Below are 60,948 nucleotides of genomic sequence, written 5' to 3'. Positions count from 1 at the left end.
CATATTATTGCTAAACTATATTCACTTAGCTAGAAGTTCATCAAGTTATCTATCTAGCTAGCTTAAAACAAGGTTCACTCACTAACTTTGTTTACATTTTGTCTACATGGTATTATAGCTATAATTATATGCATTATCATCAATGTACATGCCAAAATCTTAATTTATAAAAACACAGCACAGCATATATATAGGAGAGGTTGCCTTTCCAAACTATACGGTAAACCTTGGCAGGAGGAAACTTTTGCAAATTTTCTGCAATAGAATTTTGACAAGAAAAGTTTGGTAACAAACTAGCTAGCTATACAAATTTTTCACTTTTAAAGGCCCGGTGCATTTTTAGCTATATACAGTTTGACCAAGGGAGTTTGACTGATATCCCAAAGCCAACCGTAAACTGGCTTTGAGGCTTTTAACACAAATCATTGTTTCACTGTTCTTCTTATCTACAGATACAATGACAATAATATAAGAAAAGTAGTGCTCTACCTGAATACTGGTAGAAAAGTATTCTTGACAAAGTTGTAGGGATTGCAATCTAAAAGTTAAGGAACTGAGAATTAATTTTATTTTTTATTGTAATTTCCTTGCCACACCCGGACCATTTTAGGGCATTTTCCATATTTTAAGTGTATTGTTCATGTCTTTTACATCAATAATGATGGTTCTTCCTCCTGTCAGATCCAATAGCTATCTACAATTAAGCCAAAGGGTCTATGCAATAACTAATTAATTGCTCCATGTGTGCATGCTTGTATATTTATTTTTATTTATTGCATCATGTTGTTGTTTATTGCATCATGTTGTTGTTTATTGCATCATATTGTTGTTTATTGCAACATGTTGTTGTTTATTGCATCATGTTGTTGTTTATTGCATCATGTTGTTGTTTATTGCATCATGTTGTTGTTTATTGCATCATGTTGTTGTTTATTGCATCATGTTGTTGTTATTGCATCATGTTGTTGTTTATTGCATCATGTTGTTGTTTATTGCATCATGTTGTTGTTTATTGCATCATGTTGTTGTTTATTGCATCATGTTGCTTTTAAATAGTAATAGCAGCAGCCAGCAAGCATGCTAGCAGTAGCAGAAGGGTGGTATAACCAAAGGAAAAATCATAACACGCTAGTGATACGTGTGCAGGAAACTTCCGGGGGATCTTAAATCGCTCAAAGGTAACGTGGTTGAGTGCGGCGTGGCGGCGGTCCAGGGCAGGCTGAAGCATTCTGAAATTCGTAGCACGTGACTTAATTCCGGGTACCTAACTCGTTAGAGTTAATATATGAGTGGCAGTCTCACTGCGGCAGGCGATGGTAGCAGGGCTCGGAGGGAGGCTTAGAGTAGTTCTAGTCATAACTATTTTTTCTGCTAGTACTGGAGGGGCCGCCCATGAAAAAGAAACACTTCGTCTTGGAGTGTTAGTTTCTCAAGATGGAGAATTTGACAATTCAGGATTTCTTCCTGCCCTTGATTTGGCGTTAATAACGATTGAAAATGATGCTTCGCTTCAGTATAAATTTGATGTTAGAATCGACGACTCAATGGTGAGCGGTCCAACAGTAAAGCCTTCGTGAGACCAGACTAGCTTTTCTTATTGTAGTGTGCAGCGGCATCTAGCCTTCGGAGTTTCATAGACCAAATCTTCAACCACACCCAGATCATGCTGATTGGTTCAGATTGCTCTGTGGCTACCGAACCCGTTGCAGAGATTGCTCCCAACTGGAACCTTGTGCAGGTCAGTCTGTGCTAACTGTAAGCGATAAGCTTGTCAGTGTTCCCGTTGCATCTTACATACAAGGACCTAGCCGGGAAGCTAGCTAGCTAAAATAGTTTTGAATTCTGTTGGGGAGTGCAAGGTTTTAAATATCATTTTTTTGCAAACTGAAGATTCCAGATCACTGACCATGAGCTATAATTTGTGACCTATTCCTATTGTTAGGGTATGTGGAAATATGCACAAGACACACCAGACAGTATCACCCCCAACACTTCATTATTCCAAATTCATCTACTGTAACATATCAACAGAGCTTCTACTCAAAAACAATTAATGAATGGAACAACGTACCCACTGCATTAATAATCGAACATGATGATTTGAACTTATTTACTGATAACTTACTAACGTTACTATATACTCTCCTAAATCAATGTAGCTAGCTAATACTTGTAAATCTTTGTAAATTCTTTTTTTTTTCCTGCGCACATCAGCAGAGCTGCCTGCCCAGTAATAATAAATAAATAAATAAGTTGTTAATTGTTCTACTAACTGACTAACTGAAATCTTTAGACAAACTTACTTGATAACAGCTGATGCTACAGGCTTGACTTTTTCACTGTTAGACGCTGCCTCAGCCTTTTGGCTTTTACGTACCGTCTATATGCATCATTTCTTTCTCCTCCTTTGCGTCCCATTTTTCTCTGCTATCACGTAATGGTAGGCTTCATGTTGCCTACTACTGTAGAAAATTGTTTGTAACCTTTGCACCATGCTCCAACAATCTAAATGATCAGATTGGTTGTTCACACGTCGTTCTCCATAATTGTAATGCTGGGCAGAACATAGTACATGAAATAGCTACAATGCTTAGTAATATAATATAAATGAGCATGAATTTTGTTATATAATTATAGCCTCATACATCTGGTGCCATTCTTTTCATTGTTGTGGTTATGTGTTACAAAATGTGTGACAAGTGTGAAGAAACATACAAGCTAGTAAGTTAAAAGTACTTATGGCAGGACAAAATGAGTGAGTAATATAGTGTAATGGTACAGCACAACAATTGATAAAGCTTGCATTCATCTCTCAGGGAAGGATTTACAGAGGTAACATGAGCCCTCTTCAAAACTTGTTAAAAAGATCGATATACTCTAATAGAGCAGTCAAGTATATATTTCTAGTGGAACATCCTTGTAAATATCCATATCAGGGAACTTCATTAGTGAAGTTTTCAGACATTCTAACATTAAATGCAAAACTGAGCATGACCTTATACTGCTGTAACTTTGCAGTGCAGTGTTTAAAGATATAGAACTTTTATCACTTGTGTTAGCAAAATGAATTCATGTTATGCATATTTGTATAGTTATAATGTTTTGATTGTAAGTCATGACATTTGTATCAGTGGATTTATGGTTCCTATACTAGTGACATAACTATCACTTACAGATTACTATATGTGTTATGCTGTCTGTTTCCACTAGGTAGCTTTATCTAGTACTAGCTTCATCCCAGGGACACTTATATGCATTATAAGTAATGTGCTTTTTGCATAAAATATAGCAATTTGCTGAGTTTTGATTCATTAAAATATTGAAAGTCTCTCAGCGGCTGAGGGGATGTGCCCCCAGACCCCTGCTTATGATAATCTGCTGTTGGAACCCCCCCCCCCCCCCCCCCCCTCTTCAAAAAATCCTGGCTACGCCCCTGATATGCACCACGGTTTGACTTTATAGGTACAGATAACCTCATAGGAATGCAAAGTGAAGAATGGAAGATATTATGTTTGGGTGTTTTGGGCTAAACAGCCATACAAGATCAAAGGCATATGAATTCAATAATATCAGATGAATGGTTTCTATATAACTTACATTACATATAACAGTAATAATATCTGGAAGTGTCAATATGGAGGTTTCCTTGCACGAAGAAGATAACCACAGGGGCATAGCCAGGATTTTTTGAAGGGGTTTGGATTTTATGGAAAGCCTGGGTGCTTCCCCTAGACCATGTTTGGATGAAAATATGCATACACAAAATGTGCCCTTAAGCAGTAACATTAAAAGGTGCCGTTTGTGCATCTAACTAGCTAATACCTACACACTGCTGTTTATGCAGCTTATAGAAACTATAAACTTATTGTACTGCTAACTAATCTTCACTTCCAGACAACATACTGACAGCTGACTTCAATTTCCTAGCACACAGGCATCCTCCACACTCAAGTCCCTTAGTTGACAATACAGGCATACATTATCCCCCACTGGTCCTCCTGTTGATGGTCACTTCACTTGTATTCCAATATATTCGAAACATCACATGGCAGCAACATGCAACAAATAAACACACCATTCATCATGTAAATATACATCAACTATTCACAGTTTGTGCTAACCTGACACATGTATTGCACAACCACTGGAGTTTATCGCAGCTGCTGCCTTGTAATTTGTCTCAAAGCAATTCTTTGCCATTTCAACCATGCATCACATGCACAATTGATCACATGATTCTAAAGATATGATTTGCAATGGTTCAGCATTAATACGATGTGACCCTCAAGAGTAGTGCAGAGGAGTGCCAGTGGGCAAGTAGCTACTGGAGAGCTCCAAGGCTGTAAAATTTGGTGTGATTTCTAATTTAAAAAATTCTGCCTCTGAATGGGGGGCTACATCCGAACCCCCCTGGCTACACCCTTGGACCATATAATTGAAGATAAAAAGGAAAGGCAATGCACTTGAGGCAGACACTCATTGGAACCAGAATAGGCACATACCCACACATGAATTTGTTATTGTGGCATGAAACGGTGGCTGTGTGCTAACTTCTAGCCTAGCAACTGTGGTCAGGCTGGCAGGCAGGCAAACCAAAAATCTGGTTTAGGAATTTTTTTGTGCAATAGTCAGACTTCTGTGCATGGTTAAAATTGAAGGGGTTAGCAGCAAAAGGGACCAATGCCATTTGAAAATTTGGGTGACCACGTACATGGTGGACATTAACAGAATTTCAGGACATAATTGAATTACTGTAATATTTGATTTGAGACGGCTATGAATTTTTAAATTCTGTTGTTTACTTAGTGACAACATTATTCATATGGCTAAAACAAACCATTCCAATATTTAAAAATTGAAAATCTGAAATGGCACATGTCCCCTTTTTCCACTGACTTAATGCTGGCTTTGATGTTACATGCACTAAGACTATTTTGTAAATGTGGTTTTTAATATTTCTAGGGTGATTTCATCTTGGCATTCATTTTAGGGGAGAACCCTACTAAACAATACTACCAACTGTTTGATATAGTGAAGTTCTCTACTGACTGACCAGTGGTGTATCAGTAAAAGTTAGGAAACTTCAAAGAGAATTCAGTACTGCAAAACATCAAGATATTCTAATAGAGCAGTCACCTACCATCAACTCTAATAGAGTGGTCAGGTTTGCCTCATCTTCTAAAATTTTTTGGCTATACCCTTGCTGACTGACTAACTAATTGACCAATGCCTTCAGATAAGCACATGAAATTTTCTCAATAATGGTGGTAATAATGCTATATCTCTTTCACTGTTAGACATCACTTCAGCCCAATAGGTCCCTTTTGGCATATCATGGACTTACCTTTCTCTTCTTTTGTGTCAGTAGATTAGTCTAGGCTAGGTACCTGATGTGTAGGGCTGTGTGACAAGCTGAACATTGCAAAAAACTGGGCAAAATACTTTTATTAGTAATTAGTGTAGGGATGTGTGATCTAGAATAATTGCTTTCGCCATGCAGTACAGTCTAAATGAAATTTCACAATTTGCAAATTGAGTGTGACTCCTTGTATAAGAGATCCACTGTCCTTTGTGTGCCTGTAAACGCTCTTGAAAAATAATGTCTTTGGATGTCTCTGAGAAGTATACATTTTTATTGTACAGTATGCCTGTGATTAAATGTTAATGGGTACTCTACAATCCCTCATTTCACTCTTGTGATGACCAATATTGGTTTTTGTAAAATAAAATGTAAGCACTTCAGGTGAGAACTGATTCATGAGACTTTTATGAGAGATAGCAAGTTTCCCTACTCTCAACCTGACTGCATGTAAGTGTGAACTTGCATTTGGGTGGGTACTATATAATTATATGCAAACAATTCTGTAGTTAGATTAGTGCTAGCCATACTGGCCAAATGAATATCAACAGTAAGTTCCAGGGAATCCCAACACTGATGATATAATTATGTTGGATTCATAATCAGATTTTTATGTCTGCAAATGAAACTACTACCTATAAAGAGGTGCATACCAGCTCTTACTGTAGGATAAATTGTTTAATGAGTACTGTAGTGCTTAATGGCTTTTGTAGTTGTTGGACGCATTGATTTTGTATGCTGTATGATTTTGCTCTTGTCTTTAATCATGATACTACCTTTCTGGCAACAAAGATGGCGGTAGCATTTAGAAAAGTCTCTGCGTTTAACTCAAGTCAGGATAAATGTCCATTGTACGTTGAAAGACTGGGACATGTTTTTGTGGCAAATGGGATTACTGAAGAACCAAGCAATCTTTCTTTCAGTCATCAGTGCCAGCAACTACAAACTATTGTCTAATCTCGTGGCTCCAGAAGTTCGAATTCATGAGGTAGAGCATGGCACCTTTACTCCTCTTGTCTTCTCTGCAATGGGTGGGATGGCTGATCAAGCTAAATTGTGTTTTGCAAACATCTAGCTTCCCTCATTTCAGAGAAGAGGAATGATCACTATGCTGCTGTAATGAGATTGATTAGATGTTGTTTGTCATTTTCTCTTCTATGCTAAGCAATTAGATGTCTACATGGGTCCCATTCTTCTGCTGGCAGATTAATTCGTGAGAATCCAGTTGCTGCTGTCGATTTGATCCAGGCAAGGGACTGGATTGTCTCCATTACATAATTGTTAATAATTGTAATTCTTGTATTTAATTAGAATATTAAATAAATAAATAAATAAAAATTTAAAAAAAAAGATGAGCCCAGCAACAAAGAGTACCCTGACCTGGTAGCAAAGCTTTCAGAACACTTTACTTGTTGGAGCATAATGCCCAGACTTTCCACCATGATAACAAACGTTTTAAGGTTTTGTGGCATCTGTAACATGATGTACAGGTGTAGTTGGCACTGTGCCGTCTGGACGATTCGTCAGTTCTTTAACATTCTTAGCTGTCAATTCCATTCCTCGTGCAATTTCTAATGTTGTTTTGAATGTTAATTCTTTTTCAGACAACAAACAATGCTGACATACTCCATCATTGATTCTACAAACAATGCGGTCTCTCAACATGGTCTAGAGTGTCCCTGCAAAATTGCAACACTTCTCAATAGAACGTAGTTCAGACACATAGGAGGTAACCGAATCTCCTGGTTTTCTAAACCTTGTATGAAACTTGAAACCTTTGATAATTTTTGAGGAAGCAGGTGTAAACACAAAGAAACTGTGTGTAGTGAATGTGGAAAGATTGGATACCTGTAGAAAGTCTTCCGCAGTAAGAGAACTTACCTGCCTAAAGCTACAGATCACACAGGCTCTAAGAGCTCTACAGAACAGTTGGGTCCTAAGAGCAAAGGAGTTTATACTGTTGTCAAGGAAGGAACTAATGAGTATGAATTATTGAATGTCTGGAAAAGTAATGCCCTGGAATGTCAGTGTCAACATAGAAGGTGTTACTGTCTCAATACAATTAGACACAGGAGCATCTTTGTCTCTCATGTCAGAGACCACGTTCAGAGAACTCTGGCCTCAAAGGAAACTCACTTCTTCTGAAGTCAGACTGTCTTCTTGCTCTGGTGAGTCCATACCTGTTGTGGGATCTGTTCAGGTCAAAGTTAGGTACAAATCTCAAGAATTTATTGTGCCATTGATTATTGTAAAGGGGTCACACCTAACGTTATTAGGACGTAATTGGCTTCAAGTGTTGAAATTAGACTGACAAGAAATATTCCTTTTCAATGATGAATCACTTTCTCCTGTGTTGCAGAAACACTCCAAAGTTTTTGAAGAAGACTTAGGAATTCTCACAGGCTTTCAAGCAAAAATTGTGGTAGACCGTTCAGCTCAACCAAAATTTTGCAAGGCACATACAGTTCCTAATTATTTACATGACAAAGTTGAGAAAGAGTTGAATCAGTTAGTTGATGAGGGAACATTAGAAACTGTTGAAGTGTCTGATTGGGCCTCTCCTATCGTTTCAGTTCTAAAACCAGACAAAGTCAATGTCCGCATCTGTGGTGATATTAAACAAACTGTCAATCCTGTTTCTACCCTAGACAAATATCCAATCCCTACAATAGAGGATCTATTTGCCACTCTTGCAGATGGAAAAATTTTCAGTAAAATTGACCTCAACCAAACATACCAGCAACTTCCACTAGCTGACAAATCTAAGCAGTATGTTGTAATTAATACACACAAATGCCTCTTTCGTTATACCCGTTTCCCCTTTAGTTTCGCCAGCACCAGACATCTTTCAGCATGCCAGGGAGAATGTGTTGTAGGTATACCAAATGTTGTTGTATATTTAGATGATACACTTCTTCCAAGTGCCAATAAATCAGATCATTTGAAATTACTTGACCAAGTTTTAGATCATCTAGAAGAAGCTGGACGAAGAGCTAGAAAAGAAAAGTGCAAACTCTGTTACTTATCTAGGCCACAAAATTGACAGTGAAGGCTTACACCCACTTCCAGACAAAGTTGAAGCGGTTCAGAATGCCCGACCGCCAACATATGTAGTGAATGCCAGCCCAATCAATGAAACCCTCCTACAACTCCCACTTAATCCATGGAACTGGCCATCACGACCATGGGCAAGATTACACAGTGAAGAGTTTCAACAGTTTTTGAAGTCCAATGGTGTTAAGCAAGTCAACTCTACATCTTATCACCCTTCCTTGCAGCAATAGATTGGCTGAAAGAGCTGTACAAATTGTGAATAAAGGACTAAAAAAGACTACAGATGGCTCAATCAAATCAAGAGTTGCTAAAGTGTTGTTTGCTTATTGTAATACACCTCACTGCACAACCAGAAACTATCCAGCTAAACTTCTTCTCAGAAGACAACTCCATACAAGGCTTGACTTACTTAAGCCAGACACTGCTGCACAAATTGAAAGTAAGCAGCTGAACCAGAAGATCTCTCAAGACAATTCAGTGCACCATGACAATTTGCAAAGGGTCAGTCAGTTTTAGTTCGTGTCTATGGTCAACACTACAAGTCACTACAAGTGGACACATGGCACAATCCTTAGATCTACTGGTCCAGTGTCTTACATAGTAATTTAAAAGTTATCTAATGGTCTCACTTGGCAACATCATCAAGTTCAACTTAAAAGTTGTTTAGAAACAAAAACTGTACCGTCAAATGAGTTACCTGATACTGTTCCTCAAGATATGCTTTCTGCGCCTTCCAGCTCTCTTTCCTCAGAACTTACTGACTCCATATCTTCACAAAGTTCAAACTCTGAAACACCAGCTTTAATTAACTCACTGTTATCCAGAAAGAACATGTCAGCCTCCATGAAAGGTATCCGTATACTGGCAGTTAATTTTGTTTTGTTGTACTCTTACTTTTAAAATTAAGTGTTGTATCTTTAGTGAGAGGACGTGTAGCAAATACGCACACGCATGCTCATGTGATATAATTATGATTTTTGCTTAAAGGCTTTTGTAGTTGTTGTACACGTTGATTGTTGTATGCTGTATGATTTTGCTCTTGTTTCTATTATCAATCTTTAATCATGATGCTACAAGGACTTGATACCTCTACACAAATTTGTAGCAGTCAAATGCATAGTGGAGCGGCATAGCACAAAAAAATGGGCGTTTCATGCACTTTGTGATGCAATTATGAAACTTTCCAGATAAATAGTACTCCTTGTGATCACTATTTTTTGATATAGAGCCATCGCAGATTTGACCTCTGGTGACCTTTACAACCATTAGAATTCATTATTTTTGTCTTTATCTCCCTGAGGAATTATTTTACACTGTTTAAGGCCAAATATGCAGTGGCACTATATCAAAAAGTAAATGTCACAAGGATTACTATTTATGTGGAAAGTTTCATAATTGTATCACAAACTGCACAAAATGCACACTATGCTGCTCTACTAGCAAGTCTATATAGTGTATAGTATTTTGTATAATTCACACGTGTCAACCAGTGCAATTCTTAGTGGGATGCATGCAGCCTTGGTAGTATATAAATGCAACAGTGTCATAGTACAATGCAGTAGTAATCGAATAGCTGTGAAACATTGTATAGGTAGGTAGCTGCATTTATGCATCTTTTACAGCAGGAGTTCACTCATACATCAAGCTAGCTTAGTCCCAATGAACGTGAGCACAGTTAATGAATGCCCACCAATCTGTGTGTACTGTTTATAGTTTGGTATCTCAAAACTGACTATTTTATATGACAGTAAACTTGAAATCAGTGTCAATATTCTAGTAGTAATTATGTTTCTTTACTCCTTAGCCACAGAATATAAACCTGCGGATTCAGCAGCTGGCAAGGGGAGAAGCATAAAGTTGTAGGTGACTGGGGAGAGCACATTCTCTCCTCAGTGTTAATTTTGAAGCAGCAAATAATCACCTCTTAGCATAGTATCTTACTGTTGAAATTTGCCATTTTGGCCTTTGCAGATGGTTGTGATGTCTTTTAAAGCTGTTTAAAAGGCTACAATGTCTTAAAACCAGCAACACAATAAGTAATTGGTTTTAGAGGCGCTTAGTACGTACAAAGGTACTGGGTGACAATTTGACTGCTGCTTTGGTAGTTTGACTTTGGGTTTGCATGTGATAATATGCATATTTTTGATAAGTTATATAAAAATTTTAGGCCTGATAAGGCTTAATACTTTAATCAGAAGAATCATGGCTCCTCCACAAGGGATGGGGGGGGGGGGGGGGGGGGGGGTATTTGCTCCAAATGCCCCATCCTGGATCCACCATTGATTACTGACTAAATATGGTATTATGTGAATACATGAATGTATTCCTGCACTGTGTACTATTATTATATGTCATGTTATACCAAAAGTTCATGATACTCTCTCTCTCTCTCTCTTACAAATATATTATGAACTCTCACATTTTCTGATATCATACAGTATGGTAGTACTGTATATTAGGGATCATGGTGATTTGGATTTTCCTAGCCAAATAATTCACCCAAAACCAACTTCACAACTCCATCCTGGCACCTTGGCAGTATTGGTTATGATCCTAAAGGCTTCCAATAAATTGTTACAAAATTTAAAAATAAATCAATTATTCAATGGAATTTTCTACTGACTAACTACCTACCTGCCTGCCTGCCCGCCCCACCCGCCTGCCTGCCCACCCACCCCACCCGCCCGCCTGCCCACCCACCCGCACGTAACTTGATAATGGCTAAGGCTAGGGGCTTGATTTTTTTACTGTTCGACGTCACTTCATCCCGAGATGTGCCTTTTGGCATACCACAGTACGTACAATGCATGCATCATGGACTTACCTTTGTCCTCCTTTGTGTCCCATTTCTTTTTTGCTGGCAGTCCAAAGTGTTGATTCGTGGTAGCGTGATGCATGGCTTCTCTACAGTACGTTTGTAAACAGGTATTTTCTGTGGTGACTGGATTGATTGCAGAGACAATTCTAACACTGTTCTTCATTTGTAATGCTGTGTAACGGGCTGAACATAACTGAAAGCGAAGCTTAATGGCCGCTGCACTTTCGAGGCATGATTCATCGTATGTTCGTGGTGACTGGATTGTTGCAGAGGCTTTTTCTACTGTTTTTCTCTGTAGCACTGTGTAACGGGCTGAACATAGCCGAAAATGAAGCGTAATGGCCACTGCACTTTTGAAGCAGTATTTGATAGCTGGGGCACGCGTTCAGACGAAAGCATTAATTCTGGCGCCATCCTTTCTTGTGATATGGTATGCGTGGATTCACCAGTCATAATAATGTTACAAAAAAGTAAACAGACAAGTTTAAGGAAAGCCAAGACTGAATTAGGAATTAAATGTTCTCTAGTATATCTGCAGGTGTAGGCGATCTCCTTGTTTCCCTTCTATGATCCCTAAATCAAACTTAAAATTCCTTAAACTTGTAATTATACACCTGAGGGCTGAGGTAAATTTTGGTGGCCTGGGCATTGTTATACCTTTATAATTGGTTGAGTTTTCATCCTTCCTATATGTTACAACACCCTCACAAACATTCATCTTGTCACAGGTTTTTAATTACAGTGCATATATTTGTAGTAGCTAGTTCTCTAAGTAGAAATTACAATTACAGACCTTGAATTTGTTCATCCTCTCAAAGAAACTGCTCTCTAAAATTGCTCTTAGCCTTCAGAGGGCTGTTAGTTTGGTGCAAGAAAAGGATGCTTCTAGTTGGCTTACTGGAGTACTTGTACAAGAACAAATAGCCATCAGTTAAGGTTCTCTGCTGACAAACTTCCATATACAGGCGTACATGTTACACAATCTTATTGCAAGACAATAATGCATGCATTATATTTTTATCAATGTGCCAAAGGTTTCTTTAGTCAATTTGAAACATTTCTGTGAAGAAGTAAGGTTGTAGCTGTAGCCAGTTTTCTGCTATACTTGACTGAATGCATTATTAGTTAGGCAGGTAGGTGATACAAAATTCTGTCGAAAAGATTTAAAGTTAGAAACTGGATGAAAATGTTTCAAATTGGTCTGAGACTTAATTTTACCCAACCGATTGATGTTGTCGCATTATTGTGAGGGGGAAATCAAGGAAGAATTTTGGGTGTTATTTTATCGTAGACCAAGCCTAAACCTTGCTCATCCTTACTATACAGTAACCTGCTCATCCTTACTATACAGTACTACTGTACTGTATGATAGGACTACAAAACTATGGATCTATCATTTAAGTCATAAATTAGTTAGTCAGTGGAAATTGTTAAATAAAATTTTTTTATCAAAAGCACTATGACTGGCTTGATTTTTTCACTATTAGATGTCACTTCAGCCCAATGCATGCCTTTTGGCATACAGCAGTAGGTATAAGCACATACGTATCATGGACTTACAATTGGTTGTTCCCATTTCTTTTTGTTTGCAGTACAAGATGCCAATTTGCAGGCAATGCGTCGATGATCTCATGTGTTTGCTATCACATAGCAGTGAAACAAGAATCATCTCTAACTTTTGCACCATGTCTCAATTGATTAAAGGATAAATTATGTTACAAAAAGTTAACAAACAAGTGTAAGGAAAAGTTAGGAGTTGTGTAACCTAATAGGGATCATTCCAATATATAAAAGTATTTTTAAAAGGAGGATCGTTACCAGGAGTGCAAATACAATTCTATGCTGGCCCATATAATAATTAGTGATAAACCAGCTACAGTATGACCAAAGTATTTATTCTTCATTAATAACTCCCCTTGTTTCATTGTAGTGGTTGTAAAATCCCTGATGTTTTCTTACAATTGTACACAGCCAAGATATGAAAAGGGTGCTGAGTTTTATTTATAGGGGTGAAAAAGTTGTGTCAGATGTGGCAGCCAAAAAAATAGATGCAATTTTGTTAATAATAACGACTAAATCCAGTTTCACCTTTAAAAGCTTATTAATCATTAACAATTCACAACCATGCATGCTATTTACCTGTCCAACTGTTATCTTTGTTGAATGCATACCATGACTGTAAGCATATATGGATTAATATCATTTTGTTTTCTGTAGATCTCAGCAGCATCCTCATCACCTCGTCTTTCTAATTCCAACATATTTCCACTATTCCTAAGAACAGTGTCAAGTGATGCAGAAATAGCTGTAGGAATAACAGCAGCCATGAAGGAATTTGGATGGTCCAGAGTTGCTTTAATAACACAATCAGAGAATATCTTTACATTTGTAAGTTACGAAAATTTTATTGGTTGCAATTGTTCAGAACATATACTGTAGTAGAAAGCTGATAATTCCAGGGGCTAAAAAAGGGGTAGTTTGGCCAAAAAGTTAGTTGTAAAAGACTTTTGGCTAGTTGTAAAAGTCAGATTAAATAGCAAGCTGCACCACAGAAAGGATAAAGTCAAAAATTGCATACATGTACTGTGCATGTTAACAGGAATTTGACTAAAAATACCTCAAGATCCAGTCTTGAGATTGCCATTTTCAAAAACTTTTCCACTTGTGGTCCACTAAAATTGCAACTTATAGTTATGGTCATCTTCACAATCCACTATTGATATAAAATAATTGCCTTAAAATCTTATAAAACAATAGTTTGATCTAAAGAATTGGCTTGTACATCACTGTAAATTTGTTTGCTATTTCCTAGTTCCAGGTCTCAAATTGCTCCTAGATTCAATCTTGCCATGATTATGTTTCAACTAGGAAAATATGCCCCTGAAATCCCTTCAATCATTCCCTTCACTGACATTTTGCTACACAACACTATCGTGACAATATTGAACACAAAATACAAAATATGTAATTCAAACACAAAGAAAATTTTGTTTATATGTACTACTAACACCCCACCCCAGTCTCAAATTTGGGCTAGTTGTAAAAAAATAGTTTTTTTAGCCACTGGATAATTTATGATTCAAAGTACATCATATATATATATACAGTGTAATGTATGTATTATAGCCATTCACTTTTGTATTGCAATCATCTGTGTACATTTTCATTGGTGTTTATGCAATTCAGAACATATATGTGACCCAGTCTGACAAAACTGGGCTTATCGCCTATTTAAAAGTATCGAGAAATGCCGGTTTTAAGTATTTAGTGTGTTGTAGCTCGCCAATGGTTGAAGATATGTGTACCAAATTTTCACACGTTTTACACCAATTCCTTACCTTCCAGAGCATCCACTGTGCAAGTAGCCAACAACTAAGTTTCCCGCCATTTTAGATAGTTTTTAGACCGAGGTTGACTGTATCAGGCGAGCTGCAAATTGGGTGGGAGGCCTGGAAGGTGGGCAAGATGGTGTTCAAAAATTGAAAAGGAAGGCCAAGGGATGAATTAGGCCAAGTTTTGAGCCATTGAGATCTCAAAACTGGCTAAAATGAAAGGAAATTCACAACAGAGGTAGTTATTCAATACCACAGAGCTGTGCAGCCACATACAGTCATTCCCAGGCTGACCACAGCTCCATTAAGGCCCCACACCACACGTACGGATCGCCACTGGGCTCGGGAAAAGCAGCCAGCAAAACCAGACCACTCAAGTCTAGCTGATTTTAAATGTGGAATTAGACAGTTTATTCATGTAGCTGTGTGTCCTGGGTGAAAAATCGAATCTGCTGACATGGGCGATAAGACCGGTTTTCTCAGACTGGGTCACATATGTACCTGCATTCACATAAGATTGATTATTTTTGATCAGTAACCTAGGATTTTACACTGTATATGAAACTTACATCTGTAGCATCAACCCATTGGCACACTTACCTATATGTGTAGCCTGCTAGGATATTTTTGCTTGGCCCTTTGTAGATGTCATTCTTGTATGACTTGCTGAACTCATCATACAGTGTGATGGTACTGTATAGTAACTGTATAGTAGGGACAGCGAAGGTGTGGGCGTGGCCTGTGATACAATATAACTAAAAAATCTTCCTTGATTTTTCCTCTCAACAACATGACAGTATTGGTTGGGTAAAATCAAGTCCAAAAGTGTCTTCAGATTGACCCGAAACGTTTCTGTCAAATTGCTACAGAATTTTTAAAAAGTTTATTCAATGGAATTTTCTACTACCTGCCTGCCTGCCTGACGCCTTCAGTCAAGCGTAGCGGAATACTGGCTACAGCTACAGCCCTAATTCTTTCACAAAAACGTTTCTAATTCAATGAAGAAAAAACCTTTGGTATGTTGATAAACATACAATGCTTGCACTATTGTCTTACTTTTTATCCTTATTTACCATGGCCATAAGTCAAGGTTTTCCGCTGGTAGTGTTAATAGACTACAGTAGGGCTTCCATCTATGGGTGTACATTGCATCAAACTATTCAAATACACGTACGTTACACCAAACTATTTGAACACATGTGGCTCAGTGGTTTTCAAAGTTGATATCGATTAGTGAAAGCACCTCACGGCAAACTAACCACATGTAGGCCAATAAATATAGTTTAGTAACAGTGTTAAAGCTGAGTCACAGAAAAATCAGTCTGGGTAAAATTGATTGATTGATTAATTGATTTATTATTATCACCTCACGGCAAACTAACCACATGTAGGCCAATAAATATAGTTTAGTAACAGTGTTAAAACTGAGTCACAGAAAAATCAGTCTGGGTAAAATTGATTGATTGATTAATTGATTTATTATTATCACCTCACGGCAAACTAACCACATGTAGGCCAATAAATATAGTTTAGTAACAGTGTTAAAACTGAGTCACAGAAAAATCAGTCTGGGTAAAATTGATTGATTGATTAATTGATTTATTATTATTATTATCCTCTTGGTAATTGGCATAAGCCATAAGCCGGACTGATTTTGGATACCAAAACCTGCTCTACAAATTATCTGGATCTGACCTGGATTGAATCATGTGCTAAATTAATTAGTATAATGATGTGGATGTGTATTAACACGTTATAGCATAGCCCCACTACTTTCATGAGCCACTCCCACTTACGTAAATTACTGTCTGTAGACATATGGTAGCCACACCCATTTATCAGTCTCAAGGTATGCACGAATCCACGTCCATTATTGTCTGCAGACTTATGTAGAGCCATGCTCACTAATCAGTTGTTATTGTATGAGTCATAATCTAGTATATAGTGCTGTAATTAACTCTTTTAAAATATTGTGACTGGTTTTGTGCGAATATGTGACTGGTTTTGTGAAAAGCAGGCTATTTAGCTAGTGGTCATAAACTTGCAAAAAAAACTTCACAAACAAATATAAGAAAAAGTTAAGAATATTAAATTAGAGTAGGGACAGTGTATAGTGCTGCAATAAAAAGTACTGGATTGGAGTAGTACGTAATGTCCAAATACTGTAAAACAGAATATCCCTACTGTGCATTGAGTGTAGCACAGTAGGGATATTCACTTCTTATTGTTTTACAGTATTTGGACATTACGTACTACTCCAATCCAGCTTGTTTCAGTACTTTTTATAGCAGCACTATACACTGTCCCTACTCTAATTTAAAATTCCTAATTTTTTTCTTATACTTGTGACTATTTCTGATCTCTACATGCAACTATTGATCATAATACTTAGAAAGCATGATTTATTACTATGATATATTTATACATAAAGCTATACTCTACATTAAAATTTCAGTACTGAAACATGTAATACCTACAGTTTCTGGGGGTCTCCCAGACTTATTACAAGTTTAACCGAAGGTTAAAAATTTTTAACTAAAAGGTCGACTCTCACATACTTGCAAAGCAGTTTCTGGCCTCTCGAGCACAAACTTCTCACGTGCACAGTCATGTGAACATAAGGGTGGGCGGGCATTTTAAATTAGACCAAGTGCCTGCCATCCTGTTACTAAGCGACGTTATACAATGAGCCATACCAAGTGGGAGTGCTGGATTTACTTCCCACCCTGCCCTCCCGTGAAATCTTGAATTTTTTCCTCTCCATTGATCTACTATGGTCAATGTGACAGGTTCCAGGGTATACATTACATTTTACTTCATTTCCTCCACATGAGAGTTAAGGGAGTTATGATGTCGGCCGAATCTCTTCGGGATCACATGATCACCTCACAGGACTCTAGAATTGGTCTGCAAGTCGAAAATCTCAACCTCTCTACCCTGGTGCACCCATCATTCCACACACTAAGGTATATCGGTATCAGTTGGTCCCAAGAACCGCATCTAGGTAAATGGCTATAACCTACTACACTGGTCACCCCCTTGTCAAACCCTGCATCTGCCCCTGAACTCCTTATTATTTGTTTGTATTGCTACATGTATGCTCCATTATATATCTACCCCTAAAACACCTTCACTGTACCAAAAGGTGTTTCCAAAAGAGACTACAAGTACCTGCATATAACCTAATGTAAAAGCAGATCAGTTTTGAAAAATTTTGGGAAAAAGTTGCAGTTTAGATTGGCATTGTTATTTTACATTTTAAGCTAATTTTAGTTGTTTTCAAGCCTTACAGCTTCTGGGGGTTGCACCCCTGAAATTCTACTCATATTACAGCCATATAATAGCAGTTATGCTGTGCCTTACTTGGCCCCTCTTGTAGGTCAGGTCTAGAATTTCCACTGGTCAGTGTTAGTTGTATAAAGATTGATTCTTTGCCACTCCAGATATCAGTTGTTTAGTTGTTTTTCCTTTCATGAAATCTCTACAACTGATTTGTTTTTACATTGGATTACAGGTACTTGTAGTTTCTTGGACACACTTTTTACAACAAAGGTGTTAGGGTAGATATCACTCATTTCTGTCAGCGATAAGCTCACTGGGGAACAACAAATTGGTAAAAAGCAATATTTTGATATTTTTTTAACATTGCTATGACTGGTGAACCTGCGCATACTGCATCAAAAGAAAGAGTTATGCCAGACTTGATGTTTTCATACATATTTCATTTTGTTTTGAAATTTTATACCTATACATATTCAAGTTGGACTGATTTGTGATTTCTGGTGCCAGTTATTCATCACAAGTGTATATACTGTTATACGGCCATTACAAAATCATATTGCATGATTACTATAGTGTGCTCCCTTTATAATCCAAGACATGTGATACATATCAGTCAGAATGCTAAATATAGAGTTGTAGTAGTAATACTTCCCAAACATACGTATGTCTTAGCAGAAATATGCAAGTCTTAACAGAAAAGTGCAAGACTCTAGGAAAGTTTTTGATATATGCACAAGTACACAATAAAAATTGGAATTTTTAACTAGAGTAGGGACCATAGCACATTGATAAAAAGTACTGAAACAAGCTGGAGTAGTGCATGATATTAAATCACAGTAAAACAATAAGAAGTGTTATATCCCTACTGTGCTTAAGATACCATAATGGAAATGCACGGTAGGGATATAACACTTCTTATTGTTTTACTGTGATTTAACGTCATGCACTACTCCAGCTTGTTTCAGTACTTTTTATCGATGTGGTTGATGGTCACCCCAATCATTGATTGTGGTGATAGTGTTAAGTGCACAGGGCCCTGCCACCTGGCTTACTAAATAGAACAGGGCCACCAAACTACACACGCTAGCAAACTGTGCAGGCGCCCTCCATTCAATTATCAATCTAATAGTCATGAGTGTGCATTAGTCAGAATCTAAATGCATACGTACTTTCATAATGTATTCGTTTTTTTTCTTTTTAAAAGTACATCATTTTGCTTTTAAGCTCTCAGTTTGAGGTAATCTCTACCTGTCCCTGAGTATTTCTTTTAACCAAAAGTTTATTAGCACCAAAAAAGTTACTTGTGTTGTCACATATAGCTAAGCCATGTTTGCAACCAAAGTGATAGTCTAAACACATAGGGTTGAGTAGCTTCAGCATGTGTCTGTATTGAGTATTGATAGCCACATTTGTATGGTCTGTATATATGCCATATATGTGTGATACGGTGTACATATTGAAATTGTGTGTGATTAAGTGTATGCCTTCTGTTTAATTTAGCTTGGCATTGTTTCTTTCACAGTGTGGATAACCTGCAGTTTATATCTTCCTTGTCGTCATTCTTTCTCCTGTTCTTGGGTGGAAAGGTTCCACATCAGAACCTTTCTGTGGTCGTTTATGCCTAATTTTCCTCCCAGAGGCTAAAGTTTTAGTTCCATCATTAACCTCATTTAAACTCCATTTAACTTTTTTGTAAAATAAAATTATTATGACTGGTGAACCCATGCATACTGCATCAAAAGAAAGAAATGGCACTGTGCACCCCAGCTATCAATTATCATCTGAAAAGTGAAGTATCCATTATGCTTCATTGTCAGCTATGTTCAACCTGGTACACACATGTGAATCAAGAACTGTCCGAAAAGCACCTCTGCAATCGAAGTAGCCACTATGAAATATACAGACGATTTCCGTTATGAAGGGAAGCCATTATGTGCTACTACTAAATCAACACACCTTTCACTGTCAGCAAAGATGAATGGGACACAAAGGAGGACACTGGTAAGTCCTTGGAGAATGCATTGTACTTGCAGCGGTATGCCAAAAAGTATGTGTCCGACTGAAGCAGCGTTGAACAATGAAAAAACAAAGCCCAACCTTAGCTGTTATCAAGTTACGCTTATCTGAAAGCATCAGTCAATCAGTCAGTCAGTCAGTCAGTCACTAGAAAATTCCGTTAAATAAATTTTTTTCCATAGCAACTTGTTGAAAGCATTTCGAGTTGATCCAAAGACTTGTTTAGACTTAGTTTTACCTAACCAATGCCTCATCGTCATCAGGAAAAATTGAGGCTGGTTTTTAAGTGATGTTTTTTTCATGTGCCATGCCCAAACCTTTGTGGTCCCTACTATACAGTACTATTGTACTATATGATGCCAGCATGCATGGTTGAATACTGTCTTTATATACACATGCATATAACGTTTGTTCTAGTTTTCTACGGAATTTAAAATTCACCTTAATGAGGTAAACTTGCAGCTATTAGAAGAAGTTACGTTCAACACAGATGAGAGTGTTGAGTTGGTTGTGAAAGAATTGAGGGTAAGTAAGTTGAATCAGCTGTTAACTAATACATTCATTAATAACATTCAAAATCCATTAGCCAATGCCTTATCAATATTTTCTTACTATGTTGTGTACATATATGCTGTCACATGTTCATAAATAAGTTTATACATTTCTGTAATTTATAGGATTCTTCAGCCCGGATTATTTTTTTAAACATGTATCAGGAATATGCAATAAGGGTGATGTGTGAGGTGAGTAAGGTACATGGAGCGGTGTGCCATACTTATCTGTATAGAAGCCCGGGTGTTTATTTCTGTAAGTGATTTTAGACCTGTTGTTTAACATCTATTAGGTCCAGTACATCTCAATGTACACTGATGTACATTTAGTTGTATCCCTGTGGAGAGGTATATACATGGCAAATGTATCCTCTGGAATTCCTTTGCTCTGAGATGTGAAAGTGTTACATTAATACTTAACAAGCAGACTGGCTCATATTTTCCATTATTTTTCCATTGTTTCTGTCCTCCAATTATGAAATGACTCATGCCCAATTTGTTTCATTTTATGTTCCATCATTTGGGTCATATAGTTTAATGTTTAATTGCATTGTATTTGCAAACTATATATTTGTTTGTATAGGCACTCAAACATAATATGGCTCACCCCACACATGCATGGATGTTTTTCAACTGGTATACAGATGACTGGTGGTTTGACAATAACTGTACAAAAAATGATACAGAGAGACAGGCTATAGAAGACATCTTGTTAACTTCACTCATATTTGATCACTATCCCAGAATTGATGAGAACGATAAGGATAAAATAAACGTGGGAAATATAGTAAGCTGTAATACATTTGCTCATGGTGAATATTTGTATCAAAATATGTTGTGTATTTTATACTATAAGAAATATTGTTATTATGTAATTCTTTTCAGACTTGGAATGATTTTGTATCATATCATGAACCAGCTTTTGCAGAGTAGGACGTAATGGTTCTTCTCAACTAGAGGACAGTGCATACATGTTTGATGCAGTATGGGCAGTAGCACTAGCTCTGAATAATACTAATGCAGATTTACTCAACTTTACGTATGATGGTGACAGCTCAGCTACTATTTCTCTAATCATATATCAGAATTTAGTAAACATAAATTTTTTTGGATTAAGTGTAAGTGCAATCTAGCTTAATGGATTGCAATGCTATCCGTACACAATTTCATAGGGTAATGTCTCATTTCGTGACAATGGTGACAGACCTGGAAAAGTTCGTGTGCTACAATATAGACCGAGTTAGTTCTGCAATAAATATAAGCTAATTATTTATTTACACTGTCTGAACTGTAGGTAATGGTAACTTGACTAAAGTACAATTTGGGACAGTTAAAAATGGAAGTTTAGTATTTGATGATAATGAAAGTGTCACTACAGTTTTTACAGGTGTGACTGAAATATATTTGTCATTTCAATAGTTTTGTATTGCTTTACATGGCAAGGATTCATCCTCATAAACACATCTACATATATAAAGCTGAAAAGCTGTCTGTTTGTCTGTCTACATTCCTTTGACGTCAGACAATTATGATGCATGTGTTGAAACAGTTGCTCTGTAAAAAAAGCGCTCATCATCTAAGAATTACATCATTAATTTTTAAATGAAGCTTCTAACTGCCATTATTCGTCATTTACAGCATGATTAGTGCAAGGGTGTAGTGCAAGCACGCTTGAATTCTTTCTATATATAAACCGCATGCAAACCGCAAATAAACACCTATACCAGTCAACGTAGGCATGTTATAAGATGGTTTTTAATGCTTTACCATTAATGTTAGAGGTTTGGCTAAATCAACAAGTTCTAAAGTGCAAGCTAGGTGTGGGTTTGGTTCCAGCTGGTGACTTTTTCTTTTTTTTGCTTTGGCAACCTTTATAGTGCAATCTTTTTTTTCTATATTATAAGAACCGTTTTTCTCTGATTCTAACTTTATTTATGCAACATTCTTTTCTGAATGTGAGTTTAACTCGCAGTGTAAATACTTTGACACCAACTTATAATGCTTTTAGTATGGCAATAAGGATAATTTTGGTGAGCTATATGTATAGCTGGAAATACGTACATGATATTATACTGTATCTATAGAGTAGATACTGTTTCAGCATTATAAGTTTAGAATGAGTATCCTCAGTCATTTATCACAATGAAATCCTGCATGTATAGGGCATGCAGGCTTAATACATTGATAGATGTAGTACTGCTGGAGTGTAGGTGTGCTTGCAGTAAATTATACAACTTCAGTTTGTACAGGTGGGAGTCACAATTTTACTTGAAAGTGAAACATACTTTATAGAGAAACTCCTGCACTGTAGGGCAGATACCATTACTGTAGGGCAGGTACCATCAGGTATACTGATGCTATACGTTATAATTGCTTTTTGCTGTCAGTTGAATGTCATGTCTACTCATTATAATCATCACTTGTGTGGTAATACTACTACTGTTGTTTAGCTTAGCTAGCTACACATAGTTCTGCTGTTAAGCTTAACTGCCTGCATCATTGGCAGGATGCAAATTCATGTTGAATGTGACATCACCATGCATATGTAAAGTTTACTGAATGCTTGGTTCTCATTACATTTAAATATACAGGTAATGTAGAGATGGTAGCAAAGGGTAATTTAAGCTTAATGTAGAACTGTGCATGCACAATACAGCAAGTCCTGCACTGTATAGCAGGTACCAATGCTATAGTCATTTCTTTTTGATGCTGGTCAGTGAGTTAAAAGTCATCGAATGATGTTACAGGCACTCTTGTCTCATTACTTTTTATTTATATACTCAAACGAATTTTCTTTGTATTAACAATAATAGGTATTTGACTAAAACTATGGCAGGTTTTTGAAAGTTATAGAACTATTTTTATGCCATTAGGAATTTCACATTTGGATCACTAGTTGATGCACTAATCAATCTTTCCAATGACACTGTTATCACAATATGTGACTGAATTTTGGAAAATCACCCATATGGGCACATTTGACACCTATAATATTTAATGATCAAATAACAAACTACTTGTTAATAGTTGTAAGCCATTCTCAATACCTTAAATTACAAGAAAATTCTTGAAATATTTTTAAAACTGTGTCCTGCTCTTGTTAGCAACCCACTAAACATGAAAATTCTAATTATTTCATGCATGCCCATATGGGTGATTTTCCAAAATTCAACCACATATTGTGTTGCATTTAAGTGTGACAACAGATTATTTGGACAGCATCACAATTATTGAGCAAAGAATTCCAACTGTATATAAATTGCAGTGGTAGCTATATTGTATTTTGTTAAATTAACAATCAGATTATAATATTGATTGTTTATATTGGACACTTGCATGTTTACTCCACATTAGTAAATGAACTTGAACATATCTTCATCTATAGATGATATTGTAGATGATGAAGAACACTTTTATATTTCTTTGCCATTATTTGTGGTCTACACCATGTTATCTCTACTGGGAGTGTTGTTTGCCATCATTTGTTTGGTTTTCAATCTGTGGTTCAGAGAACAAAAGTATGTTATTATTACCAGGGGTGGTTCTAGAAATTTTGCATACTGGTTTCAAAATGGAAGAGCATATTCTTTTAACAACATATGCAAGGTCATAGAGGTACTTAATACGTCTGAAAGTGCTGAAGAAGCAATTTTAGGGGATTTTGTGATAAATCAATACTATTTATGACTAAAAATTGTGCAATAATAAATCTGTGTATATAGTAATAAACTTGGCCCAGGAATCATTTCTGACTTGACATTACTCTGACTGTACTAATGAAGTATATTTTGCTTCAGTTTTGCAGGAAATGAAAGACATTTACTTGTTTGCAATTGTTGGAGTGCTAGTTCTAATAGATATTGTAATACTGATCCCACCAACAGCAGTGTCTAGTGCCATCTTGAGAAGGGAACAACAAGAAGTTGAAGGAGAAGATGTTAGTTAGTGATTTAATATCAATGTTTCTATAACTTGATATTACAATTTTGTAGGCTGATGATCTGCCTGGAATAATTGGAGTTTGCAGATCAGACAACTCACTCCCTTGGATTGCAGTCTTATTAGCATACAAAGGATTAGTGCTGCTAGCTGGACTGTTTCTGGCCTTTGAGACACGTAAAGTAAAAATCAGATCTTTAAATGAGTCTCGATTTGTGGCAATGTCAGTTTATGGAGCGGTAACAGCTTCAATAGCTCTCACACCAATTGGATTTTTGCTAAATGATTTTCCAAATATACAATATGGGATAATGGGAATTATGTTGCTGTTTGTTACAACTTTAATATTGGGTTTGGTATTTGTTTCAAAGGTGTGTAGTCTAGTGTCATGTGTACAGTACTTTGATGTATAGTCTTTGTACATAGATGTACAAGGTGTATCGTGATCCAGAAGGAGCAGACTATCTAGAACAACGTCATAGCAATGTTAGCAGTACTACCAAAACTGCTGTTAGGTTTTCTGAAGAAGATTATAAGAAAAGAATAGAAGATCTCAATTTTGAAATTAAAGGACTCACTAAAGAATTGGAAATGGTAAACCTCACTGTTGTACTTTGCATGGGCAAGCCCGTTGAAGTGAAAATTGTACTTGTACACCTAGCTACACACTTTAAAGCTTCAGGTGTGCTGTATTTTCCCAAATGTGTTGTATTAATGTTTTCCGTATGATCCCAACACTCCAAGCTATTACATTCCTTTTGCCAGACCACTGCAATATTTATGCCATTCAACAATTATGACTGTATCATTAGCACAAAGCATATTGCTGTGATGTAAATGCAAGTGGGCAAATTATTAACAACCTATATAAACAGGGAAGAGGTGGGGGGTCTACTTTGACACGGTAGGCAATCACAGCAGAGGGGGTCTGGTGCCCCCAGATGCTGACAACAACTTAATATTTCATCTCTCCTAGCTGGCCTCACATTGAATGTACACACCAATGACTCCAATCAGCATTGAAAACAGGTCACTACTGCTGACCCAGATGACCCGCTGACTCAGATAGCCAGATTCGGATTTGACCCAGATGTGACCCAGATTAATTAAAATTGAGGCATGTGCCAAAGGCTACATTTTTGGTACTCAACTAGTGTGTTAAGTACAAGGGTAGCTAAAGGTAAGGTTTATAATTAGCCATCAGTCAGTGGACATGCAGTGGTGGTTCCATGTAAGTTTATAGATAGCAAGATATGTTTGTGCATACCACTGTTAGTTTTGCACCTGTAAAGATCAAGATATTTTAATAGAGTAGTCATGTAAACTCTAATAAAACAGTCAGTTGCAGTTGAAATAATTTACATTTTTATTTATTTTTCGACCTGTCGTATCACTACTGGAGGGCAAACAGTCCATGAAACATATGATTAATTTGGTTTGAAGCTTGTAGGTAAAAACAAGCCAAGAAAGGTATAGCATTCAAAAAGTGAAATTTTGAAATCAAAAGGTGCTCACCTTTTGAAATCAAAAGGTGCTACCAAGAAATTGTTTTAATAATCATTGTTTTGGCATAAATATAATTGGATGTCAGATTAATTAACTGGGTACCTGCATATATAGGTGTTTAGATGTAACATATCATTAACAGTTATTGGTTTTGTTATAATTTATGTATAGTTCAAGTCTGACCAGCACACAACTACCCTGCAAGAACATAAGATGAAAACAATGTCAGAAGAGGTCAATGGAAATGCGTTACCACTAGAAACACACCTCTAATTTGTGTTTAATAAACTGTTAGTGCTGCAATGTATTTAGCCAACTGATGTGTCTGTCTGTGTGTATAGTGCTTGTGCACCTGATATACTACTACTATAGTCCATCAAACTGTGTGCTACGTTGCTTATACCTGTATAATCCTACCTGTGTTTTCTCTCCAGGTTCATACTGGTACATTCAATATAACTATTACTTGGTTTGTACAATTTTAATATACAATATTATCATCATTCAGTAATTATGGAATGTTTGGTAGTACTAAATAATGAAAGTATAAACAATAATTGCTAAAGAAATCTATCAACTATTGACTTATTCAAAAATGCTAATATGTACTGGCAGATGAAAATCCCTGTCAGTTTGCTTGACACCATGAAGCAGACAAGAAACTATACTGTTCCATATGTTTCTTTCGGACATTCTATTGTGTATTGTAACAAGCCTAGACAGGAAAATAGCATATTCTGTGAAAAAAGGATCATTGTAGGTGACACAGCCAGCTCAACAAACAGACTTTGTGATATGACAGCTGAACTATTATAAGACATTTATAATAAGGAAGAAAAAGCAAGTGTATCAAGTCTGACATACAAAATGACTAGTACTGCTGAGGCATGAACCATCATACAGTACGATAGTACTGTATAGTAGGGACCACAAAGGAGTAGGCGTGGCCCACAAAATAACATCACCAGCCTCAATTTTCCCAGACAACGATGAGGCAGTATTGGTTAGGTAAAACTAAGCCCAAACAAGCTTTCAGATCGACCTGAAACGCTTTCAACGATTTGCTACGGAATTTTAAAATATTTATTAAACGGAATTTTCTACTGACCGAGTAAGTAACTGACTGATGCCTTCCAAATAAGTGTAACTCGATAACGGCTACAGCTACAGGTTTGATTTTTTCACTGTTTGACATCACTTCATCCTGAGAGGTGCCTTTTAGCATACCACAGTACATACAATGCATTCTTCATGGACTTACCAGTGTCCTCCTTTTCAACTTTGCTGACAGCGAAAAGTGTCGATTTGGCAGTAGCACGTGATGGCTTCCTTTTGAAATGGAAATCGTCCGTATCTATTCGAACAGTTCTTGATTCGTATTGCTGGTAACGGGTTGAATGTAGCCAACCACGAATCGTAATGGATACTTTTCAGACGATAATTGATATAGCTGGGGCGCACGGTGCCATTTCATATGTGGTATGCGCGAGTTGGGTATGTGTGGTTTCACCAGTCATAATAATTATTTACCAAAATAAGTTAACAAACAAGTACACAAAAAATTTGGAATTTTCAACTAGAGTAGGGACCATAGCACATCAATAAAAAGTACTGAAACAAGCTGGAGTAGTGCATGATTTTAAATCACAGTAAAACAATAAGAAGTGTTATATTCCAAGATACCATAATGGAAATGCACAGTAGGGATATAACACTTCTTATTGTTTTGCTGTGATTTAATATCGTGCACTACTCCAGCTAGTTTCAGTCCTTTTTATCAATATGATATGGTCCCTACTCTAATTGAAAATTCCAAATTTTTTTGTGTACTTGTTATGAATAAGACTATATAGTTACTAATAAGGCATAATGATTTAAGCCTATAGGTGGCATCCAACTATAAAGATTTGCACTGCAGACAGAGTTTTATGGTTGCATGGCTGAAGATCTATGCATGAAGCTATAGAAATCTATTACAAATACTCATAAAATTGAACTTTATGCTTACACTTAGTAGAAGTGGCTATTAACATGTTCCTAACACTATGATGCTTTATTTCAGTTGATTGCTGTACTAGCCATGCAGTGAGTTTTCTTTAGCTGGCTGCTATAAAATCATATTCAAGGACTTCAGAGTAGGCATCACTATGTGCATGGCTGTTCTATTGGGAGTTTCTGACTTTTCTATTAGCTACGTACACAGAGTTGCAAAGAGCATTTATTTTACAGATGGCCCGATACTCAGATTCCAAATCACATGCCTGATGCTGAAGTTGGTGTTGTTTTATTTTTGATGAGACACTTCCAGAGGATGAGTTTCTCTCCCAAATTTCCATTGTTGCATAAATATTTGTACATAATTATTTTGGTCTATGTATCACAGCTACCTGAAAACATGTAATCGTCCTATCCTAAAACAGCAGCAATAATATAATCACTGAATTAGTTTGGGATCTGCATTATATATTTAGCAATACTGCATGAGGTAGAATTATTATTTGAGGCACAAAAAACAGAAACAATACCGGGGTAAATAGTTCTACCAAACTAAGGAAAGCAAACAATGGTGGACAATAGCACAAATAATTAGAATGTTGTGACATTGCTATAAACTGTATAAGTTTACAGCCCATGCAGTGCATATATGCACATACAAAGCAGCTGCTACTTACCATTTGCCGTCATTATATCCTGTAAGTAATTACTGAATATATTTTCCTACAAGTGCATGTGCAGTTAAAACAGCACAAATTGCCACCTCAGAGATTATACAATCAAAAGGTACGCTTTCCTGGAAGCATGCCTTCAGAATATTATCCATGTCCATTAATGTTTCAACTCTATTATACTTTGATATCTTGGCCTCCTCAGTCTTGATTGTGATCTACTCTGCCATCCTTGGGGTGACTCTAATTATTTAGCTAGCGGTGCTTGAGAAAATATGCTTGTGTAAAAATAAAACAATTATGCATGCTTTATAAGGCTAAGTGTTTCATTTAAATAAAACAATCACTTTAGTTGTACAGTAATTTTTAAACTCATCCTTGCAAAAAGTGTGGCCTTAAAAAGACTGGGTGAAAAATGTTGTGAAATCAAAGGTAGCAGCCAAGAAATGGCTGCAATGATGTTAATGCTAATAAATTTTAATAATGGCTGTGTCAGCATTGTTAAAATTTATTAGCATTAACATCATTGCAGCCATTTCTTGGCTGCCAGTTTTGATTTCACAACTTTTTCCACCCAGGCTTTTTAAAGCCGCACCATTTTTTCACAGCTTGACTGATTTTGAGTGCATTACATTGTGACCAGTGAATGGTTGAAAACTGCAGCAGGGTGCAGTCTTTTAGATGAGTTTGAAGGTTAACCTTAAAAATAAAACAAGGAGCTATATATTTTGTTAGCAGATCTACATGTTACAGGTTAGACTATCCGAAAAACTAGTATTTTAGTTGATTCTTGTAAACCATTTTATATCTTTGAGATTCAGAATTTTATGTGGTTGTAGCAGTGCCTGGTTTTCATATGCTCATGCATGAAAAAATGTAAAGCCTGTAGTCATGTGTAAAATTATGACAACCATACATACATGTGTGGATATCATAACTTGAAAGTTTCTGCGTGATAATATGGGCCTAAAATTGTAATAACAAATTTACATAATTTGTTTGTATCTAAAAAGGTTTAATCAGTGGAGCACAGATCTTGTTGATTATTTACATATGAATCAAAGCTATATATTACAATAAAAGTGTGGAAGCTAATGCCATGCAATGCATGGGTATCACGGCTGATAAGCTCTGCTGGGTATGGATATTATTTATGGATGCAGTATTTTTGAAGTGTCCACAACAGCTTTAATATACATCACATCATCTTTGACATAGCTTGGGTTATCAAGAATCGATAACTTGGCAAATTCCGGGCAACCACTGGCAACATTCATATCTGATTTTGGCTTCTGGAAACTGCTTGATTGTACATTGGGTTTAAAAGTCTGCACCAAATGCTTCTTTTGATCCTGATCAACAAGAATCAAGCTCACTTTGTGCTCAAATGGCCACTGAAGTAATGGATCATACTCACCCCTCATCAAAACAAAGAAAATTGAAAGATGTGTTCCTTCTCCAGTGCCATCACCATTAAGATAAGCTCTGATGCACATCTTGTGACCATTTCTTCCTGTGTAGAATGGTGGGGAGTAGATGCTGGTGATTCGACCAATTTTAGCATCATGAATTCTCCTCCTCATGTCTGGTATATGCCGTAGAAAAGCTCCATTGTGTGTACTGGCAAGAGATGCTTGTAATTGTAACTCTAATTCTGAATGATGTACACTGAGGATGTTTAGAGTACACTCAACTTCCAATGTCTTCTCTTCAACTTGTTTGATATAATCCAGTAGATAAGAGTTGTTGTCGTTGTATGGGACCATCTCACTGATCTTTGATGCATGTGATGAAAAATCTTGTTTCATTTTCTCAATTTCACCATTGAACACTTCAATTTGAGCAGAGCTTTGAGCCATGGAGTTCTTGAAAGTGATAATCTCACTGAACAACTTGCCATAATTTTGTTCCAAAGTAGAAAGCCTGTCATCAGTAACACGTAACTTAGCCACTTCTTCTGATTTGTGTTCCTTCTCTTCTACCCTTGTTGTTAATGTTGTGATTGTCTTGCATAACTCATTGTTGTCCTTCTGCAGCTCTTCATTCTTCCTCTCCAGATCATCACACTTAGTCTCTAGTAGTTCAATTCTACTGGTGACCAGTTGGTAATCATTGGTCATCTTCTCTACTGACTGACTCATCTTGGAGAACTGGACCAGTAATGGTTGTAGGTGACTGGTTAACTTGGCAGCATCTTGCAGGTGTTCAGAATACTCCTTGCTGTTAGCCTAATGCAAATAAAAATTGCCCATTTATGAAACAATGTAACCAGGTTTATGAACAGAAGTCAAAACCAATCTACCAATGGTATACAGGATTGTTTTACCACCTAACTACAACGTTTCCTGCTAATCACACAGCAAAATCATTTAAACCATTTTCTGGGTACACACAAGACTCTTGTTCAGAAACAACATGCAGCATCACCCAAAATGGTTGATCACAGGTTTGCCAGGTGTACTGTTTCACTCTGAAATGATCTTCATTCTCTTATTCCTGTATATGTACTGCATGTCTACAAATTGGCAACCTCATGAGAAAGAATTAGATCCATTACTATTATCCTGATTACAAGTGATCTATAACTACACATCTAGCCATACTACAAAGTCTACTTCTGTACTACTAAAGTCTACTTTGCTACGTATATAAGCAGCAACATACATTATTACAATTAAAGGTCATAGCTATGTAATGTGCACATGGACTCAGATGGTTTTCCAATACACACTACACACACTTACCTCAAATAATACTTCTTTGTCAGAATTATTACAAGGGCACTTGATCCAGGTACATTCATTCATCTGATGATCATTAAGCTAAACAGTAACAAAATAATATCAATACAGCAGTACAGTGGACCCTCACAAATCCGACCTCCCCTGGGACCAAAGGCTGTTCAGATTACTGAAATGTTCGGATTTGTGAATCATCAATTAACACTGTGTTTTAAATTTTTATTGACTAAATAAGTATATAAGAGGTCTTCACATACATCAAGTTTTACAGTACAGTGTAGTACGTTTTTGGAGTTAAGTTGAATGAAAGTAAGTGTCAAGAGTAAGTTGCTTAGCATTACTGAAAGTGATGGGGTAGTACACTCATCTTGACATTCATACCAAGTGAAACACTTGTCCATAAGTCTAGTCACTTCTTCACTTTAGCTTATCTTCATTCTTACTTGCAGTTGATTTGCCAATGCCATATTCTTTAGCAATGTTGCTTAAACTTGCTCCTCCAGTAATCTTTTTCAATATAGTAAACTTTTGTTCAATTGACAAGGTCACACGTTTTTGCTTTTCTTCAGTCATATCCTCAACTTTTTAACCTCGCTAAAAACTCATTTATTGCTGGGCGTTAATTAGATTTAAAAATTTTTTTTGCTAGCTTCATGACCCGTTCGGATTATCCGAGGATCTGGATTAGAGAGGGTCGGATTTGCGAGGGTCCACTGTACTTAGAAATAACATTACCTTAATTGCTAGCATCTCCTGTTGACATTGATTACACTTTCTCAGAGCATTAGGACAATTGTCTCCATGTTCCTACAGAATATACATGCAAAGACTTTCAACATCTTTTATAATGAAAACGAAACATCTGCACATGTACAATTGCTTCATCAGCAGCTTACTATACAACAGAAATATTTGATGAAAGGGAAGTTGATGAATCCACACTTCGTCTGAGCTTTGAAGAATTAAATGTTAATGAAAATCAAGAAATCATAGATCTAAACATCAACTTAAGGAGCTTATAAGGGATTGATGAATTTGCAGATTACATAATTACAAAGCAAGGTTTGGCGAGATGCCACTTACATACAGCACATTAATCATGAAAGCACACTCTATCTAAACAGCTAACTTAAAATAACATATACTTGCAAACTTGTGCTTAGTGAATAGCCAAAAGCAGCCAGTAAACAACAAGGGATTTTATATACATACCTCTAAATCCTTAAAGTGTAGTGTTGCTTCACAATCCTTACACTCCTCTAGTCGTTGTAGACACTCATTCTTCAAGTGATCTTCTAGTTTAGACAGTAATACTCTATCACCACATCCAGTGTTCCTACACTCCACTGTGATATATTGACAACTTGACAAGTGTTGATCCTGTAATAGTGGAATTGTGTAAGGTTATCTGTTGACAGAAAGTGAACCAACTCACAATGAGATCTTTGAACAATCCCTTCCATTCACATCCCATTTCATGGTTGTGACACTTCACTAGTAATCTATTGATTTCTCTCTTGGTAGCATGATCAGGCCGTGGCTAATGAAGTAAGCTTAATATCATAAACATATGTGTGATAAAAATAAGGGCTCATCTAAAAGCTGAGTTATACGTCTCCCAGGTAATAATGTGTCAGTAGAGGATATGTGACCAAAAAACATTCTAAATAAACACGTGATGTTTTCACACATCATGACAGTGAGCGAATGTATATTGTAGGCACACATAGAAAGTACAAATCACAGAAAATATACCAGTTTACAAGTATAGCAGAGTAATTGGAAGGAGGAGCCCCTTCCATAGTTCGGCGAGTTATAATCCAAGCCGCATTTGCTACTCGTACTTTTGTATGGGATTTACAATAGTCATTCACTGTCTAAAAATTCTCAAGCACACCACTAATCCACTTATATTGACCATTTTTGTTTAAATAATAAAAGGCGCATATCCTCTATTATGAACCAGTTAAAAAGTGACATGTTATGGGACCTTAAGTTCAGATTACAGCCAACCCCATAATTTATCACGTACATGCATGTATGACAAACTCACTTTTTCATTTGTTGTTACTTCACTGGAAGAATTTCTGTAAAGGTAGTAAGAGATACGTGATTATAGTACTGACCACACTACATCAATACTTGACCATTATTAACAAAAGAATGTAAACTATGACCTAATCCTATGATGCATGGCTTGATGACCTATTACAAGTATGATAACAACACTGTCAAGATAGAAGATAGCTAGGCCCTGAGCTCACTGCTTTCTTCCTGCCAAAGTGGACAAAAAGCCAAATACTGCATGAAGACAAATAAATATTGAAATCAAGGATGTATTCAAGGGTGTAGGCAGTGGGGGTTTGGACGAACCCCCCTTTCAGAGGCAGATTTTTTTTTTAATTAAAAATCACAGCAAATCTTACAGCCCTGGAGCTCTCTGGTAGCTACTTGCCCCCACTGGCGCTCGTCTGTACTACTCCTGAGGGTCACATAACATTAATGCTGAACCATTAAGTCAACATATGATTGACCGTGGAGCCGATAACTGATAGTTGATTGGATATTTGCATTATAGTTAGCAAACAAAAGTGTACGTGTACCTACCCTACAACATTACATGTATCCATTGCTATACTCTGCCTGTGGTGGTATACAGCTTCTATCATGCAATACAGACAATTAGGCACCCACAGCTGCTTTCTCTATTATCACATAATCTCTTCCTGCTCTTTGTAAGAAATACCCTAACTGTAGACCTACGTAAAAAAATAATACGTGTGCGGTTAATTAACATCGTCGAGGTTACAGTAACACACGCCCCACCCTCTCCTTTTCAAGTCGTGTATTTCATAACGATATCTGTTGATGCACATACACTAGGTTAGCCTAAATGAAACGTACAGACTACTACTATACTACACACTGTACACGCGGGTTCTACAACATTAACAGGTGTCGCATTGACAATAGCTACCTGATGGACCAGCTCCGATGATACAGTACTGATATTTACGATGTGTGCCGAACAAGATATAACAAGCACAAAGACAAGGAGTAACCCACAAACTTTCATAGCCCTCACAACCTCGTCACGTGCGCGCGCCAGTGACCCAACAGCTAGGGGAAAATCCCAAAATAATTCCCTGAAAACAAATGACATACTTATACCCGGCGTATATAAAAAGTGTTCGGTGTGGTGCAGAGTGCAAAAGTGAGAAACGCGGGCGGCTGCCATATATGGTCTAAATAGTATATATGCTACCATTCTACAATACTGATAAAGGTGAAGTCATTACTCTGCTACTAGCTACAACTTCAGCCAGAAACTGCTATTTCAACTGGACATGCCTGGGTACAAGCTCTATTTACATAAAGGTGGAGAAGTCCATGAAGGACTGAAGTGTTCCTATTGCAGGCTAATTCTGAAGGATCCAGTACAAACTAGTCAGACTGGACAACGATATTGTAAAGAGTGCTTTGAAGATGCTGCTAGGTTAGCTGTCAATAATGTCTGTATTTTCCCCATTATTACTGTACCTCTAACAGAACTTCAACCAGTGAATTTACAGAAGTAATAGTTGACACTAATGACACGGTAAGTAGAACTGATACCAATGGGGGGGGTGGTGATTCTGCAAGTACATGCAGCATTCCACGAAAGTCACACCAGTTCATGGGATAGAACAAAGCTTACTTCTCTGTACTTCACCGTGTAAGCTATCAACACCTACATTACAGTACAGGTGCTAAGCTGATTATCAAATTGTATACAGTTTTGCCTTGATTCAAGTTATTGTGCTGAGACACAAATTGCTGAATCTATTCATACTTTATGTACTGACTGACCTCATGATGCAGCAATTTAAATTTTTTTTGGCAACATAAGTTTGAAGATTTTAAAGAATTTTGGAATAGCTGATGTTAAGTATTTAGAAAGATGTGGGATTTCAATATCTAGCAGCAAGCTGGATATATGAGATTTCAAATGAGTTGTCAGTATTTAGTGAATTCACGTCATCGCTATTTGATTGCTATATGTAGGCTAAACCAGGGGATTGGTGTGGCGTCACTGGTGTGGCATCACTGGTGTGGCATCACTGGTGTGGCCTATAGTACTGTATAGGTCTATTTATATCAACTTACTATTGACTATGTATTGTCTAAAGCCATGGCCTGATCATGCTATAAAGAGAGAAATCAATAGATTACTAGTGAAGTGTCACTACCATGAGATGGGATGTGAATGGAAGGGATTGTTTAAAGATCTCATTGTGAGTTGTTTCATTTACTATGAACATGTTGACTCATTGTACTATTACAGGATCAACACTTGTCAAGTTGTCAGTACATCACAGTGGAGTGTAGGAACACTGGATGTGGTGATAGAGTATTACTGTCTAAACTAGAAGATCACTTGAAGAATGAGTGTCAACAACGACTAGTGGAGTGTAAGGATTGTGGACGAAAGTTGGCATACAAAGATTTAAAAGTAAGGGATCATCCATCATTTTTAGTTTTTCGCAAAAGTACAGGGAGTACACTAGGGAACATGAATTCACCTGTATGCTTTAAAAGTTGTTAGCTGACTGGAATGTGAATGATTAGTTTGGTATGTAGCTAAGTATACAAGGCTCCAAATCAACATTCTGTCAATGACTGACTTTATTAGAAATAAAAGGAAGAAGTAGGTAAATGCACTGAGGAAAACCAAAGAAATTATCACTGATCATTCATATACATCAACATTTATGCTTTAGGGTTGGAGGGAGGAGACAATTTAAAAGGCACTCTCTATACTTCTTGAGAAGGTGCTGAAAATTATGGTGATTGTTATGAAACTGCTCACATGTTGTAGCTACAAAATTACATTCCATGTTGGCATAATTTTTATTCGTTGTACCTTTACAGGCACATGGTGATAACTGCCCTAATGCTATGAGAAGCTGTCATCTCTGCCAGCAGGAGATGCCAGCACTTAAGGTAATGATTATTGTAGAGTTACAATGAACTATGTTACATTGTAATGTACTATTGTAGCTTACTGATCATGTGATGAGGGAGTGTACCTGGATTAGGTGTCCTTGTAGTGGTGAAGAGGATGTGTTGTTTGAAGTGTGTATAAGATAGAAAGGATGCATGTACAGCTACTTGATAAATTCATAACTTGAATTGAGGGTATATAGGATACACGAAGTATAGATCTACTTTATTAGCTGTTTGGCAGTTTGCTTTGCTTTGCAAAGTAGACTATTCAATATCAAACAATGAGGAATGAAAATATATTTCAACCTATCCCACTAGTCTATATAGGAGTGCAGGACCTGGTCCAATATCAATTTACCCTAATAGAGCAGTCATGCATTCTGAAGTCAATTGCAGTATGCTGTAATAGGGCAGTCATGGTTTTCTAATTATATGTATAGTAACCTGTTATACAAAAGATTCCAAGCTGCATAACTGTTTACAACATCAAGATGCAAAGTACTCAACTTGATGGCTAAAATTCCCTAAAAGGGAGTCTTAAACACTGTGCAAAGTGATTGATCATAAATGGTGGCATCCCCCACCCCAGTCTTTTATGCTACGAATTTCTTAAACTTTTACAATTTAAGCCCTGGATTAATGTAAAGAGATATTCATTATGACATTTTTTTCATATATAGGCTAACAACAAGAAGTACTTTGAGCACCTACAGGACACCAACAAGTTAGCCAGTCACCTACAACCATTACTGGTCCAGTTCTCCAAGATGAGTCAGTCAGTAGAGAAGATGAACAATGAGTACCAACTGGTCGCCAATAGAATTGAACTACTAGAGACTAAGTGTGATGATCTGGAGAGGAAGAACGAAGAACTATTTCAGAAGAATGAAGAGCTATGTCATGAAAACAATGAGAGCAAGAAGTTGATTAAAGAATTGACCATGAAAGTGAAAGAATACAAAGAAGTGGCCGAGTCTCAAGTTGGTAGCATTGTACGTGTTATTGATGATCGGTTTTCTACTTTGGAAAACAACTATGAAAGGATTTCTAGTGATGTTTCCACTACTAATAATTTCATGAGTCAGAGTCTCCAACTTGCAGAGCCTAGCAGTGACATTGAGAATATTCAGCAAGATTATTCATCACAAGTACTGAGGAGTTGTGAGCTGGTCCCGTGCTGCAACAGCTCTTATCCACTGGATTGTATCAAACAAGTTGAAGAAAAAGTGTTGGAAGTTGAACGTACTATAAACATGCTCAATGATCACCATTCAGAACTAGAGTTACAATTACAAGCATCCCTTGCCAGTACATACAATGGAGCTTTTCTCTGGCATATACCAGACATGAGAAGGAAAATTCGTGATGCTAAAATTGGTCGAATCACCAGCATCTACTCACCACCATTCTACACAAGAAGAAATGGTTACAAGATTTGCATCAGAGCATATCTTAATGGTGATGGCACTGGAGAAGGAACACATCTTTCAATTTTCTTTGTTTTGATGAGGGGTGAGTATGATCCATTACTTCAGTGGCCATTTGAGCACAAAGTGAGCTTGACTCTTGTTGATCAGGATCAAAAGAAGCATTTGGTGCAGACATTTAAACCCAACATACAATCAAGCAGTTTCCAGAGGCCAAAATCAGATATGAATGTTGCCAGTGGTTTCCCAGAATTTGCCAAGTTGTCAATCCTTGATAATCCAAGCTATGTCAAAGATGATGTGATGTATATTAAAGCTGTTGTGGACACTTCTAACATATTGCATCCTTAAAGATTTGTTACTCATTCATCATTTTTGCACATGTATGAATATAGCTAAAATACTTATACATTTTTGCATACATTGTTTATGTTATAATGTCTTACACACCAATGAAGAACAAAATTACTATTCTGTAAAGTATTATCATTACTAGGACTGGGTCACATATGTCAAACTGCATGCACAATGATTATTAGTTAGTTAATATAATTTTCAAAGTGATTTACTGTAATTTTCAATATAAATTAATGGGTAAAACACCCAATAATTGATTGTACATAATGTCAATTAATTTCATCAAGAGTTCATTATATATTTAGGATAAATATTTTTACATTGTAAACTCTTGATTTCATTACATTTTCAAAGCATACTGTGTATGAAAACATTTTAAATTTAAGTGTCTTTTCATTGGATTTCCACATTGGTGTTTTAATAGCCATCATTAATCAAAATTTCATTTCATTTTTATGGTAAATTCATGGGGTACTATACAGTATTTTCATAGGCTGTGAAATGTTGAAAAATCAGTGGGTATGAATTGGTCACGAAAATTTTCATTGGTATTTAACGGCAAATGCTATTAGTAGTATACAACCATCAACACGACAATGGTGAGGCTAGCAGGACAAGGTGGTGAAGGCGTGATCATAATAATTATGATCCCAATGGAAGCTAAGCTCCCCCTCAGCAGACCGAGGGGGGGCTTTAGCCCCCTAGCCCCCCCTTTCCGCCGCCTATGGCTCCAATGATGGTCCACTGATAACTGTGACATATCAAGTCATATAGTTTTAAAATTATAATCGCTCACCAGTCAGGTGATGATTACTATTATAATACATGAGATCTCACTTCCTCATCTCACTTTAAGAGCTTCGCTGTGCAAGGTACTTAGCCAAAAAAGCTCAGTTATGTGCCATTGCCATGCATGGTGATACTGTACAAAGTAGAGGTGTGTACACATTGGTATGTATGTATTTTGGGTCTTCCAGGTTATTGTGACTGCTGGGAGTAGTCTGTAAAAGCAAGGCCTCAGCTGTGAGTATAGACGATGGTGAAGATCTATGTTTAGTTCAGTACAACTTAGTTATATATCAACTGTGAGCTTCTTTGTATGGTATGGTCGTGGTATACTAGGCTAGGCACCTGTCAGGGCTGAAGCAACATCAAACGATGAAAAAATTAAGCCTGTAGCCTTAGCCATGGGCCATGGCCATTATTGAGTTGCACTTGTCTGAAGGTATCAGACAGGCATTTCTCTACAGGGTGCTGTAGCTGAACTCTCTACAAAGTCACTTAATTTGCAGCTGAACTCTCTACAGGGTGACCTGTTGTAGCTGAACTCTCTAAGGTAACTTTTTTGTTGCTGAACTATCTACAGGGTGACAATTGAAGGGTCGAGGGTGGCTTATAACAGAGTTGAATTCTCTACAAGGTGACTTGTAGCATAGCTGAATGCTTTAATATAGAGTTCTTAGCTGACTGTGACTGTACTATTGACTATTAATAGGCATTCTAGCCTATTTTTAAATGGACTTTTATATGCAGCTAGGTATTCATTGCCAATCTCAGAAATATATACTTTATTGAGTTGGAATTTCCATGCATATGCACAGTACTTTAAATCTGAAAAAAAGGTATTTTTTCTTTGGGGCTCCCCAAGGAAAATATGGCATAATTGAATTAGGAAGCCATCTAGTAACCCAAACTGTCTTGAAACTGCAGTTACTTCTAGCTGCAAGTTTGTGCAAGTAATGAGAGTTTATTGGATTTCTACTATCATTGTATACTTTGCTTTGTGAGCAAATACTGCACACTTGTCAATACAATGGTGTGCAAGTGGCTATATATCTCAAGTAAGTATAAAAAAGTTAGCAACTTATTAAGATTAACAACTAAAGTGGAGGTGTCACAATGATGCAACAATACCTAAGGTGGAGTTGTAGTTTCAATTATGGCATTGTTATGCCGACTTTGAAGTGGTTTTTACTTTTGATGGTTGAGTTGATAACACAGCCATCAGAAAATTGTTGTGTAGCTGAAAAAGTCGCAAACTCGAGCAAAGTAACACCAGTGAATACCGTATTTCGGCTATATTTATAAACCGTTAAAAATATTTCGTCGAAGCTAGCATCCAACCAAAATTAATTACACGAAATTTTTTTACCAACGTACTGAATATTAGATAAGTTGAATAAATTCAGTTAACTCAGTGCTTTCTGGCCACCTGGATCGAGGCTTGGCCGTTGGCGTTTCAAGAGTATGTCTTTGCTGCAGTATTTTAATAAACAAGAATGGCCTCCTGCATCCCAGGGGAGAGCTGCCGCTGGGTCCTCGCCTGGGGATTTCGCCGCCAGCGATAGCGTTGGCAATGATGCCATGCCATATAATAGACAGCTACTACAGGACCCATTAAGTGAAGTATACATATATACGAATATGTAAATTGCATGGAATGAGCTTCTAGCTACAGCAATTCAGGCCACTCCAGTCCACTCGGCTTGAGTTTGTGACCCTCAGGGTGCAGCCTCCATGGAATGGAGATACCACACTTAGGTTTCACTGCCTGTTATTCTGCTTCTCCTATATACAAAAAAGACAAAAGCTACATAATTCATTGTTAAAAAATTTTCGTCGCTTGAGGACACCGGTGAAAACTTTTTAACACGAAAATTTAAGTCGTGAAAATTTCTCGCAGCTTATATTTATAGAAATACGGTACCTTCCATCCAGAGGAGGTACGACACGAATTAAGCGCTATTGAAAAGAATTCACAGTAATTGCATTCTTCAAATGGTAAAATTGCGGAAAATTAATCCGTAGACAAGATTTGATGAACCGCAAAGCTATTAGACACTTGTGCAGTTGATTTTCACTGGTTCTCTCTTCCCAACTTGCTGCTTGGCTTGATTTCGTACGGTTCGTTATTCATCACGTGACGATTCCTCCAATAGGCTGTGTATATCGAAACAGAACCACTGGGGTTGAATGGGGTAGACTGCACCGTTGAAGTAAGCATAAGAAAAGAGTTCGATCGCCACGTATTTTTCGTTGATACCCCCACGAAATAGCTTCCCTGTACAAAACACATGCGCTCACGTGTGCGTGTCGTACCTCCTCTGCCTTCCATCTGACGGTATATTTTTAAAGTTTCAAAGTATTCTGCATACATTACAAGGCTTAAAAAGATTACAAAATAACACAAAACTTACTTAGATTTAACGTGCATGATAAAACTAAAATTTCCATAATGATCATGTGGACAACCCAATGTCAATCTTCATCCCCATAGGGCATATATTATTATTATTATTATTGTTACTGAGCAGACAGCACAGCTGATATGCTCAGGAAAAAAAAAAGCAATCATAAAATGAATTTAGCTACGTAGTTACAAAGATTACAGTTATTGGGTTCCATACAATGTTTGCAGTTCCGCTGAAAAAGAGTCAATATTGTTGCTCTCAATGATGGAAGATGGTAAGTTGTTCCAATCCTTAATTGATCTGGAGAAAAAGCTCTGTTGGTATGAATAGGTAGATGAATTTGGTAGAATAAAACGATGTGGGTGATATAGTCTGGTGGATCTTGTCATTGAAATAAAATGAGGAGGAATTGACAGTGAATAATCTTGATGTATAATTTTAAAAAGTGCTTGTAATCTGGATATTTTACGTCTCAGCTGAAGGCTTGGCCAAGAAAGATGCTGTAACATAGCTGTGACTGAACTGAATCGATTGAAATCATTTAGGACCCATCTAGCTGCCCTACGCTGTACTTTCTCTAGCTGTTGAATATTGTTATGGTGGTATGGGTCCCAGATGACTGCAGCGTATTCCATTGACGGTCGTACTATCGTAAGGTAGGCTGTTGCTTTGATGTTAGACGAGCAGCAACTCAGATTGCGTTTCAAGAAGTTTAATGTTCTATTGGCCTTAGCAGCTATATTACTAATATGTGGAGACCATGATAGTTTGTTTTCCAATATAACACCAAGGTAGGAGTGTTGGTTTGATGTACCCAAGTTGTGATTGTTTAGCTTGTAGTTGAAAATGATTGGTGATAATGATCTGGTAAACCGCATAATAGTACATTTGGTTACATTGAATCTTAATTGCCACTTAGTTGCCCATTCGTGTAGTTGATCAAGATCATGCTGAAGTTGAATGGCATCCTCCTTGGTGGTGATAATTCTGTAAAGTAAACAGTCATCAGCAAATAACCGTAGTGGCGAATTTACATGTTCTGTTATATCATTAATGTATAGAAGAAACATCAAAGGGCCGAGAACCGTCCCTTGAGGGACTCCTGAGTGAACAGCTATCAAGTCAGAAAAAGTACCGTCCAAAGCTACTTGCTGTGACCTTCTGGTCAGCCAAGTATTGACCCACTGACAGATGTGATCGTTGATACCATAGTGTCTTAATTTAACTAATAGTCTTTGATGTGGGACACTATCAAACGCTTTAGCAAAGTCAAGGAGAATGACATCGGTTTGTTTCTGTTGGTCTAGAGCATGTGACAAGTCTTCTATCAGTGAAATAAGTTGGGTAACACAAGAGTGCTGGGATCTGAAGCCGTGCTGGGTATCAATGAGAATGCTATTTGAGTTTAAATGATTCATTATGGAATGATATATAATATGTTCCATAGTTTTGGAGCATACAGAAGTCAATGATATTGGTCGGTAGTTTGCGGTACTAGTACGGTTTCCTTTCTTGAAAACTGGACATACATTGGCCATGAGCCAATCGGAAGGTTGTATACCTGTGTCTAGTGATTGAGTGAATATAACTTGCAGTATAGGAGATATTTCGTTTGCACAATTCTTCAAGATATATGGATGAATGTTGTCTGGCCCACTGGCTTTGTTGGTATCTAATAGGGATAATTGATGTTGGATACCAGCCACTGAAAATGTAATATTTGGCATAGTAGGCAGAGCATTCACAGGGTTGTTGCAACCATTCATGGAAGGGATATTAGATAAGTTTTCTTTAGTGAAGACTGACTCAAAATAGTTGTTTAATGCATTGGCTTTACTCTTTGTATCTGAGATAGATTCACCATCTACAATTAGGGTGGAGATATTATGGTAGTCCTTACGTTTTGCTCTAATATACTTCCAAAATTGTCTACGATTTCCATTAAATGAGTTGTCAAACATTCTATTAAAATAATTATTGTGTGCTACTTTAATCTTGCTATTTATAGAGTTTTTAATCTTGCGATAGGCATTCCAGTCATTACTAGATTTGGTTCTTTTAGCTATGTTGTATAATTGTTTACGTCTCTTCATATCCCTCTTTATTTCTCTGTTTATCCATGGTAATTTGGAGTTGGAACGTATAGTTTTGTATGGCACGTGCTTTGCAACACTGTCATTGATTACACCTTTTAGATCAGTCCAGTTTTGTTCGACGGTTTTACAGTAAGGATCATTCCCAAGAAAATGAGTTTGAAATTCAAGTAGGTCTCTTAATATTCTCAAGGTTAGCTCGGTGGTATAAAGCAACTTTGTGTTCAGATTTAGTATTAATATTTGTGTTATCTATATTATGATGGAAGACAACGGCCTCATGATCCGACATTCCTGGTGCAGTAGTTAAGTCCAAAATGGTAGATGAGGTAGAAAGTACAAGATCAAGTATGTTGTTGTTTCTAGTCGGAGTATTGACAAATTGATTAAGGCCAATATCATTAATTTGATCAAGAAATACATTATTTAGTTCTACTCCATAGCTAGGATTAGAGGTAACCTGACCACTTCCATCTAACCAATTAATACCTGGAAGGTTGAAATCACCCATTACTATTACATTAGGTAGTTCAGTAAACCTACGTGTAAGAGTGTTCAAAGATAATCCCAATTGCAGTATGGGGTCAATGGACAGGTCTGGTGGACGATAAAATGAGCAAACATAAATGGGGGCCCTTTTAGAAGGAGTCACTTTTGCCCAAATGATTTCAGCATTTACATCCAATTCAGGTTCTTCAGATACATCTAGGCCTTCCTTAACGCATAAGAATACACCTCCAGCACCCTCTACTCGATCCTTTCTTAATACAGTATATGTAGGAGGAAAAATTTCAGCATTGTAATAAGAACTATCAAGATGTGATTCACAGCCACAAATAATATGAGGGTTGTGTTCTTCAATTAAGGCTTGGAAATGAACTCTTTTTCCGGAACTGCGTAAACTACAACAATTTAGACTCAAGATTTTTAGTTTAGTATGATTGGGATTTTGGAAATTTGAAGCATTGTAACTACTTGTAGCTGAGCAGTCATCAGGAAGACTGCTCCTGTGAGCGCGGTTGTTTCGTGTGTGTTATGTCCATTGGTTGAGCTGACGAATTCGAAGCTGTAGATGAAGAGTATTTAAAAACTGCATTAATAACTTCTCCATGAAGTTGGTTGTTGACAAAAATACGATTGTTGCTAAGTTTGATTTGTTTACGGTTATGACCAGCCTTGATTAGGGACCATCTTTCCTTTAGTAAAACTGACTCTATTGCTCTTTCTTGTGGTGACATATCAGGTTTGATAATCAATGGGGAAGGTAAGGAACTTTTGTTCGCTAAAATTGTATTTACGTCCATGGTACGTTGGAGTTTAATTAAGATGGGCCGTGGCCTAGATTGATTCTGTTTGAATTTCCCAAGACGAAAACAGTCGATTACGTGATCAGGGTTTATCTGAACCTTTATACTACTAAGGGTTTCTAAAACGGCTTTAACATCATTCTGTTGTCTTTCGTGTCTAGATGTTCTTGAAGAGCATTCATCGATACCATACAAAACAACATTGGATTTGCGATCAGGCACTTGTTGAGTAGGATTGGCTGTATGTCTATCAAGGGCATTTTACGTTGTTTGGATTTGGTCAACCAGCTTTGTCTCCTGCAACTGCAAGGTTTCTATTTTATTAGACAAATCGGACACAGCCTTTTCGATTTTGCAGTGTGCTGAAGCCAGTTGCTCAAGATCTGCTGATAAGGTTGAGACAGTTAGATCTGGTTGGGGTAGCCCAGCCTGGTGGATCATCCAATCATTAATGATACTTTTGAGACGAGTTAGACAATCATATAGAAGCTTGGCTGAATATTAATAATAATATCTATCTTGGTGTTGCCAATAATGATGTATAGCTCTCTCCTGTATGCTTTGTATGCATTTATACTGTACATGTGTACACATCACTGTGCCATTGCCACACCGATGATGTACCAGCACTTAGCTACTAGTGGCCTCTAGTTCGATACCATTATTTTATTATATCCAGTGTTGGGCAAGTTACTTTTTAAAAGTAACTAGTTACATATTACATATATTACTTGCAGCTGAACTATTTAGTTACAGTTACATATTACCCATAAAATAAAGTAACTGTAATAATATTACATATTATATTACTTTGTGTCCATAGCCTTAAGCTGTCACGTGTGAAACTACCACCTTATCACGTGACACGATTGCGTTGTTGGACAATGTGCAAGTCTTGATATAAGTAAGTAGCTGGTGAATAAGCCTCACTTAGTAAGTTTCATTACTTCGTTGTGGCTAGGCGTTACTCAGTGGGTTACTAAAGAGATTAGTAACTTCGTTACTTTTAGCAATAATATTACGTAATATTAAATTCGTTACAGTAACTATATTACTTAGGTAACGCGTTACATTTGCAAGTAAAGTAACTTGAGTTATATTACCTGTTTTTATAGCGTATTTCGTTATATTACTTTGTTACCACAAAAGTAATAATATTACGTAACGCGTTACATAAGTAGCGCATTACTCCCAACACTGGTTATATCTGTCACTATTATGCCATATGGACCTTATCCGCATTGACGTCACGATATAAAAATGGCGGCGTTAGTGTGGGGAGTTTGTACAGGCAACCATTGAGAGGGTTTGTATTTCGCCATGAACAGTGTGAAGAATTCAAGAGAAAGTTCAGGTAAGGTATTTTATTTATTGTCCGATGTAGAAAGGGCTATTTTCGTACTAAATAAGAGTTCTAAGGATGGTTTTTTAAAAGATGGTTCTCGTGAGGCTTCTCCGAAGGGTTGTAAACGCTAGGCAGACCAACTTATTTCCTTACACAATCTGCTTAAAGGTTGTTGGGTAGTGCGAAAATGCGTAGTAGTGCGATAGCATGCCGGCCCAAGTCGTGTTTCTTGTTGACCCGTCGGCAGTGCGGCGGCGAGGTAACGTGTTTTGTTCAGGCTCTTATACATATACATGTATTCATGATAACAGTTTGTAGCTCTTAATAGAGATGGTCGGTGATTTAGCAAAATTTTATGTTGAATGTTGACAGATTCTACCTTGCTGTCCACCTGGAGTCAAATTGTTAGTAGTCACAGTTCAGTAGATCATGCCAGTGAGACCACTGAGAGTAGTGCCATGAGAAGGCTTGGTAAGAAAATGATCAAGATTGTACATGTGAACTGACTTCAAACATTTTATGTAGAAGCTGAAGGTGATGTTTGTGGCTTTGATCATGATGTAGCAGGTGGTGACGGAAGATATTATGGTTAGAGGCTTTCATCATATCAGCTAGCTAAATAATAATTTGTTTATTTGTATGTAGATGCTGAAGATAATGTCTGGAGTCTTGATGATAGCAGTGTTGCAGTAGGTGACAGAATTCTCGGTAGCTAAGATATATATGTATTTTGCTTACTTATACGATAATTTACAGATGCTGAAAATAACATTCCTGGCTTTGTAAACCAAGATCACAGTGTGATGGAGGATGAAACAATGCTATCCAATGGTTAGAGATTATATATCACAGCTACTTGCTGATTTGTTGGCATATCCATTTTATAGATGCTGAAGGTTATGCCCAAAGTCTTATGTGTCACACAGGAAAGGATCACAAATTGCTTGGTGAGATACTGCATCATTTGTTTATATAATACAGCCATTTATGTAGATGTAGAAGGTAATGTCCTAGCAAAACCTAAGGGTGTGATGGAACTTGAGTATGATAGCCAATTATTGGGAACTGAGAACCATATCGAGGGCTGTAATAATGTTGAAGGAGAACCTGATGATATTTTGGATACTGGTATTCTATTGCTGGCAGAGTGTGATGTTCCTGGCTCTTCGCTGGATGGTAAACATCCATCTGAATTGAATGTTATGCAGTTGAAAAGATGGCTTGTTTGCCGTGGGGCACCAACTAATGGGAAAAAGCCAGAACTGATTGAAAGGTATGTTCATCAATACATGTATTTTAAATCAATAGTTAAAATTTCAGAGTTTGTGATTTCATTAAATATGGATGGGACCTATATCTGATTGATCCAGATGTTGGCATAAACGTTAAGAATAAGTTACAATCCGTATCTGCAAAGCATAGAAATTTTCTTGATGAAAACCTATTACAGTCAGTACCAAAAGCTAAAGACAATCAATGGACCAAGGATATACACAAATGTCCTAAAATTACATTTGGCACCATTTTTAAGTTTCTAGTCGATCGAAAATGTTTTCTAAGAAATGCAGATTATGTTGAAAGTGCTATGGAGAGGAGAGATAGCTGTTCAGTTAAGGATGTTGGCAAACAGAAGTTGATAAGTAATCTTGGCTCAGAGGAATCTATTGGTTTCACTCGACCATTGGACAAGGCATACCGTTTCTTTCAGGATGGGCATGTTCAAAACATCAGATACCATCCTATGCCCAACCAATTGGACTACATTTGCATTGGGGCCGATGTCTTACCGTCTATGAAGAAAGACAAACTTTATAAAGTGTATATAGTCCTATCAGAACTAACAAGTGATGTCGCTAAGGCTTTCTGTGCATGCCCAGCTGGGCTATCTGTGCATGCCCAGCTGGGCTATCTGGTTGCTGTAATCATGTCACAGCTACTCTCTACTGTCTACAGAACTATTTCCATTTAAAGCTGAATGAAGAAGATGAAAAAAGTTGTACAGAAAAACATCAACTCTGGAACCAGCCAAGAGACAAGAAAGTAGATGCAAGACCTACCAACTTAGTTACACTAACAAAGAAGGTGTATGGTGTAGAGAAAAGAATCAAAGTTTGCACTGTTAACCAATGGGACTGTCGACCAACTTCCAGAAGAGCTGTTCCACCTGACAGGAGGCCTAATTTAAGAAGTAGGCTGTTAGCTATAGACCAAAAGAAGAAAGAGGCTGCTGTCCATGCCGTTGCTTCAGCCACTAATGTAGCAGAGACAAAAAAAGCCATTGAAGCACAAACAATGCTCAGTAGATATGGGACATCTTGTTTTTTGCAATTGCTTGATGATGAACCAGCACCATCAGAAGATAGACTTCAAAGGGCTAGAGAAGAACGGATTTCAAAAGCTAAAGCAATGAAATCAAAATTTCAGCAAGAATTGTGTAATTTGGTAGATATTATCAATCATGATCATTGTTATAGTTCCTCTACTAATACAGCAGTCCCTTATGAAGTTGATAATTCTGAAGTACCTCCACCGTCGTATCTTGTGAGAAATCTGTACGAAGATCATATTTGTATTGGTCCTTCAAGAGCTATTGATATTGAAGCCAGCACACGCAATCAGTCTATATCAAATGTTTGGCATGAAGAGAGGATGCTACGAATCTCAGCATCAATAATGAAAACTGTTTGTCATAGGAAGAAAGACACTGACGCTAAGGCATTTATCACTAATAAGTTGGCTCAAAAATCCATCAATTCTCCAGCCATCAACTATGGACGAAAGAATGAAAGTAGAGCAATTGATAGTTATATTCATTATCAAAAGAAACAGGGCATAGACGTAACAGTCCACAAATGCGGCTTGTTTATTAATGTTGCCATACCTTGGCTAGCTGCCACTCCTGATTCCCTTGTTATAATAGATGGTGAAGACATGGGATGTTTAGAGGTAAAATGTCCTTTTGTATGTGCAAAAAAGCCCATAACTGCAGCTGCTATGGAGAAAACATTTTGTCTGCATACAAACAGTAACGGAGAATTGCAACTTAAGAGAAGCCATCAATACTTTTATCAGGTGCAGACCCAGTTGTTCGTGACTTGATTGTCCTGGGGTGATTTTGTTTTGTGGGCTCCAGGAGGAGACATTCACGTAGAAAGGATTTTCTACGACCAAGCATTCATTGAAGAAGCAATATCTAAGGCCAGAGTATTTTATTTTGATAAATTTTTGCCATCCATTGTGCCATATTTCATCATATCACAGGCTTATGAACATTCTGCAATAGGTACAGATCTGAGTACAGACAACCTTTCAGTGAAGAGAGCCCCTGTAGAATCATATGATGAAGTTGAATTTTTGTGTGTTTCAACAGTGAGCAGGCCACAACCACCAATCAATATACTACAGCAACTGCACTGTACACCACACACAGTGTGTGGTGATGGAAATTGTTTGTATTATTCCATTGCTCACCAGGCTGGTTATATTGAACCGTCTTCACGTGGAGACAAATGTGTTGGACAGCAATTAAGGATGTTAACCCTAATTACCATGCAGAAGTATCCAGATGTAAGAACTGAGGAAGGACTCTCACAACAGCAATGGGAGACAAAAAAATTTGCAGGCTACTGAATGGGGTGGTGATTTGGAAATACGCTTGCTTGCCATTGGAATAGGAAGGGAAATAGTGGTAATCACAAGATCAGGTGATAAATGCACCTCTGCACGGAGGTTTTTATGCCACCCTCCACCTGTACCTAAAATGAGAGGTGGGATTTTCATTCCTATGGACTTGGAAGATTTGCTTGATCAATGGAATAAGTATAACCCACCACCTCTTCTCATTATTTATAATGGCATAAATCATTATGATTCCACAAACTCTTTATGAATCACATGTAAAAATTTAGCGTACAATTACTATTTTGTATTTATGTATGTCCATTGATAATTCTACCAAACAATAATGTAATTACAATTATACTGCTAACATACTAATGGAGGTCCAAAGTTACTAAGCATGCAGCAAACGTACACAACATGACTAACAGAATCCCACATAGTTGCAGGAAGAGTGTCCTGCAAAATTTTAAACTCTTTGACTCGTCCAATGCTTCTTTCCACATGCACCCTTAGATGAGCAATTTTCTTGGTAAGAAATACATCATTGGGTGTCATTTGCACTTTTCCTTGAAGAAATGGCGGAATGTTCAAACGTACACCACGAGGAATCAACAAGTCATGAATAGTAAAACCTTTGTCAGCCATGACCTCATCTCCTGGCTCTAGTTTATCCAATAGTCCACTGACTTCTACTAATTTTCGGTCAGATATCAATCCTTCGTAAGCTTCCGAAACAAATGAAATTGCTCCACTGGGAGTTACACCTATTAAAACTTTTATCGTATTCTTGTTTTTGTAGGCAGAAAATGTACAAGCTTGAGATAACAGGGAAGATGGCCTTTCAACTGCAAATTCTGTTGCGTCAATAATAATTCTTGTATTTGGGTACTCTTTTTTGAATGAATCAGGCATATACTTTTTTACTACATGCCATGGTGGAAATTTCTCAATGGACTTAAGGGTGTGGAACATCAAGTTAATCCACGTATTAGTGATTCTTGAAACTGTTGCTTGTGAAACATCAAATCTATTAGCAACATCTAGCTCAGGTAGTCCAGCTCGGAGCCTAACAAGGGTTAAAAAGAATTGCTCTTTCAATGGAAGCTTGTACTTTGGTCCAGTTTTTACATCATCATAATTAGATCCACAGCGCCTCCCACTCCACTGTCTCATCACTAATGCATCTGATTCCAACATCTCATAAAAAGCCATTAAAGTTTCGTAGTCTACAAATCCTGTATAAAACTTCATCAACTTTGCATCATCCCTGATGTTCTCAAGCCTAAATAAACTCTTTTTAAGCCTGTTTTCTGTTTCTGCCAGTTGATTTTGAAGACTAATAACCTGAGTTTGAAGGTTAACAATCACATCCTGTTGGTCAGGTTCCTCAGCGGTTTCTGCACTAGGTTGTATATCAGTAGAATCCATACTGACAGAAAGAATTTCTGCTTTCATTTTCTTTCTGCTATTCGTTGCACTAGCCATCCTCTCATTAGGTTTTTCATCCTCCAATAAAGCTTGTGATGCTTTTTGAGATGTTCGTGATCTGCGTTTAAAGCATTTTCTCCAAGGAAAACAGGATGGAACTGCATCAGGTTTTAGCCGCCGTCTCTCACAATTTAAAAGAAAATCAGTAGAAAGAAAATGGTCAGAACAAATTTTGGTACTTTTCGTGACAACAAAATCCTCATTAAGATCACGATGAATCAACCCAATCCATGTTTTTCCCTTCTTTGACTTGACATCAGGAAGGTTGTGAAAGGAAACTTTTGAGGACTCATCCCTAAACTTATTCTCGCCAGAAGAATTGTAACACCCAGGCACACAACAATTGTACCCATTCCAAGGTTTGCTTGAGCTTCCAACAGCTCTGTGAAAACTAGTACTGTTCAATGATTGTGAGTCTGGAATGAAATGATTACAAATAGATATCACAATGCACGACAATTAGTTACCTGAAGAATTTGTAGTCTTTCCTTCTACACATTTTGTAGGCCCAGAGCTGATTGTAATGTTGACATCAATATTGGTGTTTGGCTATGACAAAATATCAGCTTCAGTATCTATAAAAATGCAAGTCAACATTTATGGCTCAAGCTTGGTATATGGCTATGATTTGCAGTCTGTTGGGCAGCTACAGAATGTGCAAAGCGATCGCCACTACCACTACAAGCTCCAGGTAGAGACAGAATCTGTCTCCACTTGGCAGACAGAATCTGCCAACATCAAACCCTTTATATTAGTTACAAAAATGTGTCAACAAAAAGTAAGAGCCTGAAACTATCATACTCAAGTTCCATCACACCCTTAGGTTTTGCTAGGACATTACCTTCTACATCTACATAAATGGCTGTATTATATAAACAAATGATGCAGTATCTCACCAAGCAATTTGTGATCCTTTCCTGTGTGACACATAAGACTTTGGGCATAACCTTCAGCATCTATAAAATGGATATGCCAACAAATCAGCAAGTAGCTGTGATATATAATCTCTAACCATTGGATAGCATTGTTTCATCCTCCATCACACTGTGATCTTGGTTTACAAAGCCAGGAATGTTATTTTCAGCATCTGTAAATTATCGTATAAGTAAGCAAAATACATATATATCTTAGCTACCGAGAATTCTGTCACCTACTGCAACACTGCTATCATCAAGACTCCAGACATTATCTTCAGCATCTACATACAAATAAACAAATTATTATTTAGCTAGCTGATATGATGAAAGCCTCTAACCATAATATCTTCCGTCACCACCTGCTACATCATGATCAAAGCCACAAACATCACCTTCAGCTTCTACATAAAATGTTTGAAGTCAGTTCACATGTACAATCTTGATCATTTTCTTACCAAGCCTTCTCATGGCACTACTCTCAGTGGTCTCACTGGCATCACTGGCATGATCTACTGAACTGTGACTACTAACAATTTGACTCCAGGTGGACAGCAAGGTAGAATCTGTCAACATTCAACATAAAATTTTGCTAAATCACCGACCATCTCTATTAAGAGCTACAAACTGTTATCATGAATACGTGTATATGTATAAGAGCCTCAGAACAAAACACGTTACCTCGCCGCCGCACTGCCGACGGGTCAACAAGAAACACGACTTGGGCCGGCATGCTATCGCACTACTACGCATTTTCGCACTACCCAACAACCTTTAAGCAGATTGTGTAAGGAAATAAGTTGGTCTGCCTAGCGTTTACAACCCTTCGGAGGAGCCTCACGAGAACCATCTTTAAAAAACCATCCTTAGAACTCTTATTTAGTACGAAAATAGCCCTTTCTACATCGGACAATAAATAAAATACCTTACCTGAACTTTCTCTTGAATTCTTCACACTGTTCATGGCGAAATACAAACCCTCTCAATGGTTGCCTGTACAAACTCCCCACACTAACGCCGCCATTTTTATATCGTGACGTCAATGCGGATAAGGTCCATTAATGCTTTACAGTGACCAGCACTGAAGGTCTGCAGCAACATGTGCTGCAGCCTTAGGATTACCTAACCTAATTTCAAGGACTTAGACTTAGTGACTTATAGCTGAAAAGGTATCACACCGAAATTATCCTTCTTGGAGTAGGCCGGGGCTGAAAACCGTGATAAAGATCGAGATACTCTAATAGAGCAGTCGCTCTAATAAAGCAATGAGTATGTAGCGAGCTATGTACGGATTTTAATGTAGTTTATCAGCTATAAATGCGTATCTGGTGAGGTGGAAAGCTATTGTGAGTTGGTTGTGACCTTTTTTTTTTTTTTTTTTTGGTCTCACCTTACCAAACCAGAGATAAGTCTAGGTCAGCCCAGCCCCCCCTCATATCAACTACTTTCTCCGCCCCTGATTGGAGCCTGCTGAGAGGCAGCTTTGGAAATTAACTGATCTCTGACACATGAACCGTATTCAAAAGCAACTAGAACAGCACAATATGATAAGAGTGTGTACTAAGACATGGTTGCATACAATGTTACATGGGGTGCGTGTTAAAGCATTATAACTGCAAATAAACAATTCTCCCCCTCCACTGATTTCTGGTTGGAAACTTGCCAATAATTTTATTTGGCATTATTGTGTTCACATAAAATAGGTAGCTATCACTATAATATACACTACATCATATCCTGATATCATGCCTCTAAAAAGTTTCAGGTTGTTATGTTGATAACAAATAGATTTTGTGTAATGTCACACAATTGTACAATCACGTACAAAGAAATAAAAAGGCCTACTACAACACGTTGTGACAACACTCTACAACAACCTGGTACAACCGGAATACAATACAACTCTATTACGCATGCGTGCAATTACAGGAAATTACTATATGTCAATACACCACACAGGTTGTGAGTGATTCTCTTAGTTTTCCTTGCACATATAGTGTATATTGTCATCTTTGTGAGAGCATCTAAGAATGAGAAGATAATAGCATGTCAAGTAACATGGTTTGTTATAGAGTTGTGGGTGCTGTTGGCATGGCTGTTGAGTTGAACCGGCACTTCATATCCGTAGGTATGGTGTGTATGTACAAACCATTTCCATTATCACTAACATGTAATTTTCTGATAGTTTTTTGGTGGTAGAACTGGGAGTTTTATCACACCTTTCATACTATCACACCCATTTTAATAATGCATTTTAAACTGAAAGGGGAATATGAAAAACCAGAGTACCTGCAGTGCTGGGCAGGTTACTTGGTTGATGTGATAGTCAGGACACATGATAGTGTGCTGTGCATGCAGCCACAGCCAGTGCGAGTGTGTAACAGACAAGTGTGGATTTTACATGAACTAAGAATATGCCACATCTGTAGCTTGATATATAGTACCTCTACTACCTCAATGTACATTTCTGAGGGGATCCCTACCAAACAGTGCTACATATACTGTACTGTTTGATTTTACAAACATTGGTCGATTATCATTAACTTGTGCCACCTTGCTGCAATCCTAATTATTACTGATTGGATTGTACTTTGACCACCTTCTTCTCTACACTGATTATTGAATAAGGTGGCCAAATTACTAGTCAAGAATGTAGCAAGACTGCATAAGTCAATGACAGAAAACCTATGTTAAAAATTTTTATAATATAGTTGCATTTTTCCCATACAGATATTTATCTTTTGTGGATGCACCTTTTTTGTACAATAGAGCTGTTTTTGCATGGGCTATCTGTGAAAGTTTACACTATAATATAGTGAAAATGTTAGGGCACATTATAGTGTGTCGTACAGCCAATGTGCAACAGACAAGTGTGCATTTTACAGAAACTAGTTTTCATGAATTCACACTTCAGTAACTACTAAACAGAAATAACCCATTTTTTCTGTGAAACATTCTTCATGGTAGGATATTTTCTATACCAAATTTGAGCTAAATTGGTCAAGCCATCTTTGAGATACACACCTTCAAAGTTTGTCTTATTTTCTTCGTATTTTCTTCATCTTCAACTAGCTGTTATATAATTTTTATTTCAGTACTGAAACATGTAATATCTAAGCTTCTGGGGGTCTCCCAGACTTATATGGCTATATTTTTGCATTAATGGGTTACAGGTACTTGTAGTTTCTTGGACACACTTTTTACAGCAAAGGTGTTAGGGTAGATATCACTCATTTCTGTCAGTGATAGGCTCACTGAAGAACAACAAATTGGTAATTAGTAATATTTTGATATTTTTAACATTGCTATGGCTGGTGAACCTGCACATACTGCATCAAAAGAAAGAATTATACCAGACTTAATGTTTTCATTTCATTTTATTTGAATATCACCTTGAAATTTTATACCAACATATTTCAAGTTGGACTGATTTGTGGTTAGTTCTGATGCCAACTATTCATCACAAGTGTATATATATTGTTATACGGCCATTACAAAAGCACATTGCATGATTACTATAGTGTGCTCCCTTTATTAAGCCAACCAAAATATGTAATACATATCAGTCAGAATACTAAATATAGAATATGTAGTAGTAATAGTTCCCAAGCATAGGTCTTAACAGAAATATGTAAGTCTTAACAGAAAAGTGCAAGCATTTTTGATATATGCACAAGTATACAATAAAAATTGGAATTTTCAACTAGAGTAGGGACCATAGCACATTGATAAAAAATACTGAAACAAGCTGGAGTAGTGCATGATATTAAATCACAGTAAAACAATAAGAAGTGTTATTATCCCTACTGCGTTCAAGACACCATAATGGAAATGCACAGTAGGGATATAACACTTCTTATTGTTTTACTGCGATTTAATGTCACGCACTACTCAATACTTTTTGTTGATGTGATAATTATGGTCACTACTCTAGTTGAAAATTCCATTTTTTGTGCATTTGTTTGTTAACTTTTTTGTAAAATAACATTATTATGACTGGTGAACCCATGCATACTGCATCAAAAGAAAGAAATAACGCTGTGTGCCCCAGCTATCAATTATCGTCTGAAAGTGACGTATCCATTACGCTTCATTGTCAACTATGTTCAACCCGGTACACACGTATGAATCAAGAACTGTTTGAAAAGCACCTCTGCAATCGAAGTATATAGCCATTATGAAATATACAGATGACTTCTGTTACAAAGGGAAGCCATTATGTGCTAAATCCACTAAATCAACACACCTTTCACTGTCAGCAAAGATGAATGGGACACAAAGGAGGATGGTAAATCCATGAAAGAATGCATTGTACATACTGTGGTATGCCAAAAAGTACGTGTCCAGCTGAAGCAGCGTTGAACAGTGAAAAAATCAAGCCCATAGCTTTAGCCGTTATCAAGTTACACTTGTCTGAAAGCACCAGTCAGTTACTCAGTCAGTCAGTCAGTCAGTCAGTCACTAGAAAATTGCATTAAATAAATTTTTCTGTAGCAACTTGTTGAAAGCATTTCGAGTTGATTCAAAGGCTTGTTTGGACTTAGTTTTACCTAACCAATACTGCCCCGTTGCCATCAGGAAAAACTGAGGTAGGTTTTTGGTTGATGTTTTTCATGTGCCATGCCCAAACCTATATGGTCCCTACTATACAGTACTATTGTACTGTGTGATGGCAGCATGCATGGTTGAATACTGTGTTTATACACACATTCATATAACTTTTGTTCTAGTTTTCTACGGAATTTAAAATTCACCTTAATGAGGTAAACTTGCAGCTATTAGAAGAAGTTACGTTCAACACAGATGAGAGTGTTGAGTTGGTGTGAAAGAATTGAGGGTAAGTAAGTTGAATCAGCTGTTAACTAATGCATTCATTAATAACATTCAAAATCCATTAGCCAATGCCTTATCAATATTTTCTTACTATACTGTGTACATATATACTGTCACATGTTCATAAATAAGTTTATACATTTCTGTAATTTATAGGATTCTTCAGCCCAGATTATTTTTTTAAACATGTATCAGGAATATGCAATAAGGGTGATGTGTGAGGTGAGTAAGGTACATGGAGCGGTGTGCCATACTTATCTGTATAGAAGCCCGGGTGTTTATTTCTGTAAGTGATTTTAGACCTGTTGTTTAACATCTATTAGGTCCAGTACATCTCAATGTACACTGGTGTACATTTAGTTGTATCCCTGTGGAGAGGTATACATGGCAAATGTATCCTCTGGAATTCCTTTGATCTGAGGTGTGAAGTGTTACATTAATACTTAACAAGCAGACTGGCTCAAATTTTCCATTATTTTTCCATTGTTTCTGTCCTCCAATTATGAAATTACTCATGCCCAGTTTGTTTCATTTTATGTTCCATCGTTTGGGTCATATAGTTTAATGTTTAATTGCATTGTATTTACAAACTATATATTTGTTTGTATAGGCACTCAAACATAATATGGCTCACCCCACACATGCATGGATGTCTTTCAACTGGTATACAGATGACTGGTGGTTTGACAGTAACTGTACAAAAAATGATACAGAGAGACAGGCTATAGAAGACATCTTGTTAACTTCACTCATATTTGATCACTATCCCAGAATTGATGAGAACGATAAGGATAAAAGAAACGTGGGAAATATAGTAAGCTGTAATACATTTGCTCATGGTGAATATTTGTATCAAAATATGTTGTGTATTTTATACTATAAGAAATATTGTTATTATGTAATTCTTTTCAGACTTGGAATGATTTTGTATCATATCATGAACCAGCTTTTGCAGAGTTAGGACGTAATGGTTCTTCTCAACTAGAGGACAGTGCATACATGTTTGATGCAGTATGGGCAATAGCACTAGCTCTGAACAATACTAATGCAGATTTACTCAACTTTACGTATGATGGTGACAGCTCAGCTAATATTTCTCAAATCATATATCAGAATTTAGTAAACATAAATTTTTTTGGATTAACTGTAAGTGCAGTCTAGCTTAATGGATTGCAATGCTATTCGTACACAATTTCATAGGGTAATGTCTCATTTCGTGACAATGGTGACAGACCTGGAAAAGTTTGTGTGCTACAATATAGACCGAGTTAGTTCTGCAATAAATATGAACTAATTATTTATTTACACTGTCTGAACTGTAGGTAATGGTAACTTGACTAAAGTACAATTTGGGACAGTTAAAAATGGAAGTTTAGTATTTGATGATAATGAAAGTATCACTACAGTTTTTACAGGTGTGACTGAAATATATTTGTCATTTCAATAGTTTTGTATTGCTTTACATGGCAAGGATTCATCCTCATAAACACATCTACATATATAAAGCTGAAAAGCTGTCTGTCTGTCTGTCTACATTCCTTTGACGTCAGACAATTATGATGCATGTGTTGAAACAGTTGCTCTGTAAACAAAGCACTCATCATCTAAGAATTACATCATTAATTTTTAAATGAAGCTTCTAACTACCATTATTCGTCATTTACAGCAAGGGTAGTGCAAGCACGCTTGAATTCTTTCTATATATAAACCGCATGCAAACCGCAAATAAACACCTATACCAGTCAACGTAGGCATGTTATAAGATGGTTTTTAATGCTTTACCATTAATGTTAGAGGTTTGGCTAAATCAACAAGTTCTAAAGTGTAAGCTAGGTGTGGGTTTGGTTCCAGCTGGTGACTTTTTCTTTTTTTTGCTTTGGCAACCTTTATAGTGCAATCTTTTTTTTCTATATTATAAGAACCGTTTTTCTCTGATTCTAACTTTATTTATGCAACATTCTTTTCTGAATGTGTGTTTAACTCGCAGTGTAAATACTTTGACACCAACTTATAATGCTTTTAGTATGGCAATAAGGATAATTTTGGTGAGCTATATGTATAGCTGGAAATACGTACATGATATTATACTGTATCTATAGAGTAGATACTGTTTCAGCATTATAAGTTTAGAATGAGTATCCTCAGTCATTTATCACAATGAAATCCTGCATGTATAGGGCAGGCTTAATACATTAATGGATGTAGTACTGCTGGAGTGTAGGTGTGCTTGCAGTAAATTATACAACTTCAGTTTGTACAGGTGGGAGTCACAATTTTACTTGAAAGTGAAACATACTTAATAGAGAAACTCCTGCACTGTAGGGCAGATATCCTCTGATGCTGTATATACGTTATAATTTCTTTTTGCTGTCAGTTGAATGTCATGTCTACTCATTATAATCATCACTTGTGTGATAATACTACTACTGTTGTTTAGCTTAGCTAGCTACACATAGTTCTGCTGTTACGTTTACCTGCCTACATCATTGGCAGGATGCAAATTCATGTTGAATGTGACATCACCATGCATATGTAAGAATGCTTGATTCTCATTACATTTAATATACAGGTAATGTAGAGATGGTAGCAAAGGGTAATTTTAAACTTAATGTAGAACTGTGCATGCACAATACAGCAAGTCCTGCACTGTATGGCAGGTACCAATGCTATAGTCATTTCTTTTTGATGCTGGTCAGTGGGTTAAAAGTCGTCGAATGATGTTACAAGCATGCTTGTCTCATTACTTTTTATTTATATACTCAAATGAATTTTCTTCGTATTTGTATGAGAAAACAATAATAGGTATTTGACTAAAACTATGGTAGGTTTTTGAAAGTTATAGAAAACGAACTATTTTTATGCCGTTAGGAATTTCACATTTGGATCACTAGTTGATGCACTAATCAATCTTTCCGATGACACTGTTATCACAATATGTGACTGAATTTTGGAAAATCACCCATATGGGCACATATGGCACCTATAATATTTAATGATCAAATAACAAACTTTACAGTGCAAATCTACTTGTTAATACGTAGTTGTAAGCCATTCTCAATACCTTAAATTACAAGAAAATTCTTGAAATATTTTTAAAACTGTGTCCTGCTTTTGTTAGCAACCCACTAAACATGAAAATTCTAATTATTTCATGCACGCCCATATGGGTGATTTTCCAAAATTCAACCACATAATTATTGTGTTGCATTTAAGTGTGACAATAAATTATTTGGACAGCATCACAATTATTGAGCAAAGAATTCCAACTGTATATAGATTGCAGTAGTAGCTATATTGTATTTTGTTAAATTAACGATCAGTATTAAATTTTGATTGTTTATATTGGACACTTGCATGTTTGCTCCACATTAGTAAATGAACTTGAACATATCTTCGTCTACAGATGATATTGTAGATGATGAGGAACACTTTTACATTTCTTTGCCATTATTTGTGGTCTACACCATGTTATCTCTACTGGGAGTGTTGTTTGCCATCATTTGTTTGGTTTTCAACCTGTGGTTCAGAAAGCAAAAGTATGTTATTATTACCAGGGGTGGTTCTAGAAATTTCGAATACTGGTTTCCAATTTCAAAATGGAAGAGCATATTCTTTACCAACATATGCAAGGTCATAGAGGTACTTAATACGTCTGAAAGTGCTGAAGAAGCAATTTTAGGGGATTTTGTGATAAATCAATACTATTTATGACTAAAAATTGTGCAATAATAAATCTGTGTATATAGTAATAAACTTGGCCCAGGAATCATTTCTGACTTGACATTACTCCGACTGTACTAATGAAGTATATCAATTTTTAAAAAAAATTTAAAAGCTGATTGGTTTCCGGAAACCAGTGAAACCCTCCTAGAACTGCACCTGGTTGTTACAGTGTATAGGCTTTTACAATAACATGTTCTGGATAGGCTAGTGAAACTTGGTAGCCCATATGTCAATGTGATGATTATAGTTGGAGCAGTTATATTTTACATAACAGTGATTTTGTTTGGAGTGGATGAAAATGTGGCATCATTTTCAACAGTAGATCATCTGTGTCAGACAAAAGTCTGGTTGGTGGCAATCGGATTTAGTTTATTGTTTGGGACAATATTTGCCAAAACA

General features: G+C 36.9%; 6 protein-coding genes across 14 annotated transcripts in view; 4 read left to right on the top strand and 2 right to left on the bottom strand.

Moving 5' to 3' along the window:
* Positions 1-1,270: 1,270 nt before the first annotated feature.
* On the top strand, positions 1,271-26,267 carry LOC136251136 (gamma-aminobutyric acid type B receptor subunit 2-like). 4 transcript variants are annotated; one of them, XM_066043515.1, is made up of 8 exons: positions 21,058-21,199; positions 21,298-21,530; positions 21,585-21,651; positions 21,707-21,799; positions 24,210-24,349; positions 24,405-24,722; positions 24,778-24,945; positions 26,029-26,267. In XM_066043515.1, the coding sequence occupies exons 2-8, from the start codon at positions 21,384-21,386 to the stop codon at positions 26,128-26,130; spliced, it is 1,035 nt and encodes a 344-aa protein (XP_065899587.1). In that variant the 5' UTR covers positions 21,058-21,199; positions 21,298-21,383; the 3' UTR covers positions 26,131-26,267. The 4 variants fall into 4 exon arrangements, with proteins under 4 accessions (XP_065899590.1, XP_065899588.1, XP_065899587.1 ...); XM_066043517.1 differs by lacking the exon at positions 26,029-26,267 and adding an exon at positions 25,328-25,855; XM_066043518.1 differs by lacking the exons at positions 21,298-21,530; positions 21,585-21,651; positions 21,707-21,799; ... (2 more) ...; positions 24,778-24,945; positions 26,029-26,267 and adding exons at positions 1,271-1,547; positions 1,604-1,738; positions 13,449-13,619; ... (1 more) ...; positions 20,539-20,604; positions 23,798-23,882 and having other exon boundaries at positions 20,996-21,199.
* Positions 26,268-29,479: 3,212 nt separating this feature from the next.
* Positions 29,480-34,364, bottom strand: LOC136251133 (TNF receptor-associated factor 3-like). Of its 2 annotated transcripts, XM_066043512.1 has the most exons (7): positions 34,242-34,364; positions 33,318-33,351; positions 32,700-32,804; positions 32,477-32,644; positions 32,000-32,071; positions 31,268-31,345; positions 29,480-30,751 (listed from the first exon to the last, which is right to left on the bottom strand). In XM_066043512.1, the coding sequence occupies exons 3-7, from the start codon at positions 32,736-32,738 to the stop codon at positions 29,675-29,677; spliced, it is 1,434 nt and encodes a 477-aa protein (XP_065899584.1). In that variant the 5' UTR covers positions 32,739-32,804; positions 33,318-33,351; positions 34,242-34,364; the 3' UTR covers positions 29,480-29,674. The 2 variants fall into 2 exon arrangements, with proteins under 2 accessions (XP_065899584.1, XP_065899585.1); XM_066043513.1 differs by lacking the exons at positions 33,318-33,351; positions 34,242-34,364 and having other exon boundaries at positions 32,700-32,894.
* An 80-nt stretch (positions 34,365-34,444) lies between these two features.
* Positions 34,445-38,062, top strand: LOC136251131 (TNF receptor-associated factor 2-like). Its single transcript, XM_066043508.1, has 7 exons — positions 34,445-34,760; positions 34,814-34,862; positions 35,434-35,538; positions 35,589-35,756; positions 36,176-36,247; positions 36,305-36,379; positions 36,931-38,062. Exons 1-7 carry the CDS (start codon positions 34,612-34,614, stop codon positions 38,026-38,028), a joined length of 1,716 nt encoding a protein of 571 aa, XP_065899580.1. The 5' UTR covers positions 34,445-34,611; the 3' UTR covers positions 38,029-38,062.
* Positions 38,063-45,849: 7,787 nt separating this feature from the next.
* LOC136251135 (uncharacterized) lies at positions 45,850-49,949 on the top strand. The gene is made up of 8 exons (XM_066043514.1): positions 45,850-45,979; positions 46,343-46,441; positions 46,496-46,558; positions 46,616-46,678; positions 46,727-46,801; positions 46,858-46,917; positions 46,964-47,243; positions 47,291-49,949. The coding sequence occupies exons 1-8, from the start codon at positions 45,946-45,948 to the stop codon at positions 47,937-47,939; spliced, it is 1,323 nt and encodes a 440-aa protein (XP_065899586.1). The 5' UTR covers positions 45,850-45,945; the 3' UTR covers positions 47,940-49,949.
* LOC136251132 (uncharacterized) lies at positions 49,835-53,053 on the bottom strand. Of its 5 annotated transcripts, none has more exons than XR_010698953.1 (8): positions 52,924-53,053; positions 52,452-52,559; positions 52,335-52,397; positions 52,215-52,277; positions 52,092-52,166; positions 51,976-52,035; positions 51,547-51,628; positions 51,357-51,495 (listed from the first exon to the last, which is right to left on the bottom strand). XR_010698953.1 is itself a non-coding variant. In XM_066043511.1 (7 exons), the coding sequence occupies exons 1-7, from the start codon at positions 52,955-52,957 to the stop codon at positions 51,835-51,837; spliced, it is 498 nt and encodes a 165-aa protein (XP_065899583.1). In that variant the 5' UTR covers positions 52,958-53,053; the 3' UTR covers positions 51,695-51,834. The 5 variants fall into 5 exon arrangements, 3 of the variants coding, with proteins under 3 accessions (XP_065899581.1, XP_065899582.1, XP_065899583.1); XR_010698952.1 differs by having other exon boundaries at positions 51,428-51,495; positions 51,547-51,654; XM_066043511.1 differs by lacking the exons at positions 51,357-51,495; positions 51,547-51,628 and adding an exon at positions 51,695-51,929.
* A 3,934-nt stretch (positions 53,054-56,987) lies between these two features.
* LOC136251130 (gamma-aminobutyric acid type B receptor subunit 2-like) overlaps positions 56,988-60,948 on the top strand; it is a 6,095-nt gene continuing 2,134 nt past the window's right edge. Inside the window, exons 1-7 of the mRNA XM_066043507.1 lie at positions 56,988-57,048; positions 57,437-57,640; positions 57,739-57,972; positions 58,027-58,093; positions 58,149-58,241; positions 60,230-60,362; positions 60,753-60,948. The exon at positions 60,753-60,948 is cut by the window's right edge and continues 48 nt beyond it. Of these exons, the coding sequence (XP_065899579.1) occupies positions 57,013-57,048; positions 57,437-57,640; positions 57,739-57,972; positions 58,027-58,093; positions 58,149-58,241; positions 60,230-60,362; positions 60,753-60,948 (963 nt within the window). The 5' untranslated portion in view covers positions 56,988-57,012. The remainder of the gene's footprint in view (positions 57,049-57,436; positions 57,641-57,738; positions 57,973-58,026; positions 58,094-58,148; positions 58,242-60,229; positions 60,363-60,752) is intronic.

This window comes from Dysidea avara, chromosome 3, assembly GCF_963678975.1.
Source record: "Dysidea avara chromosome 3, odDysAvar1.4, whole genome shotgun sequence".
Taxonomy (NCBI): domain Eukaryota; kingdom Metazoa; phylum Porifera; class Demospongiae; order Dictyoceratida; family Dysideidae; genus Dysidea; species Dysidea avara.
The sequence above is the reverse complement of the archived record's forward strand: the minus strand, read 5'-3'. Positions and strand labels throughout refer to the sequence as shown.

What these genes read in the sequence shown, in the direction of transcription:
- LOC136251136 (XM_066043515.1), top strand. Translation starts at nt 21,384, where the DNA reads ATGTTTGATGCAGTATGGGCAGTAGCACTAGCTCTGAATAATACTAAT. An exon ending in TAAATTTTTTTGGATTAAGT is followed by an intron (nt 21,531 to 21,584) that starts GTAAGTGCAATC and finishes ACAATTTCATAG; the next exon opens with GGTAATGTCTCATTTCGTGA. An exon ending in TGTGCTACAATATAGACCGA is followed by an intron (nt 21,652 to 21,706) that starts GTTAGTTCTGCA and finishes TCTGAACTGTAG; the next exon opens with GTAATGGTAACTTGACTAAA.
- LOC136251133 (XM_066043512.1), bottom strand. Translation starts at nt 32,738, where the DNA reads ATGGGATGTGAATGGAAGGGATTGTTCAAAGATCTCATT. An exon ending in GATTGTTCAAAGATCTCATT is followed by an intron (nt 32,645 to 32,699) that starts GTGAGTTGGTTC and finishes CCACTATTACAG; the next exon opens with GATCAACACTTGTCAAGTTG. An exon ending in TACACTTTAAGGATTTAGAG is followed by an intron (nt 32,072 to 32,476) that starts GTATGTATATAA and finishes TATATTCTGTAG; the next exon opens with GAACATGGAGACAATTGTCC.
- LOC136251131 (XM_066043508.1), top strand. Translation starts at nt 34,612, where the DNA reads ATGCCTGGGTACAAGCTCTATTTACATAAAGGTGGAGAAGTCCATGAA. An exon ending in TGCTTTGAAGATGCTGCTAG is followed by an intron (nt 34,761 to 34,813) that starts GTTAGCTGTCAA and finishes TACCTCTAACAG; the next exon opens with AACTTCAACCAGTGAATTTA. An exon ending in AAGAGGATGTGTTGTTTGAA is followed by an intron (nt 36,380 to 36,930) that starts GTGTGTATAAGA and finishes TTTCATATATAG; the next exon opens with GCTAACAACAAGAAGTACTT.
- LOC136251135 (XM_066043514.1), top strand. Translation starts at nt 45,946, where the DNA reads ATGAACAGTGTGAAGAATTCAAGAGAAAGTTCAG. An exon ending in GAATTCAAGAGAAAGTTCAG is followed by an intron (nt 45,980 to 46,342) that starts GTAAGGTATTTT and finishes GAATGTTGACAG; the next exon opens with ATTCTACCTTGCTGTCCACC. An exon ending in TGGTGACGGAAGATATTATG is followed by an intron (nt 46,559 to 46,615) that starts GTTAGAGGCTTT and finishes ATTTGTATGTAG; the next exon opens with ATGCTGAAGATAATGTCTGG.
- LOC136251132 (XM_066043509.1), bottom strand. Translation starts at nt 52,112, where the DNA reads ATGAAACAATGCTATCCAATG. An exon ending in TGAAACAATGCTATCCAATG is followed by an intron (nt 52,036 to 52,091) that starts GTTAGAGATTAT and finishes TCCATTTTATAG; the next exon opens with ATGCTGAAGGTTATGCCCAA. An exon ending in AAAGACTACAAATTCTTCAG is followed by an intron (nt 51,496 to 51,546) that starts GTAACTAATTGT and finishes ATTTCATTCCAG; the next exon opens with ACTCACAATCATTGAACAGT.